Raw genomic sequence first — 72089 nt, 5'->3', positions numbered from 1 at the left:
CCTTCCTAAGTGGAGCACTTTGCATTTCTCTTTATTAAACCTCATCCTGTTTACCTCTGACCATTTCTCTAACTTGCTAAGGTCATTTTGAATTATGTCCCTATCCTCCAAAGAAGTCGCAACCCCACCCAGTTTGGTATCATCTGCAAAATTAATAAGCGTACTCTCTATCCCAATATCTACATCATTGATGAAGATATTGAACAGTACGGGTCCCAAAAGAGACCCTTGAGGAACTCCACTTGTTATCCCTTTCCAGCAGGATTTAGAACCATTAACAACAACTCTCTGACTACGGTTATCCAGCCAATTATGCACCCACCTTATCGTGGCCCTATCTAAGTTATATTTGCCTAGTTTATCAATAAGAATATCATGAGAGACCGTATCAAATGCCTTACTAAAGTCTAGGTATATGACATCCACCGCTTCTCCCTTATCCACAAGGCTCGTTATCTTATCAAAGAAAGCTATCAAATTAGTTTGGCATGACTTGTTCTTCACAAACCCATGCTGGCTATTCCCTATCACTTTATTACCTTCCAAGTGTTTGCATATGATTTCCTTAATTACCTGCTCCATTATCTTCCCTGGGACAGACGTTAAACTGACCGGTCTGTAGTTTCCTGGGTTGTTCTTATTCCCCTTGCTCTCTAGATGGGCACAATATTTGCCCTTTTCCAGTCTTCTGGAATCTCCCCTGTCTGCCATGATTTTTCAAAGATCATAGCTAAAGGCTCAGATACCTCCTCTATCAGCTCCTTGAGTATCCTGGGATGCATTTCATCAGGACCTGGTGACTTGCTGACATCTAACTTTCCTAAGTGATTTTTAACTTGTTCTTTGTGTATCCTATCTTCTAAACTTACCCTCTCTCTGCTTGTATTCACTACGTTAGGCACACCTCCAGACTTCTCGGTGAAGACCGAAACAAAGAAGTCATTGAGCATCTCCGCCATTTCCAAGTTCCCTGTTACTGCTTCTCCCTCCTCACTAGGCAGTGGGCCTACCCTGTCCTTGGTCTTCCTCTTGCTTTTAATGTATTTATAAAAGGTCTTCTTGTTTCCCTTTATGCCTGTAGCTAGTTTGATCTCATTTTGTGCCTTTGCCTTTCTAATCTTGCCCCTGCATTCCTGTGTTACTTGCCTATATTCATCCTTTGATAGTTGTCCTAGTTTCCATTTTTTATATGACTCCTTTTTTATTTTGAGATCATGCAAGATCTCCTTGTTAAGCCAAGCTGGTCTTTTGCCATATTTTCTATCTTTCCTACACAGCGGAATTGTTTGCTTTTGGGCCCTTAACAACGTCCCTTTGAAATACTTCCAACTCTCCTCAGTTGTTTTTCCCTTCAGTCTTGCTTCCCATGGGACCTTACCTACAAGTTCTCCGAGCTTATCAAAATCTGCCTTCCTGAAATCCATTACCTCAATTGTGCTGGTCTCTTTTCTACCTTTCCTTAAGATCATGAACTCTATTATTTCGTGATCACTGTCCCCTATACTGTCTTCCACTTTCAAGTTCTCAACTAGTTCCTCCCTATTTGTTAAAACCAAATCCAGAACAGCTTCTCCTCTGGTAGCTTTTTCAACCTTCTGAAACAGAAAGTTGTCTCCAATGCAGTCCAGAAACTTATTGGATAGCCTGTGCCTCGCTGTGTTAGTTTCCCAACATATGTCTGGATAGTTGAAGTCCCCCATCACCACCAAATCTTGGGCTTTGGATAGTTTTGTTAATTGTTTAAAAAAGGCCTCATCCACCTCTTCCACCTGGCCTATAGTAGACTCCTAGCATGATATCACCCTCGTTTTTTACCCCTTTTAACTTAACCCAGAGACTCTCTACACAGCTATCTCCTACGTTCATCTCCACTTCAGTCCAAGTGTGTACATTTTTAATATACAAGGCAACCCCTCCTCCCTTTTTTCCCTGTCTGTCCTTCCTGAGCAAGCCGTACCCTTCCATACCAACATTCCAATCATGCGTCCCATCCCACCAGGTTTCTGTAATACCAATGATATCATAGTTGTATTTATTGGTTAGAAATTCCAGTTCTTCCTGCTTATTACCCATACTTCTTGCATTTGTATATAGGCATCTAAGATACTGATTTGATCTTGCCTCCCTGTTGTGCCCTGACCCTCCTTTCTCCTTGCCATTATAGGCCGTAGTCCCCCCCATTTCCAACCCATCTCCCAGTCCCGCACATTCAGCACTTACCTGTGGGGTTTGCTCACCTGCCCCCGTCGAACCTAGTTTAAAGCCCTCCTCACAAGGTTAGCCAGTCTGTGTCCAAACAAGACCTTCCCGCTCCTGGAAAGGTGAACTCCATCTCTGCCAAGCAGTCCTTCCTGGAAGAGCACCCCGTGATCAAGGAAGCCGAATCCCTCCTGGTGACACCATCGTCGCAGCCAGGCATTCACCTCCAGGATGCACCTCTCTCTGCCCGGGCCCCTACCTTTGACAGGAAGGATAGAAGAGAATACCACCTGTGCTCCAAACTCCTTCACCCGTACTCCCAAAGCCCTGTAGTCACACTTGATCCGCTCAGTGTCACACCTGGCAGTATCATTTGTGCCCACGTGGATGAGTAGCATGGGGTAGTAGTCAGAGGGCCGGATAATCCTCGACAATGCCTCCGTAACATCTCGAATACGGGCCCCTGGCAGACAGCATACCTCTCGAGATGAACTGTCAGGGCGACAGATGGGTGCCTCCGTTCCCCTCAGAAGAGAGTCTCCAACCACCACTACCCTACGTTTCCTCCTCGCAGTGGTGGCAGGAGACTGCTCAACCTTGGTGGTGCAAGGCCTGGTCTCCTCCACTGTGGGGGGTGACTCCTTGTCTCCTGCAGAAAGTAAAGTATAACGGTTATGTAGCAGGTTAGGAGCAGGGGTGGAACACTGCCTGCTGCCAGAAGTAACCAGCTGCCAGTGCTCACCCCGCACCACTGCCTCCTCCATAAGTGGCTGGTCAACAGTCCCACATCCTAGGACAGTGACCTCCGTGGACTCCACAGGAATACTGTCCAGGAATTCCTCATGGCCTCGAATGCACCTCAGCCTGGCCACCTCCTCCTGTAGCTCTCCCACCTGCTGCCTGAGAGATTTCACCAGCAGGCACCTTTCACAATGGTTGTCTCCCCCAGCCTGGAGATCACTCAGTGGGAATTGCAAGCCACAAATACAGCAAGACCACACCAGGACCTGGGTAGAGGCATCCATGCTCAGGTTCTCTGTCTGGATACAGGCACAGGTGGAGGAGACAGGAAAAGTACTGGCACAAGCGCTTCGGGTCTTCATCACCATCAGTCACTCCCTCTTCAACTCCCCTGTCTGCAGTCCCCTGTCCGTTTCGCTCCCCTGGTCGCACTGCTCTGGCTTTTTAAAGCCTGCTTGCCTAGGTCAGGCCTGCCCCCTTCTGATTCACACAGGGGAAGGCTGAGCCTGAGGCTAATCAGAGGCAATCAAGGGAACAATGGCAGGCTCTCAGTCCCAACTGCCACAGAAGCTGAAACTGAAACTGCTAGCACTCACCTGGAATCAGACTCTCAATTCACACTTCAAACTGTAAAATTCAAACAGTCAGGCGCACACACACACTCACACCACAGCTTGTACTCTCACCGGGTAGCCTCTTCGGCGGTGAGGTCGCTTTGCTCTCCCTCTTCAACTCCCCTGTCTGCAGTCCCCTGTCCGCTTCGCTCCCCTGGTCACACTGCTCTGGCTTTTTAAAGCCTGCTTGCCTAGGTCAGGCCTGCCTCCTTCTGAGTCACACAGGGGAAGGCTGAGCCTGAGGCTAATCAGAGGCAATCAAGGGAACAATGGCAGGCTCTCAGTCCCAACTGCCACAGAAGCTGAAACTGAAACTGCTAGCACTCACCTGGAATCAGACTCTCAATTCACACTTCAAACTGTAAAATTCAAACAGTCAGGCGCACACACACTCACACCACAGCTTGTACTCTCACCGGGTAGCCTCTTCGGCGGTGGGGTCGCTTTGCTCTCCCTCTTCCAGTCCCCTGTCCGCTTCGCTCCCCTGGTCGCATGTTTTGTTAGTCTTTAAGGTGCTACTAGACTATTTGTTGTTTTTTAAGTTTTTTCTGTTACAGACTAACTCAGCTACCCCTCTGAAGATGGTAGAAGCTGAGACTCTGTGGGTAACCTGGAAGATTATTTCCCATCTTTGCATGGGGGGCCTTGAAATAATTGTTTTTGTTAGGATTATTTTGCTCCCCCACTAGAAGAGGATGGACTTGTTAAGAGATATAGCCAGAGCTTGGGTGACCAAGTGTCTGGCTTTTTACGAGGATATCCTGTTGAAAAGAGTCTTCACCCCCTCCCAAACACCAACCCCTTTCCGTAACCCAGTGAAAGTGAGTAAAGGTGGGCAAGAGCGAGCCACTGAGGCTATGTCTACACTACAGAGTTTTTCTGGGATACCGGAGTTTTTCCAGGGAACGCATCCGCTTTTTCAGATCAGTTTCCTCTCCCAAAAGAGGAGGTTTTTCCCACATTTTGGCTCCATGTAGATGGTCCAAATGTTGGAAAAGCCTCTTCCAAAAAAGAATTGGAAAAGGGTATGCAAATTGTGAACCACCTTTTTCCGAAAAAGAACTGCAGCGTAGACATAGCCTGAGAGAAAGAAAATTTCTTGAATGGGGGATGGGCCTTCCAAGAAGGGGCAGGGCAGAGGGTGAGGCCTCATGGAAGAGGCAGGGCTGGATTTTGTGCAATTAGAAAGTTAGCAACCCTAGACAGAGGACTAAAGCACAGGATCAGACCACAGAATTGCTGTTGCCCAGGAAATGATGTACAAAGTGAGGAACCTGCCTTCACCACAAAGGGGTAAGCATAATACTTTTGACAATTCCCTATTGAACTTTGAGGATTTCAGACTAAGTTTCAAGTGTTATATTTCACAACCACCTCTAATATAATCTGTTAGATCACCACAAACTAAAAAGAGTGAGATAGTTCCTGTTTGCATAGAGCCACAGTAGGGTCCATGCAGCCTTACACTATGCTGGGGAAGATTCAGGAAGCATTGTGAAAAGGGTAGGAGAGGTACAGGCCAATCTGGAAAGACTGAAAGCCTGATTCCCATTTGCAATAAGGCTGAGATACTCAAAGAACAGAGGTTCCTATCTCCCACTGGCAGTGTAAGGGCACCTTAGTGTTTGAATTCTATTTAGACATACCCACAGGATACACTCGGCTGATCTAAACCTCCCGCGTCTGCAAAATGATCTGGAATTTTGTGAAAACAGAATCTTGTGACACGTCCAGACAGAAATTTAAGATCCAGCCTCATGGAATTTCAGTACTTCCAGTTTCCCACCAATGTACTCACACAAAGTTGCACAATCACACAGGTAACTGCCCGTTCAATTGCAATTACTTGAATAATTTATCCATTTAAATCATTTAACTTAGGCACACATTTTTTAAAAAAAACGAATGGCGTGTGGATTCTTAATTTTAGGATCAAATTATGCTACTTTGTAATACATTCTTGACTTTTGGGGGGATAAAAACATGGAAAAATAAATAGTTCACAGTGAAGATGCTATTTTAACAGCAGATGTACAAGTTGTAGCAATTAAATATTGATTTGTAGATAACAGTTTAAAGATATCAATCACTTCAGACAAAAAGAAGTTATTTTAACACAAATCCTTGACTGTTTTGTAGCAACCTGCTTTAAAAGATAATTCAGTTTAGACCATAGCAGTTGTTTTCTATTCTGGCAAATGTCTCCTAATAATGAGCCATTATGAATGATAAATGCATGCCCAAAAATTTGTCACCAGTGGCAGGAGGGAAATGAGAAATTGCTACTAAAATCTGACTGAGACTCACAATGTAGAAAATATTAAAACTATGTTTTGCATATCCAAGCTCCCACAGGATACATTCAGTTTGGTTTCCTGTCACATATATGTCTCTAGAATACCCAAACACCCTGTCAGCCCCAATTACCTCTCAGGCCTTTGCTTTTGTTACCCCAGGCTCTATCCTGTCTAACAGTGAGGCCCAAAAGAAGCAGAAATCAGTGCTAGATGAAGAAGATTGAAAGTAGCCTCACACTTTAGACTTGAAAATGTCACTTGGTGTCTCTTTAGAATGGTGTCCAAATTGGCTTCCTGAGACAGATTGTCAGTTTAATTTCTGGGATGCTAAAGCAGCTATATATGAAGGTCTTTTAAAAGACACAGAGCAAGAGAACTTGATCTAGTTCAACAGTAACAAAATATATGATATACTCTTGTACAGCTAAAGAGAAGGATGGGATTGATTAACTTGCTTTCTGAATAATAGTATCTGTAGTAATTTATCCAGAATTCTGAAAACAAACACATAGCCAAAACTCAGATAAACACTGTAAGTGATCCCTGCAGGAATTACTTTCAGATTAACTCAGATCAGACAAAAAATTAATGTCTTGAAACAGTATATCAAGCTGTTGTTGTAAAATAAAGCACTCATTCAGCCTGGCATTAACGATGAAAGAAACCAATTTACACAAGCATCCATTTCAAGCCACAAAAATTGGAGCATGTTCTGTACATTTATTTTATTTTTTAGGGTTAGGGTTCATTTTGCCACAACTTTGACCAGAAATTTGGTGGAACTATGATAATCAATGGGCATGGAAGTAACAGGATACAAAAATACATAGGAATGACAGAGTAAGTCATGCTGGTGGAGGAGCTGCACTAGGTGTGAAAGAAAGCATAGTCAAATATAATAACAATCTTAAATGAATCAGACCCTACTATAGAATGTCTATGGATAGAAATATGCTTGAATGATAAGAATATAGCAAACACCTGACCAGCATGGTGAATGACAAATCCTCAGAGAGATTAGAGAGGTGATAATCATAGAAAACTTAGTATAATGATGGGGGAATTGAACTATCATTATATTGACTGGGTACATGTCACCTATGAAACTCTCTAGATAACCATTAATGTCTGTTGCTTGTACCAGATGAACCTTGGAATGCTTAAGGAGGAAGCAATTCTCTATGTATTCCTATGTGGATCATAAGATCTATTTCAAGAGGTGGATATAGCTGAACCATCTTGCAATAAAACCATAATATAATTAAATGTAACATTCTTGTGAGGTGGGAGAATACCAGAGAATCACATAGTACGTTATTTTGAAATTTGGCACTATGTAGATGCGCCACATTTCAAAATAAGCTATTTTGAAATAGATTCGAAATAAGATACATAATTTGCATAGTGCAAAATGCGTATCTTATTTTGAATTTAGGGTTCTGTATAGACCACCCTAAGGGAAATGTCTGAGCAGTTGCTTGGCAAGCTGCTTGTATGTGCATGCTCCTGTGGTGCCAAGTAGAGTAGGGGAAGTATATTCCAGCAACCATGAGTGAAGTCAGGCACGCTGATGGGGGACAAAGATGGCAATTGTCCTGGGGCCTGGCAGTTCAAAGGGGAACAGGGTTCTAGCTGATGCCTCTGTAGCAATAGCAGCTGCAGGAGCCCTGGACCTTTTAAATCACTACTGGGCTGTGTAGGTAAATTGTGTTCTAGGTGACACAGAAGGCTAGCTGCCCCAACCCCGTCCCTTCCACCTGAAGGCCTGCTACTCCCAGGAATGCAGAGACAGCCCCCCACACACACCTTGCCCAGAGGCCTGCGCAGACTGTTGACTCCCCTGAATGAGGGTCAGCTAGATGAGATAATGCCCATAGCAAAATACACTGACTCCCTTCTTCATGGATCAAATTCAGGTCCTTCAGATCATGAGACTGATCCAGTGACAACTATGCTAAGAAAGCGCAGCTAGTTGGAGTGTTCCTGATGGCTAAGAGCACTGAACAGTAGAGTTCAGCTGCAGGACAAAATACAGGATCAGAGGAAGCCATCAGCCACTTGAAAGCAGACAAAGCTCATCTGACTACTCCTGCAGCTGGTCACACCTTCTGTTCTTGCTGGAAGTACACACCCCTAATGATCCCTCAGGCAGGGCAGTGAAGAGAAAGCTTTTTCTGAATGGAAAATGAAGTGCTGAGCACCTACCATCTTGTCCACTTGAGAAGCAGGGAGAAGTAGTGGGAAAATGCCCTCTCTGCACAGTGCACAGAGGAGTTACAGGAAGGAACATATGCTGTGGCAGAGCAGGGACATGCCAAAAGAGAGGTGAAAGGCCTCTCAAGAGGAGGATAGAATTTGAAAGGCTGAATGAGAGAGGGGAATGGCAAAGAGAAACAAGAGAGCTTTGAAAGTCAGAAAAAGGAACCTGAATAAACTCAGTTTAAAACACTGTTTTCATGAGGAAGCCACGGTAGGAACCACCATCAAACAGGAATGGAACCCATTCATGGCAATCAGGATGTTATAGTATATCCATTAGCCCATCAAGAAGACAGCTGGGATGCCGTTTAGTGAGCTACTTCTGTGGGATGTCAACTAGAGAAGGGGAGAAGCTGTACTAGTGCAACTGCATGTGAGGAATAGCTAGAGGGTGCAAGGCCCATAGGAAAAGACACGGTCTGCCTTCTCTAAGGACGGAGCATAAAACCTTCAGATTATGAACCTGAAACACTGCCAACTGTGCTAAGAAGGCTTAGCAATGCAACTTGGCCTCTGCCATCTGCAGTGTCACTGGTGACTGAGAGCTCAAAACAGTCAAGTTCAGCTGCAGAACAAAACACAGGAGCAAGTGGAGATAGTTTTCTGTAGGCAAGTTCACCTGACTACTCTGCACCTGGCTGCCCCTCTTGCTATTGCTGAAAGTACATACCCCTGACTATCCCTCAGTAGGTAGTAGCCAAAAGAATCCTTCTCTTAGGGTATATCTACACAGCAGGGCTAAACTCAAATTAAGCTATGCAACTTCAGCTACCTCAATTTTGTAGCTTAAGTCAAAATAGCTTACTTCGGCCTTTGGCTCTGTTTACACAGCAGGAAGTTGAAGGAAGAAGACTCTTCCTTTTACTTCCCTTACTCCTTGTGAAATTAGGGTTACCGTGAGTCAGAGTAAGAAGTCTCCAGCTTGACATTATTTCAAAATAATGGCTTGTAATGTAGACGCACACTACATTATTTCCGAATAACATCAGTTATTCCGAAATAATGCTGCTGTGTAGACATGCCCTTAGTGGCAAACTAATTCTGTCCATATTGCTGAGCACCTACAACCGTGAGTTCTTGATAAGCAGAGTGGTACGGGAAAAAATGCCTTTTGAACAATACACTGAAGAGCTTCAGGAAGGAACATGGTAGAGCATGAGTGAGGCAGAAGACAGGCGAAAGCCTCTCAAGGGAAGGCATTGGAGCTTGGAATATGAAAGACTGGATGCATGAGGAGAATGCCAAAGAGAATCAAGAACTTTGAAAGGCAAAAGGAACAAACAACAATAAACCACATGTAAAATGCTGCATGACAAAGCCAGCCTCCATAGGTGACAGCCAGCTAATGTAGGAACTTTTGCTGACTGCAAATAGAACCCATACCATGCTAGTGAAAACACTATATCCTGACCATTAGGCCATCCACCGGCTGCCACAGCAGTTGTTTGGCAAGCTGTTTGTATATGTGTGCCCCAAGATGCCAGCCAGACCAGGAGAAAAGCTGTACTTTCAAAATTCAGAGATCAATCTCTATACAATTGCATAATTGGCTATAAATGTTTTAACAGACTAAGTTTTCACTCATGATTAATGTGTCTGAGGGATAGCCATGTAAATCTGTAACTTTAAAAACAACATGTAGTCCTGTGGCAACTTAGAGACTAATATATAGATAGATAGATATAGAGATAGATATAGATATAGATATAGATATAGATATAGATATAGATATAGATAATATATAAAAGCGACGAGGAGTCCTGTGGCACCTTATAGACTAACTGAAGTGTAGGAGTATAAGCTTTCGTGGGCAAAGACCCACTTCATCAGATGCATGTCATGCAAGTCATGCATCGGACGAAGTGGGTCTTTGCCCACAAAAGCTTATGCTCCTACACTTCAGTTAGTCTATAAGGTGCCATAGGACTCCTCGTCGCTTTTGCAGATTCAGACTAACACGGCTACCCCTCTGATAGATAATATATATATATTCCACAGGACTACTAAATTTATCCGGTACAGTACAAACTCTTCCTCTCTAATTGCTAACTAATGGTCCTTCTCTGCTTCTTCATACTATCTACATGTTTTGTTAGTCTTTATTATTATCTTTATTAATAGCTGCCATACTATTTGTTGTTTTTTTAAGTTTGTGCTAATAAAGTCTGATTTGTGGAGTTTTTGTTCTTGTACTCCTCCTTTGTGTGCCTGCACTGATGGAGTGTCTTGGAATGAGAAGGCATAAAGAAAAAAGAATTTATTTTCTTAGTTCTAAATTTATTAGAGGTGTTCATTATTACATGGACAAATGGGCCATCTGTACTTGATAAATTTCACAATAATAGTTTCTAAACATAGGGCCCAGGAGAGGTATGTAAAGCACTAAGAGACACTGAGAACTTCCTGAAGTTAGTGAGATTATATGCTCCTTAAACCCTCTTATGCTCAATTAGACTTAATGGACCAAATTCACATGTGGACCCAGATCTCCGAGGAAATCATCCAGTGGCTGATTAACCTTGCTAAGGACAGCTTTGTGTCATCAAAGTTTTGCTAATACACCACAGGATGGGGCCAAGTATATGTAAATGAAATTATGATGAGTGTATGAGATCTCGAGGGAATGAAGGATGAAATAATGTATATATGTACATGAACGCTAATGAATTAAACAGTAATAAATCACAAGGACTGGATGGTAGTAACTCAAGAGTTCTAAAGGATCTCACCTATGAAACTGCAGAACTTCTAACTGTGGTATCTAACTTATTGCTTAAATCATCCTCTGAACAAGATGACTGCAGGTTACTTATTTTTAAAGAGGACTCCAGAGGTAATTCTGGCAATTACAGGGCAGTAAGCCTAACCAATCCCAGGCAAATTGGTTTAAACCACAGTAAAAAGCAAAATTGTCAGACACATAGTTGAACACAGCATTTTGAGGTAGCAACAACAAAGTTTTTGTAAAGGGAAATCATGTCTCAGCAATCTATTAAAAATTCTTTATAGGAGTCAACAGCCATGTGGACAAGGGTGACCTAGGTGAGGTAGTGTACTTGGACTTTCAGAAGGATATTGTCAAAGTCCCTTACCACAGGCTTGGAAGCTAACTAAGTAACCATGGACTAAGAAGGAAGGTCCTCTCATGGATCAGTTACTGGTTAAAAGATAGGAAGCAAATGGTAGGAATAAATGGTCATCTCTCACTATAAAGTCCAAAACTGACGGTAAACTGAGTGTCTGATTGCACTAAACTAAGTGTCTGAGAAACAAAATGGTATATGGGATTCTGTGCTGATATGTGCTAAGTAATACATATTGGAAAATATAATCCCAGTTATAAATACAAAATGATGGGATCTAAACTGGCAGCCACCACTCAAGAAAGATCTTGGAGTCATTGTGGATAATTCCCTAAAAACATGCATTACGTGTACAGTTCTGGTCACCTCATTTCAAAAACAGATGCAGGGAAGGACAACAAAAATGATTAGGAGAATGGGAATAACTTTCTTATAAAGAGAGATTAAAAAGTCCAAGACTATTCATTTTAGAAAAGTGATGACTAAGGGGAGGGTATGATAGAGGTCTATAAAATCATGAATTGTATGGATTCCATCTGGATTTCCTTAAATTGACCTCTGAACTTGGCCCCATAAAGTGATGTGAAATTAGGTGAACAGAGTAAGGTGCTGGTGCTATTTGTAATAAGAATAATGGAGTAAAGCTACACAGTTTACTAGATGAAAGTCTACCCAAATATCTTGCATTTCTCTAGACTCTTTTGTTGCCAAACACTTCACACTCTATGGATCAAATTCTGTCTGGTACTGTGTAGAGGGAAGGGTCACATGGTAAAAGTTATCTACTCCCAATCTATATTATCCCCAAACCTATGGAATATGGCTCTACAAGAATTCTGCAGCAAGGGCTATGGAGGGATATTCTGGAATTTGATATAACCAATGGTTAGGACGTTTAGGCTATATGTTTTATGGGCATACACTCCTTAACTTGAGTCTGTTATGCATAGCCCCCAGCCATTCATATTATTTCTGCTATCTTTGTTGGGATAATAAGCTTGTGAAGCTTATGTTTGTCTCATTCGGGAAGCAGATCACGTCATTTCCCCTGTACTGGTCGGAATTTAGCCTTAAATGCATGGGAATCACTTTGTTTACCACTGAAATGAAGCCATGTAGATTCTCCTTGGAAAAAAGGAAGTAAAAAAAAAGGCACATCCTATAAAGTTGAACCCTGGAACCCAAATATACAATATCACCACAATAACTACAATCTCATGATCCAGATGTGCACAACCAGATTGTTTAAATTATCCACAGTATAAATTAGCAACACTATTATTTGCTTTCATGAAAATGTAAGATTTGAAACCCACCTGAGTACTATTACAGAAGTAACATGACTATGTTTACAATAAGCCAAGTCCATCAATTCTGGTTACCAAAATCTCTAGAAAGGACAGCATGCGAGAGGAATGTGAAATTTCCTAGAGCATACATCTTCAAAGTAAATCCAACAAAGCGAGCTGTCTACATGACTTAAGGTTCAGTATAAATTGAAAATCATTAATGGAACATTGTGCCGTTTGTACATATTAGAAGCAGTTGGAAATCATACATAATGTAACAATGTATATATATAACAGCAATATCTCACAAGATAATTTAACTACCATGAGAAAACGCTCTTTGAAGTGGTCCCTGATGAGATTTTGCTTGTTCCTAAGAGAATCCAGATGTGTTCCAGAATAGCATTTGAAAACCACTTTCTAAAATTACACCCCCTCTCCATTAATTATAGAACATTTTAGTGATACTCTGCAGTTGGAATTTTATAGGAAAAATTACTTCCGAGTTGCATTTTTGTGTTAAAAGCTGCCCTCTCATATTTTAACTCCCACTTCAACAACTGCAGCCATTACATTACATATTAAATACATTCCCCAGTTTTCATATGCTGTTACATATACTTTGTGGGCCAAATTCAATTGTCCCTGTGCAGTTCATTACAGTCCATTAATCTTGACTTGGAATTGCACTGAGGTAACTAATGGTAAATGTTGGCCTATAGAGTTATAATTTTACAAGAAATAGGAACTCTCCTAGTTTTCATAGTCATGGACAATAGCCAAGGAAAACAAAGTACCCTTCCTATATAGCTGTTATACTACATATGAATTTAATTGTATTGTCCTAAGTCACACAGCACTGTACCTGAAAACCCAGGTCTGAGGATGTATCCATACTAGAAATGCTATAGCATCACAGCTGCAGCTGGAACATAGATACTTGCTAAAGCAATGGAAGGAATTATTCCATTGCTGTAGTGAATCCATTTCTCCTAAAGGCAGTAGTTAGGCTGATGGGAAAATTCTTATGTCAACATAGTGGGGGCCGGGTCTGAGGTCAACTTAATTATATTAGATGAGGCATAGAATTTTTCATAGCCCTGACAATGTACTTAAGATGACCTAATTTTGTAGCATAGATCGCTGAGGACCAGGAGTAGTGGAAATGGCCATAGACATTTAGGTATTGTCCATACTATGGCTGAAACCATGCTAGCAGCAATATATAGGGACAAAACATCTGCTTATTTACATGTTATGCCACTCCACTGGGATGCAGCTGACTGCAAAATTTACCCTAAAGTGTTTAACCTGCACAATGCCTGAAAACAAACTTTAAGAAACAATGGTTATTTATTTGTTAAAATATTTGTGTTTTAAATACATCAATGCAGTTATCTGGAGTACAAAAGGGGTGGAAAGTAGAACTAGATTAAGGAATTTTCATGGAATGTTGGGGTTTCGATTGTAAAATGAGGTGAAAAAGGAAGGCCCTAAATTATCACTTATAGGATGGGGGTTCCAAAATAATGCAAAATAAGGGCATGTTTATGCATATTTCTGCTCTGTGCTGGAAGGAATGTCAGACCTCAGATAATATTTATGATCATAGAATATTAGACCTAGCAGGGACCTCAAGGGATCATCAAGTCCAGTCGCCTGCCCTCACAGCAGGACCAAGAACCATAACTCATCCCTGATATACGTTTATCTAACCTGCTCTTAAATATCTCTAGCAATGAAGATTCCACAACCTTCATAGGCAATTTATTCTAGTATTTAACCACCCTTACAGTTAGAAAGGTTTTCCTAATATCCAACCTAAACCTCCCTTGCTGCAAATTAAACCCATTGCTTTTTGTCCTATCCTCAGAGATCAAGGAGAAAAATTTTTCCTCCCTCCTTCTTGTAATACCCTTTGAGGTTCTTGAAAACTGCTATCATGCCCCATCTCACTCTTCTCTTTTCTAAACTAAACAAACCCAGTTCTTTCAGTCCTCCCTCATAGGTCATGTCTTCTAGACCTTTAATAATTTTTGTTGCTCTTCTCTGGATGCTCTCCAATTTCTCCCCATCTTTCTTGAAATGTGGTGCCCAGAACTGGACGCAGTACTCCACCTGAAGCCTGAACAGCACAGAGTAGAGCGGAAGAATGACTTCTCGTGTCTTGCTCACAATTCTCCTGTTAATGTATCCCAGAATCATGTTTGGGGTTTTTTTTCCCAAAGCTGTCAGACTTGACTCATATTTAGCTCGTGGTCTACTATCACCCCTAGATATCATGTTGCTTTCTGTCTGCTGGCCTACAAAAAGCCTTCTACACATTGAACCTCTGTAGTCTGGCACCCTTGGGACCTGACTGATTCTGAACCAGAAAATTTGCTGAACCACAATATTGTCTAGCAGCATTACCAACATTTCTGCTGCTGACTAGGCTCTTAGAAGACTGGTGATTGTAAACAAACTTCATAAGACCACGGAAAACTTGGCCATATCCATAATAAGTGGACATCCAGCTAACTAAAGTCATGCTGGACCATAGACATTGCCATACTAGAGAGATTCAACCTGTAGTACCTTTGATTGGGGTTAGGTTACAACCTAATTCTATTGTCAGATAAATTAAGCTACTTAACTGAGGTTGTTTTAGGAAATGTGATTCTAGGTCTTCTGATACACATGTTCATTATGCAGAGAAGAGGAAAAGCTTATAGTTCACACTTTTTAAAAGTTGAAATAATTTTGATATGAGAATCTGGAAGCACAAGGAGCCCCTTCCCTCTCTTTTTACAGCAGAGCACTGTTTTGGTGAACACCATCATTCTGTGTTTTGCCTGGCTGAGGCAAGGACTAGAGTATTGCTCATGTAAAGGGAACTCTATATAGAGGGTATGGTAAAAAGGAAACAAAGGAGTCTGTAACTTCAAGAATAATGATGTTATTTGTGGTTGGTGACATTTAGAAGAGCCCAGACTCAGCTGAACAAGGTCATGTTCGGGGAACCAGGAAGAGGAGAAGCTGTGCAGGGGACTCCACAGTCCCTAAACATCACAGAGTAGGGAATACTTGTGGATCAGACAGGGATGGAATCAGAAAACTGCTCAGATCCACTAGCCACAAACATCATATGCAGCTTGTAATAGCAGCTATGGTTTTGCTGAGCTGGTTGCCTTGGGGATTGTATTCATTCATCCCCTACTTTGGTCCCCATAAGGACCCTTACTCAGGATTTGGGTGGGGACACACAAGGGAAAAATTGAAGCTACACATTAGTAAAAGAGAAAAAGCAATCTCTCGGAGGGCATAGGTTGTCATGGGAGTAGAGAACCTTCAGTGTTGTCCACCAAAAGTTAAATAGCTACATCTGTATTTTGACATTTTAAATCATAAGGCCCTGGCTTTCAGAGGTGCTGAGTCCCTACAGTTCTCAATGAGGTAATTGCCATGAAGCTAAAAACATTGTCAAAAGTGAGAACAAATGGCACAGAGGAACTTCTCAGGTTGTGTGCGCATTGAGTGACCCATCTTTTACTATGGTACAGTGAGGCTTTAGGAACTGTAGGTGCTCAGCACCTCTGAGAATCATGCCAGAGTTATTTAGATGCTTAACTTCAGGCACCTGAGTTAAGTAGTTCAGCAATCGCTATACTGAGGCCTAGTCATTGCAGGTATTAATGGTGGCAAGTAGCGTACAGTTAATGCACTCAAGATTTTAAGTTATATGTATAAAATAGAAATTTTATTCATGACTATTTAGTGACTGGAAAAAGGTAAATCACATAGAACACAAAACCTCAGAAAATCCCCTCTTTCTTTTTTTTTGCCCCAGTCCAAACAATGTTTATTTTGAAACCTCACTACCCCCTAGATCTGCTCCAATGAAAAAAATCCAATGATTCATGATTTGCCTTTTGGATTTTTATTGTTTGTTTGTTTGTTTGAGAAGTGATGGCAAACAGACCATCCCAACAAACATACTCTAAAGGGTTATAATTCTAGCTTAGTCCTATATCCATTCCCTCTCAAGAAGTCCGAAATAAATAGAAAGCCATAGAATTGGGAACTGTTAAAATGCTTGATTCTGGCAGAGTTCTGTATAGCCCTGTCTCAGGTTCTTCTCCTTTGCCTACTGTGGTTGCCCTTGTAGACACCTTTGCTCTCTAACCATGGAGCCAGACCTGCCTCCCAGCAGTTGACAGCTCCTATATGTGCTAGTGCACCTCCTGCTGCAGTTTCTGTGGGCTGCCTTCCAGGCCTGTAGGAACAGGACTCCCAGCTCATTGTGGAGCAATTTCTCTCCCCCTACAGGCACTGCTCATGTTTCTTGATCCCACCCGCCCTCCCCTACACATTGTGCATTGCTGCTTCTGGTAACTGGACACCAGTTCCGACTGGTGGGACTGGATCATCTTTGGAGTTGGGGTTGGTCCTGCCTTGGGCAGGGGGCTGGACTTGATGATCACCTGAGGTATCTTCCAGCTCTATGATTCTATGATTCTATGGAGCAGTGGGATGACCAGCTGTGGCTCCAGAATTTCTGCATACAGAAGGATACCTTCATGGAGCTCTGTCAGTGGCTCGCCCCTGCCCTCAGGCAATGGGACAGTCACATGAGACCAGCCATCCCCCTCCAGAAATAGGTAGCCATTGTCATCTGGAAGCTCACCATGATGGACAGCTACCAATCAGTGGGGAACCAGTTCAACATGGGGAGATCAACCGCCAGAGCTGTGGTCATGCAAGTATGGTGCTTTTGTGCTATTGTCCCAGAAGGGTGGTGACCTGAACTGCCAGGGTGGGGTACCCTGGGGAAAACGGAGGGTGGAAGCCCCTTCCCTGGGAAGGTTTTCAGTCCCACCTTCACAGAGTTCTGACAGGAGATGGGGAAAGTCGGGGTTCCTCCAGGTGTGTGTGGGGGGGTTGGACTTGGGGCCCCGCTGAGGACCCTGGCAATCCTGTGATTCTCTGTTTGTCTCCTTCTACAGGTGATAAGAGACATCAACACAATCCTGCTGCGCAGGGTCATCAACCTGGGTGATATGAACCCCATCATCACTGGCTGTGGCACTGTGAGAGGGTCCAGTCCCCTCCCCCAGGGCTCCTGGCCCCTTTTTCCTGCTTTAGTCAATTACACCCACACTTGGGATGAGTCAAATGTCTTTATTGCTCACACCCCAGTCTCACTCAGACTTCACTGAGGCCCTCGTGCCTCTATGAGCACTCCTCGCCTTACCAACAAAGGGCACGGAGTAGGGGGACCCGGGCCCGCCCTCACCTCCAGGTCCCAGCCCAGGGCCCAAAGGAAGGGGAGATCACTGCCCTGGGCTTCTTCCTACTCACCCCTTCTCACTCCTGGGCTAATGAATCACAACCCGAACACGCCTCACTCCGGGCCCTTCTACCCAGATACATTCAGCCCACCGGAACACAGGCATTCTCCGGGCTCCATCCTCCCCCTAACTGGGGGTTGGCCAGTTTTAAATCCAGTGCCCTCAGGGTCGCCCCGCCCCCAGGGCACATCCCCGCCTACGCCTACACCCCTGCCCCTGCCCCTTGCCGCATTAGGCAGGTTCCCCCTGCGGGCACCTGCAGGCACTAGTGCAACTGCGCCGGCATCTGGCCACGGCGCCATTTCCCCACCGGCTTCTCACTCCAGTGGCACGTCCCAGGCCATGTCTCCAAAGTGCGCTGCCCCAGCACAGCTGCTGACGGCATTCCCCAGGTGAGCCGGCATTCCCGGGCTCACCCTGCCATGGGAGGCCATTGGGTTGAGGGCAAGGAGCCCGCCGGCTCCGTCACAGGCACCATGGGCTTCCCCAACTGTGGGAGGGCTGTTGACAGCACCCATATCCCCATCTGGGCCTCCGTCCACCGGGCTTCCGAGTACATTAACCAGAAGGGGTACTTTTAAATGGTCCTGCAGGTCCTCGATGACCACCACGACCAGTTCACAGACATCTACATCAGGTGGTTGGAGAAGGTGCACAATGCATGTGTCTTCTAAAACTCCAGCCTGTTCTGGAAGCTGCACGCCAGCACCTTTTTCCCCGACTGCATCATTAGGGTTGGGACATGGACATGCCAGTCTGTGTTGTAGGGGACACAGTCTATCCTCTGCTCCCCTGGCTTATGAAGCTCTACACCGGACACCTTGACCCCACCAAGGAATGTTTTAATGCCAGGTTCAGCAGGGGCTGTATTGTTATGGAGGGTGCCTTCGGGCAGGGAGGAGGGTGTTATGGAGGGTGCCTCTTGCAGTTGGTCCAGCTGTGGAGAGCAAAGAGACGGGCAGCCATCCCGGGAGATACTGTGCGTGAAGCCTAGCCCTCATCTCTGAGCCAAGACCAAAAGGTCTTGGGTCATATGAAGGCACTATGCTTTGAGCAAGGACATCTGTGGCCTAGACAATGGGCCCTTTCCTGGAGGGGCACAGATGTCCAAGGGACGAGTCTTATTACTCACATGTCCCAGGGACAAGCAGGCATGAGAAGGTTCAGGCTAGACCAGGAGCTTGCAGGAAGGAGTGGGTGCAAGGAACGACTGGGCTTCCCTTTGTGCCGCACACATACCAGGCCCGGCAGTGGCCCTGTCCCACAAGGAGAGGACTTGTATCCCTGGCCACTGGAGGAGATGGAAGCAGGATGTTGGGGGAAGTGTGTGTGAGTGGCAGATGTTCCTGATGCCCCGAGAGTGTGGGCACGCCCCTGCCTCATGTGTGGCACTCCAGAGTGTGTGTGTGTGTGTGTATGCATCTCCATGTCCCCAGCTTTCTTCTAGTTGTGGCTTGTTGTGGGAGGTGTCTCATCCCAGTGTCAGGAGTAGGGCAGGCCCCTTCAGACACCCTGTGAGCCAGAACACAGGGTACTTCTGTTGGTACCTGCTGGGGCTGTGTGCTCTGGACTGGAGCTCCATGTGCACCCACATGCACAGGCTGCTGTGCGATCCCTGGGTCAAGAAGGCAGAGCAAGAAGCACGCAGCTACCCCTTGCCGCGCACCACCTCCACCCATGTGTGCCTAGGGAAAGTAATGGCACTCATGGGAGGGTCTTCCCTGGCTTTGGACAATGCCTGGGAGATATCCTGGGAGGAGGGTAGTGGCTGAAGGGTGAGCATGACATCCTGGCTGGCAGGAATGGAGCTGGAGCTGCCCTCATCCAGCTCCTCCCCTTCCTCCTTCTCACAAGCTCTGTCCCCCTGGAAGGCAACGATGGGCATCTCCAGCCCTGAGTCCACAAAGTTGGGAGGAAAGGACTGCACCGCCCCTTAGAATGTGATGGAGCTGTGCATAATATGGGCAGGTCTGCGGTGCTGCCCTGGAGCAGGAGTTGCTCTCCCTGGCCTTGGTATAGGCCTGTCTGAGTTCTCTAACTTTCATATGCACCTGCTTCTGGGTGCACATGTGACCATTGTTGGCCAGGCTATTAGCCATCCAACCATAGACGTCTGCATTCTTGTATCTGGTGCAAAGATCCTGGAGGTTTGCCTCCTCTACCCAGACCTCAGTGAGGTCCAGGATTTCCACACCGGACCAGGAAGGTGCAAGCCTCTTCCGTCCCCAGGCAGGGTTCCGGGAACCAGCTGCTGGCACCCTTGCAGCCATGGAGGGATCAGTGGGATCAACAAGGTTGCTCATGGCAGCAGAAAGCACTGGTCTGGCAGCTGCTGTGTGGCTCAGGGCATTCAGGGTTTGCCGTTGCTACACACTGTTTTCCCTGAGGCTGCAGCTTTAAAGGCTGCAGAGGAAGGGAAGCTATAGAGTTCTGAGGGATGTGGACGGAATGACCACCAGGGCAACTGTGAGAAGCCTAGAGGGCAATTATTTCGAAATAACCACAGCTGCCCCATCCACACACGCCCTATTTTGAAATAACTATTTCAGAATAGATGTTATTCCTTGTGAAATAAGCATTTATTATTCTGAATAAGAAGCCTGTTATTTCAAAAATATTTCAAAATAACTGGCTTGCTGTGTAGGCTCTCACCTTGTTATTTCATTAAAGTTATTTCAAAATAATGCTGCAGTGTAGACATGCCCTAAGTTCTTCTAAGCACAGATTGTCTCTTTTCTGTGTTTGTACAACTCCAGCCCAATCAAATCCTAATCCCAACTGTGGCCTTTGAGTGCTTCTATAATATTAAATACTAATCACCATGGGTATGTCTACAGTACAGCGTTATTTTGAAATAGTTAATTCAAAATAAGTTATTTTGAAATAACGTGTCTATACACAAAATGCATTTTGAAATAGCGTTTTTCTATTTCAAAATAGCGCATCCACACTGAGTGGACCCTGAATCGCATTTAAGGCTGGCCGGAACAAGTTCCGGCAGGGTACCAGGTCAGGACTTACTGTGTGGGGCTGCTGCCTGAGATTAACTGAGGTCTGTGCTTAAAGGGCCCTACCTCCAGACAGCCAGTTCTCAGGTTTTCTTGCTTGCTTGTCTACCTCGATGAGGGACAGCAAAGCATTTTTGTCTCTCTGTGCTCTGGTTGCCCTCACTCTGGACACCACAGCACTCTGCAACATGGAGCCAGAGCTGTCCCAGGGCACTCTGGTGCTTCTTTTGGACATGTTGCTGTGAGCCTGGCTGCACTTTCTGCAGGCTGCCATCCGGGAGGTCCATTGGGGGGCTGTCAGTATCCAGGAGGCCCTGCGTAAGAGCTTCCACCCTGAGGAGCACTAAGAGCTTCCCTGGTCTGACCCACTGGGGGCTTGTGCCTCATTCCTCCCTCACGTCCTTCCACTTACCCCTCCCTAACCCCCCTTCCTGATGTCAAATAAAATACATGTATTTTCATGAACACAAACTCTCTTTATTTAACAAATCTGGGAGGGGGGCGGATGAAACTCTGGGGAGACTGGGGAAAGGAGGCAGGAGAGGGGAAGAGAGAGGGTGGGAGAGGAGAGGGGGAAACCTGAGAGGAGGGAGGTGGATGGGGGAAGCACGGGGAAGAAGGGGGAGGGGAAGCTCAGGGCTCAGGGTTGGGGGTCTCGCCAGAACAACTTGGTTTTCATGCAAACCTGCTCCTGAGTTCACATGTGGCCTTTGGTGGCCAGGCTGGCAGCTATCCTGCCATAGATGGCTGTGTTCCTCCATCTAGTGCAGGGATCTTGGACGTTGAGGGCATCCCCACCAAACCTGAATAAGGTCCATGATCTCCACCCTGGACCAGGAAGGTACTCGCCTTCTCCGGACCCTGACAGGCTCCTGGGAGCTGGCAGACTGCTGCTGGGGAGCGGTGGAGGGCTGGCTGCCAGTGGCTTGCTGGCTCATGTTTTGGGGCCACTGGGTCAGGGGCAGTAACTGCTGGCTCTGGGCTTACAGGCCTGGAGCTGGCACAGGCACTGTGGCCAGAGTCAACGCCTTTAAGGGCTCCGGGGTGGAGGGAGGGAGAGGAGTGTTCTTAGTTGAGTCTGGAGTGGCAGGCTGGAGGCCCCCTATTTCGAAATAAGTGTCTACACAGCACTTATTTCAAAATAGCTATTTCGAATTTGGCATTATTCCTCATGGAATGAGGTTTACCAAATTCAAAATAAGCGCTCCGCTATTTCAAATTAATTTCTAAATAGCAGTTTGGCTGTGTAGACGCTAGGAAAGTTATTTCGAAATAACAGCTGTTATTTCAAAGTAACTTTGCTGTGTAGACATACTCCATGATAACAATGTTAATAAGGCTGAGACATGCTGATGAAGTGGTTTGGGGAGGAGGCAGAAATGCACTGGCTCTATCTGTTCTCTGGCTAATTAGAAAGCTTCATTGTCCAGAGAAGTCAAACATAGCCCTTTCACAAACAATTCACTTATCGTGGCCAACTGATCTTTGCCTACCTATGTCAATAGTGGTTCTGACCTGATGTGAGTGGTTCAGATCCGATGTAACATTTAGAAAAGAAAAATGTTATACTAGTCCACGAGAACAAGAGAGAAACTATACCCTGTTCTCACTTTAATGACACAGAGAGTGGATAGGTTGAAATTCTATCCAAGGGGAGTCTGTAATTATAGAAAAGACTTCTCCATAAATTTAGTATCAAGGAAGATATAATGTTAATATTATCTGATATTTTGCTTTGTCTCAAAAGCAACAGAAACAATATGCTTGGTGATATATGGCTTGAGCTTCAATGAGTCAAGGAGATCATGGCTAAAAGAAATGATGCCTAAATGTTCACTGTCCAAATGATGTAACTTATTCTGGCACAGGTTATAATTAGGCTTCTTAGTATTTTAAGAGAAATGTGAACACAAACGTCTCATATATATAATTGAGACCTTCACATCTTAACCTACCCATAACTGGATTTAAGAGAGAGTCTTGCTGTCACTCTAAATACAGCTTCCTGTTGTGAGTGTAATTGCAGTTTTTATTGGCACTTCAGACTGTTTACCTCTTAGAGAGAGAACACTATTTATTACCAAGGGGGTTTATTTTGCTCACCTTTGCAACATATTATATCCTAGTCTCACATTTTTATTCATATTAAATCTAATATTTTCTGAATGATGAACAAAAGCCCAATGAATTGAACAGCAATGGTATTTTAAAATATTTGTGTGGTATCTTAAGGATTCAGGTGTCCTTCCAATTTGCTTTAACCTGCTCATCCTCAAACATAAAGACTGTCTCTTTCCTTTATTAAAATTAATAAAAGTCTAAGAAACTAGACTGAACCCCATCCAATTTCTGCTTTTGAAGCTAGAGGACTGCAAATAACACTTCAAATTAGATTTCACAGTTTGGATCTATTAAATCTTTAGAGCACCTCTATATTTAACATCAGGGAAGTAACAGATCTTTTCTACACTCACTAAGCATGGGAGTGGGAAAGTAATTATATAGTAAAATAGCTAGCTGCATGCACTCAACCTTCATTCACATGACCTCTTAACTTATTAAAAGACTTGTCCTTTGGAAAGAAATTCATGAAAGATACTAACAACTTATTTCCATCCATCAATGTTAAGTGATAACACAAAGATACCATGCACCAGAAATTGATTTCCTCACAGTGATACAAACAGAGCCTGAGAGGGGTTTTATTTCCCTATATAATTATTATATTCAGTATTAATAGCTTCAAAGCAGTTTAAATAATGCTTCCCTACTCCATTATTTCATTATTGTTCATAATTGTTCAAAGCTCTCACTGACAATTACGCTATGCCAAGAAAAATATTATTTTATTGTGCATTTTTACAGCCATTAGAGATGTAATCTATATAGCAGTGATGTGCATCTATTACAGTTGCTTCATGGAGCTAAGAATGAAAATGAGACCATTGCAGAATAAAATGTTAATATGAATTAATTATTAATGTTAATTAATTGTTAATTTGCAAAATGTCCGCAGCAATAACTATTAAAAGAAGTAGAAGTTGGTAATTTTTGCTTTTTTTTCAGACCTGAAATCTTAAGAGATTTATAACACATGAGCTAAATGGAGTATTTATTCTATTATCAGTTCTACTTTTCTTCTATAGTACTTATCAATGACATAATATGTATTTTTTAATGTAAAAAATGTGGTGATTTACTTTCAAACGTTTGTTTACCAAGTACAGTAATAAGATTTAGCTCTTAGGCATATGTGTTTGAAGCATCAGGGTCTTGTATGGCACTTTATATTTGCAGAGATAAAAGTGCTTCACAAAAGAGGGCAAATGTCAATATCCCCTGTGTACAATGAAGGGCCAGATTTTGACACAACTTCCCATTTTTAGTTGTATAGCTGATCCCCCCCCAAAAAAAACAAATTTCGGCAGAAATTTTTGATGAAAATAAAAAAGTTCATTTTTGTTGCAATTTCTCATGGGAACTTTAATGTTTTCAGTAAAACCTCAAAAACTAAGTGCTTTCAGCTAAAAATTGAAAACTGAAAGTTTTCAGCCTTTGTAAATAAAAAAAAAATTTTTTTTTCATGAAAAGATTATATCTCTTCACTCTGTCAAAAAAACAATTTTCTTTAAAAATCCAGTTAGGATGGAAAATTTTCAATAAGCCTTACTAATGTTACTTTATTGCTCTACATGTAGTCCCACTGAACTCACTGAGGCCAACAGTGTAGGAAACTCCTATCCATGAGTGAGGGTAACAGAATCTGGCTCTTAGGAATGAATCAGCATTACACGATGGCTGCGTCTAGACTGGCATGATTTTGCGGAAATACTTTTAACGGAAAAGTTTTTCTGTTAAAAGTATTTCCGCAAAAGCACGTCTAGATTGGCATGGATGCTTTTGCGCAAAAAGTGTTTTTGCGCAAAAGCATCCGTGGCCAGTCTAGACCGAGATTTTGCGCAAGAAAGCCCCGATCGCCATTTTAGCCATCGGGGCTTTTTTGCACAAAACAGTTCTTCCCTGTCTACACTTGCCCTCTTGCGCAAGTATTCTTGTGCAAGAGGGCTTTTTCCCGAGTGGGAGCGTGAAAGTATTTGTGCAAGAAGCACTGATTTTGTACATTACAAAGTCAGTGCTCTTGAGCAAATTCAAGCGGCCAGTGTAGACAGCTGGCAAGTTACGACCGCTTTTGCGCAAAATCTTGCCAGTCTAGATGCACCCGATATGTTAGCAGAGCCAGAAATAGAAGACAATAATAAAATCATCAGTGATCAAGTTGGCAGATGGCATAAAGTTTGGGAGGAGAGTAAACAATGAAGAGGACAAATCATTGATTTAGAGAGATTTGTCAAAAATGGGTATAAATAAACAATATTTCATTTCAATATGGCCAAATATAAATTCATGCTTCTAGCTACCAAGGACAGGAAATTCTATTCTAAGTAACAGTGACTCTCAAAAAGTCCTTGGGGTTGTGATCAACAATTCACTGAACATTATAGTAGGAAGAAAACCTGAAATGTAAGGCCGTGTAAAAAAGGTCAAGGCTAAAGTAGTGGTCAGTGCTGACAAAGTCAGGCTATGAGCTAGGCAGAATCTAGTAAGAATGGGTTGATATTACAAAAACACACATTCCAAAGTAATGCTAGACACAAGAATATACACACAAACACATTCCAGAAGGGTGTTACCAGAACACCTTGATAGCAAATATTTCCCAAAGATAAAAGGAACACTCTGACCCATCCTAAGGAAAAAGTCAGGATGAAAGCATGACGGACAGAGATGTTTTGACTGAAGCAACACATGTACAAGGTAATGGGCAGCCCCTGGATATGTCAATGAGTGGTCAAAGGGTGGTACTCTGATACATCAGGAGTAATACATAACTTGTTTGTATTGGTGTATAAAGATGCATCTGCGAGGGAGTATTTTAGGCCAGCCTAGGAGGCAGTGGAAAGTCCTGCCACTGACTGAGCTGAATATGTTGTCATGGGCATACATGTGCTAATGTAACTGAACACAATGATTCGAGAAGCTAGGATCGTGCTTCACTGACAATAAACCTGGCCAAGTGCCTTCACACCTTAACAGATCTTTTAGTCATTGGGTGGTTTGCTTCAGGTCTGCTGTGATATATAACTGCATAGAGCTGGAAAGGTACATTGACGGAACACACGCAGCCAAACATCTAACCACAAACATAACATTCCAGTGTGATACAGTGGCCAAAAAGACTAAGACAATCCTTGGATGTATAAGCAGGACAATATCAATCAAGATTTGGGAGGTTATATTACCTCTATATTTGGCACTGGTACAACAGCTACTGAAATACTATGTCCAGTTCTAGAGCCCAAGGATGTTAAAATATTTGAAGAAGGTTCAATTTGAAGAGCCACAAAAATGAGTAAGAGATTGAAAAAAATCTGTCTTATAGTGATAAACAGGTCTTGACAAATAATACAATCTACTCGCCCATGGCGAGTAGATTGCAACCCGGAAGAGCCGGGTTCGGGCGATCTGTGCATGCGCAGAACAATCTGCGCATGCGCAGATCGCCAGACAGCGCGGCTGGCGAGCGAGGCTCACCGTGGTTCGGTGAGCCCTGGTGAGAAAGACATTCAGTCTATTTGGCTTATTAAAGAGAAGGCTATGGAGTGACTTGATCACAGTCTACAAGGATGCCTATATAGCAGGGCTACTCAACACATGGCCCACAGGCTGCATGTGGTCCAAGGCCCATTTGTTTGTGACCCATGATGCAGTTTGGGTTTACATGGGGCTCAGTATGTGGTCCACAAGTGGGATCCTTTGAACGTGGCCTCCACTGGGAACATGCTCCACAATGGCGAGTCAATATAATGGTCTTCTGTTGATATGTGTTTTAGTAGTTAAATTTCTGGACTGTCATTGCTCATTAAAAGTGCTGTCATATGGGTGGAAATCGGGTAAATACTGCATTTTATTAATATCAGCAGAACTAACTTAAATGGTCCTACGTGTTGTGTAGTCTTGCCTTAATCTTTGTATTCATGCCCATAAGTGTGAAAGAAGCTATGTGCATATATTTGCATAGATATTTGCATATATATGCAACCACACTTTGGTTGCAGCCCTCAGCATGTGTTGTAAGTATCATTGTGGCCTCCGGGACTTCCAAAGTTGAATAGCCCTGATATATGGGAACAGAAATCTGATAGTAGAGAGCTCTTCAGTCTAGCAGCCAGGCATAAAAAGATGCTACGACTGGAAGATGAAGATAGAGAAATGTAGAATAGATTAAGAGATACATGTTTAACAGTGAGGTAATTAATAAGAGTTGTGATGATTTCTCCATCCCTGGAATTTTTGTAAGATCAGATATTTTTTCTAAAAAATATGTTCTAGTTCAAACAGGAAGTAATTCAAGGAAGTTCTTTGTGGGGATAGCAAATAGCTACATAGGTATATAGCAAATAGTTATTGATATATAGGTAAGATTTTGAACCATAGTCTCTGGTTAAACTTTTCCACATAGGCCCACGCTGCCCAGCCTGAGCAGAGGCAAAAGGCCTAGCCAACAGACTACGGGCCCTAGGAATAACACAGAAAAACAGCCTCGCCTGTGTATCACAAATGAAAAGAGCCGAAATAGCATAACATTAAGGGTGTTCAATTATGGCTTCCCACCTATCATGAGTTTCACACACACATACAAGGCCAAAGGCCCTGAGAGGGGCCTCATAGTCTAGGAAAGAGACAACAGCTGCCTTCCCAAAGCCAACCATAGATTCAGGGAAAGGCCTAACATGTCACTATGAGATGACACCTAGGGCCGCATTATGACTTTTGTGGGCCCTAGGCACTTTTGCCTTCATGGGCCCCTTCCTCCATAAAAAAAAATATTACAAATTATTTTTGATATAACTTTAAATACTTCAACATTTTATTTTTTTCTGTTTTAGGCAAAATTTAATAGATTTTCATGGACCCTAAAAGTTTCATTTTTTTCTGATGTGAGAAAAAAATTAAAACATTTTCTTCGACCCTAAAAGTTCATTTTTCTTCTTCTGATTTTAAAAGAAATTAAAACATTTTCATGGGCCCCTAAAAGTATCGTTGGCCTTAGGCACTGTGCCTAATGGATAAGTCGGCCCTGACGACACCCGCCCGCCCAAACAATCCAGGCTCGCAGATACACCAGAATTATGTTATAATAATTGCTTTGCTATATGCCTGATATTGTCTTTTTGCTTTATACCCCTAGACAAGCATCTGTGAACTGCACCCCACACCTGTCAGGAAAGCACCGTCACCACTCCTATGGATTCCAATTGGAATCTAGTATATGCATTGCAAGGCAATTCTTGGTGGCGGGGAGGGGTCAATACTTGTGTTTTGGCTGTAGGGTAAATTGAGGCAGTCCATGGTATCTTGCTGAGAACTGACAAACTCAAACCTGAAAGTATCAGGCCAAGCTGGGGAAGTAAAACAGTTCAACAGTTACTGTGACCCTGATTCCCATGGCAACTACATTCCACAGGGGCCTCTCTCACTCTGATCAGGCCTGGCTGGTATCAGCCAGGCTGCGCGGGTTTCCCTGTCTCTTGTGCTTTCAGATTAATGAGCTTGAATCTCAAGAACTGTGCCAGGATGGGGATGGAGTCGTCCATCCCGCCTAGACATCACAAATTCGGCTAACAAGCTTAAAGCAATATATTCATTCTGGGGGCTGCCATCCTGTTTATGCTGGCACATTTAGCTTGTTTGGAATAATTAACCTGTATTAGAGATAATATGTTTAATTGGCAATGGGAGGAGATGCTGTGTAACTGTCTTAGACCATTGGCTTATGTGCATATCTCACTTCCACTGCTAGACCTATCAAATCACTTCTCCGTCCATCTGAGACCTATATAATCTAATGTATGTTTTGGTTAAATTAGTGCGCTCTGGGCTAACCACCTGGTCTGCACTCCACCAGCGCTGTGTGAACCAATAAATCCTCTGCTTGTTTTCACCAACACCCAGAGTATCCAGAGATTATTCCCTACATTGGAAAATATGTTAACTTGAGCTATGGGCGGAGCTACTATGTTAGACTATTGGCTTACCATGCTCATATGTCTTGCTGCCAGAACCTATCCAGGGGCTCAAGAACTCCCACCCAATTGCTTTTCTCCACCCATTGGCTCCCTATATAATCTATTGTAATTAATTGCTTAGCAGTGCTCACTAAGCCTAAGTGGCAAGGTGACACTCCACCAGCGCTGTGAGTAATAAACCCTCCTGCTTGAATCTACATTTTTAGTTTTCAACGTTCTCTGTCTTATGTTAGGAAGTCTGACTAATGATCACAATAGTCCCATAATATCTATGAATCCAAGGGTGAGTTTTTGTGCTGTGCCTCTAGGACTCCCAGAACTAACAACCGGAGGATAGGAGTGACCAGGGAATGTTTTAGCCACCTTTGTTCCCTCATGACGGTCTGCTTCAGAGCCCTGATGTGATTAAACAGCCATGAGGGCCTGTTTAAGTCTAAGTTATGGTATCCGTCTATGGCTGCCCTATGGGCTGCAGTGCTTTCCAGAATCTCTGCACTACCGTATGCTGTGATTCTGCCCCAACATACTCCTCCTTCTCTAGACCTACCCTCTGCATACTCCTTACAACAGGACCAGGGTTTTAAGGTGGTCCTCAGAGTCAGGGACATCCCAAGGGGAACATGAGGCCTATGGCAACCTCCCTCAATGCCCCAGGTGCAAGGACCAAGGCAACCTTTCTGCCATGGGCCTTGCCCTTCCCCCACCTCTTCTCCACCCCTTCCCAAGCCATGCCCCTGCTCAGAGCCCACTCCAGGTCTCCAGATTCCATAATTTTCCCCCATCAGCTCAATGCTTTTAACTGTAAACCCTCCTCTTATATTTTTATTGAACACAGAAATCATTTTAATGTGCATTGTTTCTCAAAGAAAATACAGTCTTGTATTTTCAAACCTGAATGTGATTGACTAATTCAGATGAATATCCTGAAAAATAATTTACATCCCTGAAAGGAAATCAATATAGAGTGCCGTAGATTCATGCACACATTCATTCACAATGTAGTTGTGTTTCCCTATTACAATCACCACCCAATTTCAACTTGTTTCTTTTCGTATTCCCTTCCTTGATCTTTCTCACCCCCTCCACCTCATTTTTTCTTTTGCTCTGCTTTTCATTTTAATAATAGCCCCATTGAAAGTGAATGTAAAAACATCTTGAATTCTGAAGCACCCTTGCAGACCAGCTGGGATTTTCAACTCCTTTTCACTGAGCTGTTATGAGTATTGGTTGAAGAGGAGAGGAAATGGAAAAGGAAAACATCAGGGGGAAGTCTTCAGACTTGTCCATGATGAAAGATTTGTTGGTAGGGGAAGGTAATAGAGCATTAGTATTCTTCTGAAGTGCTGTCTGTTCTGCCAACACCTTGCATTTACTTTTTTTGAGATTGGTGGTCCTGTCACTCACACTGAAAAGGATCAAGTGTGACAAAGGCAAATGTAATTCAAAATCTATGTTTTAATCTTTAAAGCTGGGTTTGAAACTCAGAATGCTAAACCATACCAGGTTTTGAATTGTTGTCCAGTTTGTCCCACTCATCCTTCAACTAAGTCAGTAGCAGCTTATCTTCAAATGAAACATCATAACCGGTCAAATATGGACAGAGAAAGTAATCTTCATTAAAGAAAAAAAGCTTTGGGAAAAAAATTCCATCAGATGTAGGTGTTTTTATTACATTATCCAGAATTTCCAGTATGGGGACAGAGATTGTAAGTTTAACTATAATTCTGAATATCCTGACTCGTTTGTGTTTGCTTTTTGTTTTATATTATTTAGTTATTTAATTATTTGAAGTGGGAAGGGGTGCAAAGTGCTGACAAGTGGGAGTGGGGAGATTTTCTAGCATTCTTGGCAGAATTTGTACCCTTACATTACTGGTGTGTGCTCTTAAACTTTACTTCAATTTATCAGCTTTTCTCCTGGGAATTTCCATACATTCACAATGGTTCTAACCTGGGATTAATGCAAAAAGGAGAAAGGGCATGGTCCATGCTTCTTGCTGACTGATTGAAATGGGCAGAATTGGAAACCCTATAGACCAGTGGACAGCCACAAGAATAGGGAAATTCCTAGTACACATGCTTCAACACTCTGGCAATGTTTTGGAGGTTCATCAGGGGCCCCAGCCCACATGATGTTTGTCCAGGGCCTTCCAACACCTCAGAGGGCCATAAAAACCTTGGCTATCTTAGAAAATTGGTAGCCCAACGTCACTCCATCACTTGCAGGAAGCTCTATGGGGGCTGCACAAGCTTAAGAGGGTCATTAGCCAACCAGAACCCTTCTCTATAAAAGTCATAGGAGCCTTGTTTGTACCAAATGAGCTACATTTATTTGGGATCATCCAGATCTGCAGTGTTAATTGCTACTGCCAAAGTTCCATTTCCACTCTCTCTTTCATGCTCTCCTCAGACCCATAATACCCTCCCGCCCTCTCCCTCATATATCTCTGCCCTAAGAAAAGAAAGACTTGAGGAAGTTTGCAAGCCTTGGTCTATACTAGGGAGTTATTTCAAAATAACCCCCCTTATTTTGAAATAACAAGCAGTGAGTCCACACTAGCAAGCCAGTTATTTCAAAATAAGGGGCTGGTTATTTCAAAATCTGTACTCCTGCTTTCCTCCGGGAATAAGGCTAATTTTGAAATAGTTATTTTGAAATAGTGTTAGTGTGGACATTCTGCTGTTGCTATTTTGAAATAACTACTCCCCAAAGTAATTTGAAGTAATTATTCCCCAGTGTTTCCTGGGTTTCTAAGGGTACGTCTAGACTGCAGTGCTATTTTGGGATACTGGAAGTAGCCCAAAATAGCAATGCCGCATCTTTAAATGTGCCTGTTATTTCCCAAAATAGCAGGCACACTATTCCAGTGTCCCTGTAACCCTTGTTCCACAAGGATTACGGAATTTGTTTCAATAGTGCCTTATTTTGAAATTTGGTACTGTCTCCATTTTGTTATTTCAGGAGTTATTATTTCAAATTAGTTATTTTGAAATAATTTCTTAGTGTACACATGCCCCAAGAGAATAAAATACTGGAGCTAATAATGGGTTTGTGTGTAGCAGCACAGCATGGAGTCATTACTGCTTCAACTTGATGACTCTAATACCATTACTTTAATTGTCACATACTTTCTTTTCCTACACTAAGATCAGTCAAAACAAAGTGTCAGAAGAATTTCCTAACAACCTTTTATTTGGAAACCTTTGAAACAAAAAAGATTTATTTTTTTTACTTTCCCAGTGATTGATTTACAATTGGCAGCCCATTTCCACTCCAAAAAAAGAGGGTTACTGAATTAAGCCTTGACTATACTGGGGTAGCTTCAATGATATAACAGATGAAACCCATAATGCAGGTACATTGCATTAGTGTAAAGAGAACCAGGCACTCTACTGTTGCAAGGCAAAGTTCACACTCGTACAGTGAATCCACAGTAGATGTTGGCTTCAGTGCAGGTATATCCACTGAAGAAAACCCTAATGTAGAAAAGGCCTTTTCTCTGAGTGACACCATAGCTCTCCAGCAGTAATTTGGCAAACTATTTCTAACCTACAGTAGCCACCTTGACATTCCCACATTACTATTTAAAATCTTAATGTCTAAAGAGCTACACAGGGGATTAATCTGTACATCTACACTGTGGGCTAAAGTCAAGTTAAGGTATGCAACTTTAGCTACGTTAATTGCGTAGCTGAAGTTGAAGTACCTTAACTCAACTTATGGCATTGTGTACACAGCAGAAAGTCAAAGGAAGAACACTCTTCCTTCGAATTCCCTTACTCCTTGTGAAATGTGGGTTACAGAAGTCAAAGTAAGAAGCCTGTTGTTTTGAAATTGTTCCAAAATAATGGGCTTGCTGTGAAGTGTACACTCTGTTGTTTCAAAATAAATTAAGTTATTTTGAAATAAGCATGTAGTGTAGACATAGCTTAAGTTTTTCAGCAGTTAGAAGCTGGAATAGACATATGGGCATTCCTTATACTTTATAGGCGAAGACAAAGTAAGATGGAGTATATATCGTAGGTAGAGGTTAACTCAAGGCTCATTATTTTCTGATTCATCTGAAAATACTACAGAATGGCCATTTAATTCTCTGCAATCCAACAGGTTGCTATAAGCAAAGAATTCAAAGCTTATACAATAATGCCCAAATATTAACAGCCAAGGTAAGTAGCCATCAGTCTACTAATTTTTGCAAAGGAGTTAACTCGAGCATAGTTGGAGCTGCCAATACTTAAAACCTTCCAACATTGCAGAGGGAAGGACATTGCTTGAGGAAAAGCAGAACTCCTGAAAAGTAAGAGTCATTAGGCCCATTTTATATATTTTTTTCCTTTTTATTTTTAAATGAAAATATTAAAGAAAGATAAGTACAAAAAGAAAATAAAAATAATATATTTCTACATGAGAGTAATTCAGAGTGCCTAAGCAGCATGAAAAGGAGATTAACACTCATATTTTTCAGTAGTGTCCTTCCTGTGAAGTAATTGCAATAGAGACTGCAGTCAGTAAAAGCAGACAGAGGTGACAAGGGTGGTTTCGGTGTTCCATCCTACAAGGCTGGCATAATTCCACTAAAGTCAGCTGTTTATATCAGCTGCAGCTCTGTCTGGCCAGTCAGAGTTAATGTGGTATGTCCTGTGGTTGTTGGTAAGAATCTTCCTGAGGTTAGGTAGTTGTTTATAGGATACTATGGGTCTGTCCCCCAGAGCCTCTCAGAGTGTAGCATCCCGTTCCAGTATAGGTTGTAGGTTATTGATAATGCTTGGATTCTGTACAACTCCAGCTCTTTCTGAACCTTACTTTCTCTCACTTTCCTGACTCTATTTCCCTGACCCCAATAAAATAGCTACGTCAATTGTGTTGCTTATTTCAAAATAGGGGTGGTTTTTTTTAGTTTTGGTGCTGTCTACACAGCACTTATTTTGAAATAGAGTACTCTTCCTCTGACTTCCCTTTTGTCTCATAAAATGAGGGTTAAAGGAGTCGGAGTAAGAAGTCCTCCAGCTTGACAGTATTTCAACATTATGTCAAAATAACTGCCAGCTATGTACACACAGACTATGTTATTTTGAAATATCGCTAATTATTTCAAAAAAATGTTGCTGTGTAGACGTAGCCTGGAGGGTTCTCGTTGCCCTGTGCTCCTAGACCAACTCCCTAATCTCCCCCAACCAAGGCACAGAGGTGAGAATCTGGCCCCCCTTGCCTTACACCCCTCTTGAGAAGCAAGGCAGACACTGAATCTCTTCAGGTCCAAGGAAAATGCAGTTTTGGGCCCAGCTTCCTGGGATATCACTTCTGAAATGGGATCAAACCCCTCAATGAATTATTTAGGTAAGGACCCTTTATAAGTGAAAGAGGGAATGTACGCACTGGTTGCCCTCCTGCCCAGTAACAATTATTTACACTGGGTTTGATAGAAAATAAAAATGATTTTATTAAGCATAAGCAGTAGGATTCCCTACTCCATATGTCAAATTTTACACACAAGAATGATACACACACCAAAATAAGATAAACAGATCCAGCGGATTATGACATGAAGATTGATAGGTTACATGAAGCAATTTGTCCAATGAACTTTTGAGTTACATGCTCAATATGGTCCGTGATAGCCCAGTAGGAAGTATTCAGTGCTTTCACACACACACCCTCCCCCTCCAAAACCTAAGTTTGATTCCAAGCCAAAGAAATGGTAAATTGAATACCTGGCAGAAATGTCTTGGTCACAAATGACTTCTGGAAAAGCCTGCTTAATCATGCCAGGTCTAAGGCCCTATCCTCTGCTCTTCTCAGAGGCTCCTCACTTTTGTTGGGTTTAGTGGGTATTCTTCCACTTTCTTTCCCACTTCTCAGGCTGGCTGGCACTGTGACCCTATATCTGTTGATGCTCAGGGAATGGGTGGTTGGATACCCTGTGTCTGTCTTCCATACCCTGGCACAGCAACTGCTGGGTGCTCTGGCCTAAAGGTGAAATCAATACTGCTGCGCTCTCAGGCTACATCTACACTGCAGAGTTTTGCACAGAAAAATTTACAGTACATCGACAGAACAGAGGGGTTTTGCAGTATAGTTATTCCTCTTTCTACGTGGAATAACTCCTTTTTGCACTAGAACTCTTGTGAAAAAGGGTGTGTAGAGACAGGAAACAGGTTTTTTGCACAAAAACAGACTGTCAAAAGGAGCACAGGTACCCTGGTGGCCATTCTGTTAATGGCAATCAGGGCTTTCTTGTGTGAGAGTGATCATGCAGTCTGGATTCTCTCTTGAGCAAAAGTGTATCGCTTTTCCGATGCACTTTTGCAGTGTGGATTCGCTCTTGCGCAAGAAGTTTTTACAGATCTCTTCTGCAAAAAGCTTCTTGCACAAGAAGCCTGTAGTCTACACGTAGGTTCAGGGGCAGCGTGCAAACCTCAGCACCAAGACACCACAGTACAGTCAGCAGCACATAAGTCTCATAATCTGAAGGTCCTGAATTAGACCCCCCAAGGAGGCAAATCCTTTTACCTCAGGCTGGCACCCTTGCCACATCTACCTCCCCCACACCGCTCTGTGCTGGACTCCTGCATGCTTCCACTCTACTCATCATCTACAAGAAACACCCTTGAATGGGTGACGTTCCGCCACAGCCTCAGACTGTCCCATTTGGTCCAATCAGAAGGATTTGGCGCTGTAATCGCCATGGCCTGTGTTTTAGTCCCAGTCTAGGAAATGCTGGATACACCAGCAAGCAGGGTAGTCTTTTTCATCCGTGCGCCGCAGAAAACTAGTTATCTTCTGCACACCCTCACCAGCTCTATGGTGGGGCCCCTCAGTTCTTTTCTGTGGCTCCTCTCTTTCTCAGGTGCAGTGAGTGTCCTTCCACTTCCTCTTTCCACTGTTTAGTCTGCAAGGTGCCATGGCCAAAATTCCGTAAAGGCTCCAGGAAGGGGTAATCCGATGCCCTGCGTCTGTCTTCCAGAAACAGGCTGCACCACTTGCTGGCTTCCTCTGGCCTGCATCTGAACTCAACTCTAGTCTCATGGCTGATGTAATTATCCCAAAGGTAACTGTGCTCCTGGAAGTGGCTGGCATGTTCCTGGCAGAGCGGGGGGTCTCCAAATACTGTCCTCAGATGGCAGGGGCAGCAGACTGCCAAGTGTCCTTCGCGCAGTTGGCAGTGTGTCACCCATATAAGCTGACGGTCCTGAGCTCAACAATCAGAGGAGGCAATGCTTTTGCCTCCGGCTGGCGCCCTCACCACTTCAAGCTCCCCCACACCGCTCCCTGCTGGACTCCAGCACGTCGCAGCTCCACTCGCCATCTGCAGGAAATACCCTTGCTTGTGGTTCGACTGGCCGCGGCTTTAGCTTCTCTCTGATGGTCCAGTGGGCAGAATTTGGCCCTTCTCTTGTCCCAGTCTGCCTTCCGTTCCCCGTCAAGGAAATGCTGATTTGATCGCCTGGCCGGCCTGTGTTTGTCACGCGTGCACCCTAGAAAGCCTGCTCTTTTCTCCTGGCCCTTCCCAGCTCCAGGGCCCTGCCTCTCTGCTCTTTTTGGAGGCTCCTTTCCTAATCGGGTGCAGCGGCTGTTATTCCGCTTCCTCTTTCCGCTGCTCAGGATGGCGGGTGCTCAGCGCTGTGGCTCACCTTCTGGTGCTGCTGAAAGAAGGAGTGGTCGCATGCCTTGCCTCTGCCTTCCACAGCCTGGCTCCACCACCTGCTGGTGCACTCTAGCTTGCAGCTGAGATCAACTCTGCTCTACTCTCAGGGGCACCAGGCAAGACTGGGCGCCAAGATTCCTTAGCAAAGTCGGTAGTGCCTCAGTCTCATAATCTGAATGTTCTCAGCTCAACCGTCAGAGGAGGAAATTCCTTTTGCGTCTGGCTGGTGCTATTGCCGCTTCTAGCTCTTCCGCAATGCTCCATGCCGGATTCCAGCATGCCTCCGCTCTAGTTGGCAGCTGCGGGAAAGACCCCTGCTAATGGTTGGTCCAACCATGGCTTTAACCTCTCTCTGATGATCTAATGGCAGGATACGGCACTTCCATTTCCACAGCCTAGGTTCAATTCCAAGTCAGGGAAATGCTGCCTTGACTAACTGGCAGGGCTGTCTTTGTCACAGTTGTTCCTTGCAAAACCCACTCTCTTCTGCTTACCACTGCCACCTGGGTCCTTGACTGCTCGAAGGCACTGCGCCTCTCTTCTTTTCAGAGGTTCCTCTCTTCTTCAGTTGCAGCTGGTGTTCTGCTTTTTCTTTTCACTGCTCTCTTCCTGTACCTGGGAATATCTGAGGCTTGTGCTTAAATGGGTTTGATGGGGTGCAAGGGAGGGTGATACTGGGGTCCTCTCCACTTCCTCCCCCCAGCAGGCTCCCCTGCAGGGAGGGAACCAGTGTCCTCCACCTCACTGTTCTTACCCAGGAACAGATGCTGTCCCGAGAGTGCAGGCATGAGCCTCTGCCATGTGCAGCACTGCTATGTGTTTCCCTGACCCCAGCCTCCTCAGTTGGTGGCTTGTGGTGGTAAGGTGTCCCACAAGAGTGTCCAGAGCAAGGCAGGCCTGTTCAGGAACCTTGTGAGAAGGAGTGATGGTCCATGTTCACCCACGTGCACAGGCTGTTGTGCGATCCACAGGCCAAGAAGGCCAAGCAAGGACACATAGCCCCTCACAACCTGCCATCTGTCCCAGTGGGTAGATACGGAAAGGTTGAGAACTCACCTGGTATGCCTTCCCTGGCCTTGTCCATGCCCTGGGAGACATCCTGGGAGGGAGGATGGGCTCCAGGCTGAGGATGACCTCCTGGCTAGTGGGCATGGTGTCGTTGCTGGCCTTCTCTTCTTTCTTCTCCACCACCTTCTCCTTCTCCTGGTCCATAGTCCCACCCTCCTAGAGGCTGACAATGGGCATGGCCAGGCCAGAGTCCACAAAAAGAGGGGGAGGGACTGATCCCCCTCTCAGGTGCCACCCAGCTGGACATAGAAGCAGCAGATCTGGGATGCCGCTCCATTAGAAACTTTGTTCCCTAGCCTGGTGTAGGCCTAGTACAGTTCTTTAACTTTCATCCACACCTGGATATCTTCCGAAAAAAGCTTCTTCCGAAAGAAGCCTGCAGTCTAGACATAGCCTTAGTCACCTGTGAAAACCCACCCTCACCTCTGTTCTCTTGCAAGCTCTCCAAGCCTCTGTACCTCCTCTACTCTCTTCCTGCTGTGCATTTCCTGCCATCCCACACATTCTTCTCCATGATTCATCTCTTCATTTGGTGCAGTGAGTGTTTTTCCACTTTCTCTTGCCACTAATCAGGATGATAGGCACTCATCGCCATGGCCCAGCATACATTGCTCGCCCAAATGGATTTTTCTTTGGAGTCTTTCCCGAGGGATGGGAGGTGGGCCTGTCCTTTCAGGAAGATTCAAAGGAGTGGCTCTGGGAGGGGTAGTCAGGTGCCATGTCTGCCTTCCAGGGGCTGGTTTCACAACCTGCTGATGCAGTCTAGCCTGCAGGTGAACTCAACTCTGCTGTGCTCTCAGGGACAGTGACCAAGTCCATGCACCAAGCCTCCTTAGTGCATCCAGAAACCCCTCAGATTCATAATCTGAAGGTCCTCAACTGGATCCTCAGAGGAGGCAACAGTTTTTGCCTCTTGCTGGTGCTGTGACGACTTCTATCTCTTCCTCATCCCTCCGTGCCTGACTCCACGATTCCACAGCTCTAGCTGTCTCTGTTTTTTATGCATAAAGCAGAGAGGAGACATTCATCACAGTCCAAGTGAAAAATAACAAGGGAATGGACCAGAGATTCAAAAGTGGTTATAGAGATGAAGGGACAAATTATGGAAAGCAAAAGGATTTCAGAAATGGAAAGTGAGGAGTCATAGGGCTTGTCTACACTATCGTTTACATTGATGTAACTTACTTCTCTATAAAGCATGAGAGAGCATAGAAACATCTTCACCAGAAATGCTACAGCTGTAGTGCAGTAGTGTAGCACCTATCCCTTAACAAACCTAAATGACCAAGGACTAATCTACATAATGAAGGTGTGATTTTTAAAGTGCACTAACGTGATGCGCATGAGCATGCAGGCTGTACTGGTATGCCCTTATTTTTTAGCACTCCCTGTGCGTGTAAACATGAACCCGCTGAAAATTTCAGCAGGTATACATTTACAAAAATAAACAAATTTTAACATCCCTAATACAAAATGAGGATGTAAAATCCTGTTTAATTAGTTAACTTATTAAATGGGGCCAAGTGGGCTGGAATGGTTCCCATTCCAAACCATCTGCTTCCAACCCTGCTTTGGGCTGCCAACTCCCAGTCCATGTGGGCTTGGAGTCGGCAGCCTCACATGGGGCAGAAGGTAGCCAGCAGCCCTCCTCCCCTCAGCTGCCGCTTCTGCCCTCACACCAGTGAGGCTGTCAACTCCCAGGCCACATGGGCTGAGAGCCAGCAGCCCCACAGTGCTGGAGCAGACCTCCACTCATGGCGGAAACTGGTTAGTTAACTGGTTATCCATTTACACCCTGGCTACGTCTACACTGGCATGATTTTCCGGAAATGCTTTTAACGGAAAAGTTTTCCATTAAAAGCATTTTCGGAAAAGAGCGTCTAGATTGGCACAGATGCTTTTCTGCAAAAGCATTTTTTTATGGAAAAGCATCCGTGGCCAATCTAGACGCGCTTTTGTGCAAAACAAATCTGAGCTGTCTACACTGGCCCTTTTGCGCAAAAGGACTTTTGCCCAAATGGGAGCAGCATAGTATTTCCGCAAGAAGCACGGATTTCTTACAGTAGGAAGTCAGTGCTTTTGCAGAAATTCAAGCGGCCAGTGTAGACAACTGGCAAGTTTTTCCGGAAAAGTGGCTGATTTTCCAGAAAAATGGGCCAGTCTAGACATAGCCCCTTAGTATAGAATAGCCTCAGCAATCTGTACTGACTGGGAAACAAATGGTGATGAATATTCTGAATTAGCAAGTAAAAGAATAAATGTGATTTTAAAACTAAGCCCATGGAATTACTGTACATCATTTATGAAAAATGTTTACATGTTTATGAAAATGCTCACACCTCCCAAGCAGATCTGACACCAATTCCCCCGAAAAGGAGTTTTGTTAACACAAGAAAAGAGACAAAAGGCTTTTTATTACTATCTTGCAGAGTAAGCTTTGAAGAAACAGTACTTCTAAGGGAGAGTTGCAAAGGCAGAAATGGCAGTTAGGCTCCCAATTCCCCTTGGCTACGTCTAGACTGGCATGATTTTCTGCAAATGCTTTTAATGGAAAAGTTTTCCGTTAAAAGCATTTGCGGAAAAGAGCATCTAGATTGGCACGGACGCTTTTCCACAAAAGCACTTTTTGAGGAAAAGCGTCTGTGCCAATCTAGACGCGCTTTTGCGCAAAAAAGCCCCGATCGCCATTTTCGAACGGGAGCAGCATAGTATTTCCGCAAGAAGCACTGATTTCTTACATGAGATCGTCAGTGTTCTTGCGGAAATTCAAGCGGCCAGTGTAGACAGCTAGCAAGTTTTTCCGCAAAAGCAGCTGCTTTTGCAGAAAAACTTACCAGTTTAGACACAGCCATTGACTTTCAGTGGAATGTAGGTATCTAGCTGCCCTTTATGACTTTGAACATCTCCCCCTTAGTTTTTTTCAATAGTAATAACACACTTGATTTATTTTTCTTCCTTTTAGTCCTTATCCTAACATAGCTTTAGTATCTCTCACACACCCTTTCTGTTAACAGCTACTGATACCTGGTGGACATATGTAGTATTGCACCACTCTACAAGAGAAAATACGTTTCTCTATACGCTTTTATACCCAAATCCTGAGCCTAGTTCCACAAATCATCACAAATATTATGTTGTGCATTTTAGATGTGCCAGTGCCAATAAAATAATGACCGCAGGAATTGCACTATACTGGTTTCCAGACTCTTTCAGGTTATCACCTTACAGAGGAAGGTTCGCACTGTTGTTGTAAGCATATCAATTCCAGATTATCAGTTCCAGATCAATTACACAACATGGATGAGGTAATATCTTTTATTGGACCAATATTTGTTGGTGAAGAGACAAGTTTTTGAGCTACACAGTGCCTTTCTTCAGATCTGGGAAAAACACTTTGGCTGCATCTAGACTGGCATGATTTTGCGGAAATACTTTTAACGGACAAGTATTTATGCAAAACTGCATGTAGATCGGCATGGATGCTTTTGCACAAAAAGTGCTTTTGCGCAAAAGCATCCGTGGCCAGTCTAGACGCGATTTTGCACAAGAAAGCCCCGATCGCCATTTTAGCCATTGGAGCTTTTTTGCGCAAAACAGTTCTTCCCTGTCTACACTGGCCCTCTTGTACAAGTATTCTTGCGCAAGAGGGCTGTTTCCCAAGCTTTTTCTTGAAAGTATTTTCTCAAGAAGCACTGATTTTGTACATTATATAGTCAGTGCTCTTGCGCAAATTCAAGCGGCCAGTGTAAACAGCTGGCAAGCTTTTGCGCAAAATCTTGCTAGTCTAGACGCACCCTTTGAGTGTCACAGCTAAATACAAGTTCCAACAGACAGTTTAACATAAGTAGTTACCACATATTCTCTTGGACCACACAAGGTAAAGTGATCAATCAGTGCTCTTATAATCATAGGAAAAAAACGGGAGGTTAGTTGAGTTACAAGTTGTTGTAATAAGCTGTAAATCCACTGTCTTTATTCAGAACAGGATTTGTACCGTCTAACATAGTTATGAATTTAAGTGTTATACAAGGAGGACTGATACATCAGATACAGTGTGAGCATTTTGTGAAAAGTAATCACCCACATGTGATATGGTGTTTTTGTCTTTTATCATTTTCCTGCGTGAGTTCCCTTAAGAGTGTAGAGATTGGTTTCAACCACATAATTGCTTCTGGACCTTTTAGTGCAGAGAAAAGTATGGCCATTTAGAAGAATAAATGTATATTGGGGATGAAGAACTGCACTATGAGCATCTTGATACCCATGAATTTATATAATGGAAAGAAAAGGCAGAAAGTAGCTCTTTGACGACAAAGGTGCTTCTGCATACAGATACAAAGACACTGTCAAACTATGGACAGGCATCCTCCTGAACACCTGCAGGTGTGAGAAAGTCCAGTAGACATTTGACTGTTCTGTAGGAGAATTTCCACTGCTCTCTTTCTCTCTCCCATTGTCTGTCCAGATATTTTGTTTTTGCTATTCTCTTTACCCTTTTAGGCCCTCATCCAGTAAAGCCCTTGGCTACGTCTACACTGGCCCCTTTTTCGGAAGGGGCATGCTAATTTTGAAAGTAGGAATAGGGAAATCCCCTGCGGATTTTAATAAACATGTCCGCCGCTTATTCCTACTTCGAAGAGATCCTCCAGAATAGGGCTTTATTCCTGAGGATCGGGCCAGTCTAGACGCTTTTTTTCCGGCTTTTCCCCAAGCCGGAAAAAAAGCGGCGGACATGTTTATTAAAATCCACAGGGGATATTTAAATCCCCCGCGGATTTCCCTATTCCTACTTTCAAAATTAGCATGCCCCTTCCGAAAAAGGGGCCAGTGTAGACGTAGCCCTTGGGTAAATCTAGACAGCGATACTATTTTATGATATGTCTGGCATCCTGAAATGAAATCGAATGAAATGAAATCGAAATAACAGGCTTGCTATTCTGATACCCCAGTACACCTTGTTCCATGGGGATTAAGTGATTTGTCAGACTAGCGGTTTATTTTTAAATTTGGCACTGTGTAGACAGCGCCAAATTTAAAAATAGATTCTCTCAAAATAAGCTATGCAATTTGCATAGCTCAATTGTGTAGCTTATTTCGAACTAGCACCACTGTGTAGATGCACCCTAAATCATTTAATTAGGCAGTGGGACAATAAGTGCTTAATTTTAAGATTAAATGCTTGGTTGGATAGGACCATAGGGGATATCAGTAATGCAAGCAGGTAAGATTCCACACACATCTCCTTGACATAGTAGGTTTTGGAATACAGCAGGTTTTTTTCCTCAATCCCATTGATGTTAGTATAATCAAATACTCACTATTTATTTTTTAACTGCTGACATATTTGGCACTGTGCAAGAAAAAAATCATATCTGCCTCAAAGAGTTTACAATCTATGGGTTTGTCTACACTTGCACCCTAGTTCAAACTAGGGATGCAAATGCAGGCAATCAAAATTGCTAATGAAGCAGGTATTTAAATCTCCCGCTCTTCATTAGCATGATCTCGCCAGCACGCTAGTTTCATTAGCAATTTTGAATGCCTGCATTTGCATCCCTAGTTCAAACTAGGGTGCAAGTGTAGACATACCCTATGCGATAAAAACAAGAGGTACTTGGGAGATCAGAATTAGATGTTACCTTAGAAAATGCTTTCTTGATTGGTTGATTTTGCTAAATAAAGAGCATTTCCTTTTTGTCTGCACTGGAATTGTAGGAGGAAATCCTGTCACCACAGAAGTCAATGCCATTTTTACTACTGATTCCAAAGGTCAAGAATTTCACACTGGCTTTGTTAAGGAAGCAGCTGGTTTATTAAAAGCTATTTTAAAATTGTGTGTATGCATTTACTAAGTAACCACACAACTTTATTACTCTTCTTCCTACCCATGACCAGTGTTCCTAAGCTGCCGGGCAGTACAGCTTCACTACAGCTTCACGGGTGATTACTCAGCCCCGCCCAGTCAGTCAGCTCCCTGTATGGAGCCCTGAGGCTCTGACTGGACAGGGCTGATTAATCACAACCACCTGTGCTGTTGTGCAGTTTAGAGGGAACACTGCCCTTGATGCTTTCGTTTCAAATTCCTTTGTAATCTAGATGTATGAAACAAGGCCCAAATCCCTCAATCAGAGTCACAAGAACAGACCATTGTGCCTGCATGGATCTCATTGCAGGATAAACGCCTAACACTGTATATCATAACGTTTAGAAATATATTGTGAGACATAGGGGGTCAAAGAGATTTCATCGTTTATACTTTGAAGTAGCCTGTTGTTCCATTTTCTTATCTTATCTAACCTGATCCTGTTGCATTTAAGATACTGAACGTTAATGAAACATTTACCTCAATAAATGTATTGAATGGAAGGCAGATTTGGAAATTGTATCTTGTTTTGTATGAGGGTGGTTGTGTAAGTTTTTAAAGAACCCATTCCTTAATCTTGTAAAATCTTTCAATACATACAATCAGGGCTCGACAAATAATGCAATCTACTCACCCATGGCAAGTAGATTGCAACTCGGAAGAGTCGAGTTCGGGCGATCTGCACATGCTCCTTCTATATTTCTAATCCTGACTTTAATGTTGTCCTAGATTATGACTCAGTAACTGTCTGATGTGCGTCATCTGAAGAAGTGGGCTGTGCCCATGAAAGCTCATGATACCATCTACATGTTTAGTAGTCTTTAAAGTGCGACCAGATTACTTTTTGTTTTTTAAGTTTATCCTGTACAGCAGCAGTGGTCAACCCGCAGCTCGCGAGCTGAAGAAAAAAATTGCAGCTCCTGACGGAACCCGAACGGAACCCAGAACTGCTCAGGTCAGCCGCTCTCACGGCTGAGCTCTGATGCCATTCTGCTCACATCCCCCAGCACACTGCGTCATATCCTGCACGTGCAGGCCAGGTCACACTCAGTGTCCCAGCCTGCATGCTAGCAGCCGGCTGCTGAACGTAGGGGGCTCCGGTTTGAGGACCTGGGGGGGAGGGGAATTGGTTGAGAGCGGGGAGGAGGGGAAATGCCTGGTTCTAGAGAAGGGGAAGGAAGGGGAGGAGGATCGGGGAGGGGGATGGGCTGGGGGGGTGCACATGGCATCCCAGCCAGCACATGCTCAAAGCCGGGCACTCAGCACGTGTCCAGTGCCTGTAGGGAGATGCACGTAGCGGTAGCAGCAGTGGTGGTAGTGGCTCTGGTTCCAGGACCTGGGCATAAGGTTGGGGGAGGGGGATTGGGTTAGAGCGGGGAGAAGAGTTGTCTGGCTCTGGGGAAGAGGAGGGGAGTGAGACTGGGTCGTGGGGGAGGGCGGTGTACACGGCGTACCAGCCAACACATGCTCAAAACCGGCTGCTCAGCGCACGTGCCCCAGTGCCTGGAGGGAGACGCACATGGCGGTAGCAGCAAATCTGGCTCCGGGACCCGGGCATAAGGTTGGAGGGGGAGGGTGATTGGGTGAGGGGAGTGCCTGGCTCTGGGGAGGAGGATTGGGTTAGAACAGGGGAGAGGGAGTAGGAATCCCATGCCAGCTCTAACTTCTCAGGAAGCATGTGGCTGTCGTGGGGAGTAAAGAAAGAGCACCCGCTTCCTGAGAAGTTGGAGCTGCCATGCAGTCCCGGGACTCCGACTCCCACTCCCACTCCCACACACACACACCTTGCAGAGGAAGGTAGTAGGAGGAAGAACCAGTGTTTCAGGGAGCACACCAGCTGTTTATGGGAGGGGAAGAACATCCCATGTGCTTCCTGAGACCCAGGATCCCCAGGTACCAGCCGAGCTGACCCCATCCCTGTCCTCTCCCCCTGACCAGACCCCCTCACCAGCACCCTGTCCCCTGCCCCCACCAGCACCTTGTCCCCTGACCCAGAACTCTGTGCCGTGCCCTGTCCCCCCCCAACACAGTTAGGGCCACATTGATGTGGCTTGGGGAGTTTTGGAGAGTGGTTTTTTTGCATCTCACTTGTGTGGCCCCGACTAACTTTTCTATGGGTAAGTAATCCCTGACTCAAAACAGGTTCCCCGCCTCTCTCATAAATAAAGACAACACTGAAACATTTTGTGTTCGATGTTATATTTTATTTAAAAATTAAACCTGGCCAATTGGGGCCAAGCCCCCATCTGGCCACAGCATCATAACACAGCATTTCCCCTCTCCCCCCGTGACTCCAAACCTGAGCCTATCATACACTGGAACCCCTTGTCCTGAGCCTCTCACATCCCCAAACTCCTGCATCCCCAGTCTTCTGCCACAACACTCCTGCACCATCCACACACTGCAAGTCTGTGCCCTGAGCCCATCACGCTCCCAGCCTCCCTGCCCTGAGCCTCTCATGCACCCCGGCCCAAACTCCTGCACCCTCATAGCCACAAGCCTGCAGCTTGCTCAGCACCCCAACCCTCCACATGACCCTAACACTCTCCAGCCTGGAGCCCCATCCCTGGGATGGCTGTACCAGCACCTATTCCCCCTCCCCCGCACAGCTGGGTTTCTGTTTGTTAGTGATAGAAATGTAGCCGTGTTAGTCTGGGGTAGCTGAAGCAAAATGCAGGACAATGTAGCACTTTAAAGACTAACAAGATGGTTTATTAGGTGATGAGCTTTCGTGGGCCAGACCCACTTCCTCAGATCAAATAGTGGAAGAAAGTAGTCACAACCATATATACCAAAGGATACCATTAAAAAATGAACACATATGAAAAGGACAAATCACATTGCAGAACAGGAGGGGGATGGGGGGGGGGAGGAAGGATGCAGCCGACGGGGCAAGCCAGTGTCTACGGGCCCTCGCAGGAAGCCTGTCTCTCGGGCCGCGGCCTCAACAGGGACCCCCGGCTCGTCCCTCTGAGCAGGCGAGTCCAGCTCAAGGACTGAGCGCTGTCCCGGCTCCGCCTTGCTGCTCTGCCTGGAGCCCCCCATACACCGGCGTGGTGGCCCCTGCCTCGCCCTGCGGCAGGGCCGGAGCCGGCTGGGCTGCAGCGCGGTGCTGTCCCGAGGCAGGGCTGCAAAAGCGACGGCGGCTCTAATCCGGCCCGAACAGCCAAGCGCCCTGCAGCGTCTCCTCCGGGCGGGGCAGGCAAACCCCAGCCAGAGCCCGCCAACCGCGGCGCGCGCCCCGCCCCGTCACGCCCCCCAGTCCCAGCGAGCTCCGCCCCCCCTGGCCGCTGCCTCATCGATGCAACGTGCGTCGACGTGTTCTGCCTGTTGCGCGGGGAGACCAGAGCCCCAACGTAGGATGTGCCGTGAGCTCACCGATTCGCGGCGCCCGCTCCGCTGCCTGGATGAACTCGGCGCTCTGCTCATCGATGCGCTCCCGGAGTCGATTCGTTGGGCGATTTTCCGGCGCCATTTTGCAGGAAGCGCCGGAGTCGGGGAGAGGTAGGAGCTTGGCCCGAGCGGAGTCGCTACCCCCCCCCCTCCCGCCCCGCTCCGAATCGGCATCAGTCTCAGCCGGTGGTGGGGGGCAGGCAGCGCCGCTGGAGTGTCGGGGCCTGTTCCTCCGCGGCGCTGCACGGGAGTGGGGCCGCGGGTCGGGCTGGCTTCGCCAGGGAACTGGCCTGTGGTGAGGCTGCGCGTCTGCACTCGGGAGCCCCGGGGGTTACCGGTGAGAGGGCGGGCGAGGCCGGTGACCTATCGCTGTGCTGAGAGACGAGGGCTAGACTGAGGGTGCAGCCGGTCGCCTCCCCTCTGCTGGCGGCCCCCAGCTCAGGCGCGGCCCCGCGTGGCTAAGGGGCAGCGCTGTGGTCAAAGACCCGCCACTCCCGCGACAGGGGTCGGCCACGGTGCATGTTGGCGCAAACTGTTCGTGTGGCTGCCGGCAAAATGTGGGGGATTGTGCTGCACAGACTAGAGGCCCCCAGGGAGAGCTGCAGGGCGGTCCTAGTCACCACGGGAGCAGTTGCATGTTCTAAATCGGTTTGAATACAATCTCATAACCATTGTGTTTGACACCATGTAGTCACTGGTGTGTGATGCTGCTTTCTTCTGTTTCAGGAAACATTTTAAATAGAGAAGACTCGGAAATGGCCAATGTGAGTAACTTAGTGATTGACCTCTGCTACCACTAGCTTATAATGTTAGCTGTATCATTAAGCTAAACAGCATTAAGTAGAAAACTTATTTCATTTGTATTGTGGCACTATTAGGGTATCATGAAAGACTCTTCATACCACTCTTATCTGACAAGATTAGATCCAAAGAAGAGCTCTCTATATATATACTCAAAATCTTACCTCATCCACCAACAGGAATTAGTCCAGTAAAAAATTTTCATCTCCCCCATCTTGTGTCTCTAAAGTAATATGCAAACTAAAAAAAAATCTGGAGCTCTTTTGTTAATATTTTATATGGCATCAGATTCTCTTTTTTCATGATATCATTGACATTCAGTGCAATTCTGCTGCACATGGTCATAAAAAAGGTTTTATTGTGCACAACTTTTTAATGTAAAAAGTGTTGAATTTTTGACTGATGGAGCGATTTGACTATATGAATGTTTCAGAGCGTTCTGTACATTTATATATTTGTCCCAAGTCATTTGAACACTTATGTATATGCTTCAGTTCCCCATTCTGGGGTCATGTGATAATTTTTGTTGTCAGAAGACTGTCATGGCACAGAGAAGTTTGAGAACCCTTGATACAGTGAATTCTTTTATACAGGATTTCTGGTGACAATGTAAACCTTAAATGTAAAGATCAAGTGATTATAGTGTGTGTACAATAAACAAAGAATATAAATTTGTCGTATTTCCTAAATATATTTCTATATTTATTATGGAGTTTCAAAAATTGCTGGATTTTTTTTTAAATTCTATCTAAATAATCTTGTATAAGTCTTTCACACTAAGTAGCAAATGTATATTTCAGAGGCTGCTTTGGCAGCACAAATGGTAACTGAAGTTCTGATGTTGCTTATTTACTGTGGAAAAAATTGATAAACTGGAATATAAGGCTCTGAGAGCTATTATTTAAGGCAGATTTCAGATAATTGTGTACTGATTATAACAAGTAAAGCATTGAGGTGGAATCAAATTGTGCTACACTGTGGTATCTTATGAACTTAATGGAATTTGGACCCATAACAACTTACTTCTCAATTCTTGGAAATGCTGGTGCATATCAAGTGCTTAAACACAGGTGTATAAATGTCTGCAGGATCCAGCTGTTTGTATTTAGAAAGACAAAGAGGTTGAGATGATATCTTTTATTGGACTAGCTTCTATTGGTGAGAGAGACACAAGACTTTAAGATTCTGAGTTGAAGAGCTCTGTGGAAGTTCAGGAGCTTGTTTCTCTAACCAACAGAAGCCATTCCAATAAAATATATTATAATAACACTGCATACAAGAAGTGTTAACAAAAAAGGAGAGCTGTGTATAATGTACACCAGTCTTTACAATATAAAGGCGTGGTATTCAGGTTGACAGAGTTAGGTCCTAATCCTGCAGATATGCACATGTCTGACTGAGCAGTTCTATTAAAGTCAATAGGACTACTCACATACTTAAAGTTATGTATATTAGATGTGTATAGCAATGGAGCCTTAAGATTTTTGCAAATGTTTCCCCTCAGTTTTAGAAAAGTAGAAAGAAGGCCCAAATACTGTTGTACAAGATGGACCTAAATACTTGAACAAGATAAGGGTTTTGAAGGCACTGCAGTTCAGCAGGTTAGAAATCTTGTAGTAGTTGAAAGTATCTTAAGAAAATTGAGGGGTTTGTTTAATTAAATATGTTTTTCTATTAAAGTTCATTTTATATTACCATCCCTAAACATTTTAATTTGTTATAGCTTTTTTTGTTGTTGTTTGAGTGAATAATTGGATAGTTGAAGTGGAGAAACTAGTTGCTGAAGAAAAGTTTGAAATTATAGCAATTAGATATTGACTGGTTGGAGTTCTTGAAACTTGGGGAAGAGATTACATTTGTGGTCTTAAGCATTTTATCTGGATATTTTTGTTAAATCAATCAACAGTAAAATAGTAAATATAAAAAAATGCCAACATTGTTCATTATTAGGATTCTGAGTTAACTACATTGAGATGAATTCGAGTTGGTCACATTGCTCTGTGCTTTTGTTTCAGGCTGTTGTAGATTCAGGAAGACAGCTTTGCATCCCTTTGTGCTCTGTTTGGATTTTTTTAAAGGTTTTCTTTGTTCTTGTTAGAAGTAGGTGTTTGTGTTTTTGTCTTAGCATTTTTGTAACAAAATGCTTAGACCTGGAAATACAATTACTTGGCATGAAATTAACTCTGGCAAATTCTGGCTCTGCAGAATATGTAAGAGTTGTGTAACCTTCCAATGATAAACTCATATTTCTGGCTTTTTGCACCTGAAAATGTTTTGTCAGCAAAGCTAAATAGTGTCAGTACTGATGTTAGGCTTTCCTGGTTTGACTGAGTCTCTCAAGTTGTAATACTGCAGGTAGATGGTATAGTGACTGAATTGCTATTCTTGCTGATCGTGATAATTTCTTTTAAAACTAAATTTGCATGCACACTCTGTGTGTGTGTGTGTGTGTGAGTATTGGCTTTTTTTTTTAAATTCTTATTCTTAGTATCCTTTAATATATTTGCACCAGGAGGTGGACTGAAAACAGTGCTAGTCTGTAGGGCAAAGCACTGAAAATAGATATCCGCTTTTATTTACCTAAAATATTTTGATGGCTCCTAAGAACTTTCCTGATTTTGTATTTTAAGTTTTTTTCAAATGTAAAAACAGAGGAAATGATACCTAATGCATCTAGGGATGTATGATTATAATCAATTAACTGATAAGCAAAATCTTATTAGTTAATGTTATAAACTACATGTATTCCTCCTCCCCCCCCCCCCCCCCCCCCCCCCCGGGCCAGTAATTTTTTTAACAGGCTGGATAGTGGGGCTACCTACCCCCACTGCAGCTCTGCATTTAAAGTGTTTTAGGAGCTAGGCGGGCAGGCAGCCCAACTCAGTTTCAGCTCGTGCTGGGTCTGGAAGCTCAGGTAACAGTGTGGGGGCAACAGGCAGCCATCTGAGGGGAGCTGGCTTTTAAGCTGGCTCCCCTCGTGACTAACTCCCACCTGGTACCCCATGCTTGTGCCTCTGATACAGAGGCAGCAGCACAGAGTGGCAGTGGGGCTCCTTGGTAATGGAGCTGGAGCACACTGGCTGCCAGCCCCGCCCCCCTGGGACTATAGAATAGTCGAGTAACTGATAAGAATTCATGAGGTGAATCAACTATTCAGATATTTAATATTCCTAATGTATCGTGACCCTATACATAAACCTATATAATTAATTAATGTGTTGTTACTGTGTTGACCCTCCCTGACTCTAACCCTTTTCTAACTGTAGCTGAAATGTAAGAGATATTTCAGAGTACACTTTTGTTTGCACTATGCTGTTTCCTTTTATCAAAATTGAATGGAAAAGTTACAGTATTAGTAGTATAAAATGTTCCTATAGCTAAAAAATACAATTAATGACACTTCATTGCTAGACATATTTCTTTATGGAGTTACATTTAGTCTTCTATTCTAGACAGTTAAATATAAAATCATTGATCACTTTTACTTGCAGCATATGACACTAAGTTCTGCTTTTATCCTCTGTAGGTGCTCTGTAACAGAGCAAGACTGGTGACCTATCTGCCAGGATTTTACTCCTTGGTCAGAAGGGTTGTAAATCCCAAGACTTTTTCCACAGCAGGATCTTCTGGCTCAGATGAGCCTCATGTTGCTGCTACTCCACCTGATATATGTAAGGAAAAACACAAGAATTTTGTTACATTGACTACCAGAGTTCAAGATCTTAAAAACTGTCTTAAATTTTAAAAAAATTACTTTTTGGTATTGTGAGATGATTTTTTTTTCCCACTTAATCTTTGTGACTATTTTTTTTTCTGTTTTACATTATTTGTATTCAAATGTTTCAATTTAGGAGTTTAAAATAACTGTGCTTTTTCCAATATGAAGAATAATGTAAGCACACAATTTTTGACAGGTCCAAGGACTGTGTGGCCAGATGAAGTAATGGGGCCATTTGGTCCTCAGGACCAGAGATTCCAGCTCCCTGGTAATATAGGTTTTGATTGTCACCTAAACGGCACAGCGTCTCAGACAAAAACACAGCTTCATAGAAGTTTGCCTGATATACTAGTGGAGCCCTTAACAAGTGAGAGACATGAATTTGTGATGGCACAATACATAAATGAGTTTCAGGTAAGAATAATAATTTAATACATGAAGCTGGAAATTGTAGTAGTGTTTGGATTTTTGTATATGCCAAAGAAAAATCTCCCCAAAATAGAATATTGCTAGTGCTCTGAAAATGATCAGAGATGAGGGGAGAACATTTGTTTCCCAAAAAAATAAACTGTTTCCTTTAAAACTTTTGACACTGAGTAATGTGTATATTGTTTGCAAAATATATAACATTTTAAATAGCTGCTTTTGTGTATTAGTTATATTAAAATAAGATTTAGAACAACTTAACTTTAAAACAAATTGCTGGATTAGTTTGATCTGTTTTTGCAAAAACAGATTGGTATTAATTGTTAACTTTTAATGATTTTTCGTTTGGGGTGAATGGGTTTTATTTATTAAGACACAAAGTGCCCTTATTTGCACTTATGGTTCGTATATGATCATGAAAGCCAACATGAGCTATGTACTAACTAAACTTGATTGTAGTTGAAGTTGCTCCATTTTGGGAATAGCAAATCTCACAGTGATTCAAAGGTGACCTATTAACAGTAGGCAGTTTCACTGGCTTTGCATATTAAGAAAATTTTAGCTCATCTAAATGTGGAGCCAAATTAACGATCAGCATTACCCAAAAGAGCCACAGCAGTGTGAATTCATTGTTTCATTTCTCCGTGGATGTGTGTGTAATGTTCACAGCAAAATGACTAGCCAAATATTTTATCAACTACAGTTGGTTAATATTGTGAAATCAGCCTGATTAATAGGTTAGGTTAATAAATTAGTCTTTTAATATCATTGCTGCAAATAGCTTCACGAGAGGTATTAAAGAGCCACTTGCCATTCTCCAGCCTAAGACTATCACTGAGCTAGCATACTGACTTTCCATAACCCATATGAATTTTGTGACATCTTCAAACATAGGAAATCAGTTTAAAATATTTATGAAATTATTTTATGTAAAAATGCTCTATAATATTTGTGTGTATGTAACCTGAGCTTGAACAATCCACTTGCCCATATTGAGCTTTCCGGCTGAGTGCCTTAACTTCTATGGAATCAAAGTTTTACCTCTTTTAAAAAAAAGAAGTGGACTGAGTGTAATTGATGCATGTGCTGTCTGTCTGCTAGTAAGTCTCTAGACTGAAAGCTCTAGCGGAGGGGTGGGAAACCTAAGGCTCGGGAGCCAGATGTGGCCCCCGGCTTGCCTGGATCCAGCCCCCAAGGCTCACAGCTCCCCCAGCATTAAGGAACCTACTCGAGCTCCCCTGCTGCCCCCTGCAGGCCTAGAGCTCATACAAATCTACTAGGTTGTGCCCCCTAAGCTCTGGTATGTGAAGGGGAATGTAGGGAGTCTCTTTCTCTCTTCAAGTGGGGGGCCTTCAGTGAGAGTTTTTTGGGGTGTTCTGTGGTTTCTTTTTTTAACTTCTCATTTGTGTGCGGCCCTTGACTGATTTTCAGTAGCCCCCAATCCAAAAAGTCCCTCCTCCCCCACTCTAGCATCTCTACTGCTAAGCGAGAAAATTGTCAAGTTTCCACTATGGCTGTTCAGGAGGTTATAGACAAGAATCAGATCAATTTCATACTGTTACTGTTTGGGAAAGTTTTGCATATAAAATCTTTTGTCTTAGGAACAGTTAATGGAGGCAAAGGAAAAGTAGAATAGCAGAAATTACTCTGCACCCCCATACCTCAGCCACAGCAACTAAAAAGCAGCAGGATGTTAAAATGGCAGAGAAATGCATTTCTTCCATGAAAGCAGCCAGAAGAGATGCAGCCTGGGGATGTTAGATATAGTTTATTTTAGTAATTGTGTAGCTGCAACAATTTTTGGTTTCCCCCTTGGGACAGGGCGGGCAGCTAGTACACTCCCAGCTCGACTCCCAGGGAGCTTCCTGCCACTCTGCACTGCTGCCTCTGTATTAGATACAGAGGAAGCTGGGGAAAGAAGTGTGTGTAATCTTTTGGATTAACGGATAAGCCCAAGACTATAGGTTAATCATTTAAACCAGTGTTTCCCAAACTATGGGTCGTGGCCCAGTACCGGGCCACAGGAAAAAAATACCAGGCCTCAGCGTGGCTGCCAGGAAGGGAACAGAGCAGGGCGGGCTGGGAGGTGTGGGGGGGTAGAAACCAGCCACCGGGAAGCAAGGTTGGGGGCAGCAGGGTTGTCCCATGGAGATTGGGAGGGGTTGCCGGCGGAAGCAGGGTTGGAGGCAGTGGAGCTATCCCGCGGAGATTGGGGCTGGCAGGTGGGCAGCGGAAGCACGGTTGGTGGTAGCAGGGCTGTCCCGTGGAGATCAGGGCGGGCAGGCAGGCAGCGGAAGCAGGATTGGGGGCAGCGGGGCTATCCAGTGGAGGTTGCGCAGGGCAGGCGGCGGAACCAGGGCTGGCGGCGGAACCAGGGCTGGACGTGGGGTGGGGGAGGGGGCACTGGCGGGGAAGATCAGGAGGAGGAAGATGGGAGAACCAGCTACCAGAAGCAGGGCTGGATGGAGGGGTCGTCAGGGGAGCAGGGCTGACCGGGGCAGATTGGTGGGGGCCGGGGGAGAACCGGCCGCTGGAAGCAGGGCTGGACTGGGGAGATTGGGAGGACAAGGGGGGGAGCAGGACTGACCTGGGTACCTGCAGATCCGGGCACATGAGTGAGTCTAGCCCTGGGGATTCCATTTTGCCCGATTTCCTCCCGCCCCCCTCCCCCCCCAACCACCACCACCACCACCCCCCTCCTTCAAGTAGTTTGAGAACTGCCTGGCTGGTAAATGCACTCATGCAGCATGAGCACATCTACCAGCCAGGCAGTTCACAGCTAAGGACCGATACACCTAATTATTATAATAAAACTTACCTAATTAGAAACTACCAGACATTTTATATGTCTGGTAATTTCTCAATTTGTTTCCCAGACAAAACCCTCAAATAGCAGACTGTCCGGTACAAAACTGAACACCTAGCTACCCTACCCTTCCTTGCACCCTCCCCCCTAGTCAGATACCCTACCTCCAATCTGCTCCTGTTCCCGCCTCCTGGAGTGCCCATGAGGCACCAGGTCCCCCAAGCCCTGGCCCAGGCTGGGCAGAGGATGCAGCCGAGTGAAACATTGAAAATGTATTAATTTTTCATTCTTTTTTTATATGCGTTTATATTTTTGGGCTGCAAAAAACAATACTGAAAAAAACGGGTTCCAACTAAAGTAAAAAGTTTGGGAAACCCTGATCTAGCCAGCTTTCTATCCATTTTACAGTCCATTTATCCAATCCATATTCCCTTAACCTGCTGGCAAGAATATTGTGGGTGACTGTATCAAAAGCTTTGTTAATGCTAGCAGTGGGGGCTTTAGGAGGACCAGAAACAACTTATTTGAATATTTATCATTTGCTTAATGAATATGCAAAATGAATGTTACTGGTCCTCCAAAAGCTCGTACATGGATTTACTGGTCCCTGTGTCAAAGGCTGTGTCTAGACTGCATCCCTTTTCCGTAAAAGGGATGCAAATTAGACACATCGCAATTGCAAATGAAGCGGGGATTTAAATCCCCCCCGCTTCAATTGCATAAACATGGCTGCCGCTTTTTTCCGGCTCGGGGCTTATAATAAGGGATCTTTCGGAAAAGGCTTTATTTTCCGAAAGATCCCCATCTAGACTGGCTTTTTTCCTCCGGCAAAGCCCCAAGCCGGAAAAAAGCGGCAGCCATGTTTATGCAAATGAAGCGGGGGGGATTTAAATCCCCGCTTCATTTGCAATTGTGATGTGTCTAATTTGCATCCCTTTTATAGAAAATGGATGCAGTCTAGACACAGCCAAAAAGTTTGGGAACCCCTGATTTAATCAACTGTATTCTAACATCCCTGGTGTAGCCAAGACCTACTAACATTCCAGCCTCTGAATAGGGTAAATAGAGAGCTGGTATTCTTACCTGAGGGCTCACTCCTTCCTCCACTGTTGGCAACTAGGTTTAGTCCTCTGGCTATTGCGTGTCTTGTAAATTTGTAAGCCTTGTAAGTGGAAAGTATGATTGGTTGTGGGACAACTAAAAAAGAAAGAGCAATGAGAGAAGCAGTCAGAAAATGGCCATGCACCTGAACTGCAGTTAGTGACCTTTTATGAATTCTTTGACAAGATCAGAAGATCCACTCGGTTATTTTCCACATTGAGAGGAATACAGTAGAAGCCATCTTGCTGATTACTATTTTACAGCAAAATGCTAACCTTCTAACATCTTATGTCTTTTTAAGAGGAATAGCTTTATAGACTGACCATGTGCCTCTGCATTCGCTGCAGCTCTAGATGCTCTACCAACATACTGTATATGCCAAGGATGAGCAAAGCAGCCTCCGCATGCTGGTTCTGACCCACAGCTGCTCTGCTGCTCCCAGGCCAATGGAGACCTGGGGACAGGGGAGCGTTCAAAGTCTTCTCCCCTGCCAGTGCAGAGGGCAAGAGACTTTGCACACTCCCCTCCACCCCAGGCCCTGATTTTAAACAGCTGGTGATTCTTTCTAGGGGCTGGAGCAGGAAAGACTGCATGTGATCCCACACAATCAGGGTCTGTGCTCAGGGGAGCACAAGAAATCTTCTGGCCCCACCCCTTCTGGGGCAGCCTGGGGCTACTTCACAAATTTCTGAAGTAGCCCCTTTTTAAAAATTATTGCCCATCCTTGGTATATATTATTTCTCTCTGACTATTGCATTTACTAGTTCAGCATTATTAGACTGCCAAAGTAATTGTTGCATTAGCTTTATTACTGTTATTAATGGTAAGGTAACTTTCATATTACTGTATATAGAATCATAGAATACTAGAACTGGAAGGGATCTCGTGAGATCATCAAGTCCAGTCCCCTGCCCTCATGGCAGGACCAAACACTGTCTAGATCATCCCTGATAGATGTCTGTCTAACCTGCTCTTAAATATCTCCGGTGATGGAAATTCCACAACCTCCCTATGCAATTTATTCCAATGTTTAACCACTCTGACTGTTAGGAAGGTTTTCCTAATGTCCAACCTAAACCTCCCTTGCTGCAGTTTAAGCCCATTGCTTCTTGTCCTATCATCAAAGGCCAAGGGGAAAATTTTTCCCCCTCCTCCCTGTGACACCCTTTTAGATATCCAAAAACTACTGTCCTGTCCCCTCTCAGCCTTCTCTTTTCCAAACTAAACAAGCTCAGTTCTTTCAGCCTTCCCGTATAGCTCATGTTTTCTAGACCTTTAATTATTCTTGTTGCTCTTCTCTGGATATATGTGAATTAGAGCCAGCAAATCCATATTGACACATAGAACAGATGTGGAAAGCCTTATGTGACATTTCACTCTCCCATAGCAGACCGATGTTTTCACTATCCATTTAGGAGCAACCGTTTACTCCAGGTATGTCCAAAGCCCGGCCCACGGGCCAATTGCGGCCCGTGTTCCGGTTTAATACGGCCCCACAGGTAATTTGGCAATATCTATCTTTTATGGCTCCCAACTAATCCATATGTATTGAGATGAATACATTGTAAAATCTCAGTTAATGTCAGTTGGTCTAAATCAGTTATAAATATATTTGGACACAACATGTATACTTGGTGTTATGTACCTGTTCATATTTTTTGAACTTAAAAGTTGACAGACAACCTTTATTACCAATAATATGTAATGTACTTTACAATGTTCCTGACATATATTTCAGCTTCCTGGATTTTTTTTTTCATCTGGCCTTCAGATATGAAAGGCAGAGTGATTTAACACCTGTTTAGATTTGTCATCCATGTGACAAAATGAAAAGTATGCCGTTTGCAATAAACTTTGCATAAAATAGTTAATTTTAATGGTTCAAAGAATGTCAGGCAAAATGGTCGGCCCTCACGCATGTTCACTTCATAAAATCTGGCCCTCTTTGAAAAAAGTTTGGACACCCCTGGTTTACTCTGATAACTTGCAGAAATTCCACATTAAAGGCAGCTACAGAACTCAAATTGTTCAAGGTAGAGCCTTAGCTCAATACCTTTAGATATTAAAGAGCTTTTATATGGCAGCAGTAGCAAATAGTTTTAGCTGTGAGGCTGCAACAATTCAGTACTTAAATTTGTTTTTAAAATATCAAGCTTAAATAGGATGGCATAATTTTATGTATATTTTTGTTTGGATTCCTATAGTGGTATATCTTCACCTGTTTAGTTTTTTCATCGCAGCCAAGCCAATTTCATGCATTCTTAAGTGATACTTCAGCAGTTAGGTTTAGCCATTTATTTGAATGCTGGAATTTTAATGTGTTTAGTCCCATCTGATATGGAATAGGTAAATGCAGTGAAAAGTTCAAAACTCATTTGTTATACATTTAATACATATTGTTTTAATGATACATAGGCCTGATATTGCAGCTTCGCTTAAGTAATTACATTGACTTTAGTGATCATGGGATTAGATTTTAGGAGAAGACTAATCTTGATAAATAATAGGTTTGGATGTCAGGAGACCTAGTTCTAATACACATTTATTCTTCTGTTCAAATATTTGAATATCTCTGTCTCATCTATAAAATGGAAGATGATGAGGTTTGTGAGCAATATTTACTCAGTGGGACAACTTCTGTGAATAAACGTCTGCAGATTCTAGGGATTACAAAAATCCATTCAAAAATAGTATTTTAATTGTTTATCACGTCACATTCCATGAACCTGAAAATTTCCCATTTGTATTTCCTTGATTTTCCTCAGGGCACTGATGTCCCTCCTAAACAGCAAATAAATAATGCTGAAACATACTTTGAAAATGCTAAGATAGAATGTGCAATACAAACTTGTCCAGAACTGTTACGAAAAGGTACATCTTCCACGTTTTTTAACTAAAGATTTTATTAAGTAAAAATATATAGTGTCTCATCAGAGCAAAGCATCAGAGCTTGTGAATTAGTGCCTATAGTTTCACATTTTAAAAAAATCAATAAAAACAATCTTAATTAGTTGGTTACTAAAATGTTAATATTTTTACATATATAAATCCTTAATTCTATATGAAAATAAAATTTATTGTACTAATAACATAAATAATAAAGGAATTTAAGAAATAATAACTCTAGTAAAATTAAAAGGTCAACTGAAGTGTTTTTAAAGGCATTGTATGCTGATAATCTGACCAAAACTGCCTTCATATCTGCTTTGTGTGCAGCTGTATAGGCTTATGGTCCAGTGGAATGTGTAGAGATGCTTGCCATATCCCAACTACTCTTATGTTCTGTGCTCCATAGGGAGAGTTGCTGTGAAACTACTGAATAAGTCTTATCTGGTTTCAATTCTGTCTAATCCTCCCTGTTCAACAGGAACCTTTTTGGGTAGACTGGGAATAATCCATGACCATAAAACACTTGGGGTTAGGTTCACAAGGGATTTAGGATTTTTTGTGTGCAAAAATATAGATTATGTTCCTGTTTCTGCTGCTTTGTTATAGGCAGCTGAAGCCCTAGTGCAATCCACAAACCAGGGGAAAGTTAGGCACCTAGGAAAGAGGAGCACCTGTCTCACCTGCAGGGCTCAATCCAGTAGGCAAGCTCCAAGATGACCTAATGCTACACAGGTTAAAATTTGAAGAGGGCTCTGGTACTCAAGTAAGTGCCCTAACCATTGGGCAATGGGATATTTTGATGTGGGTCTACCTTAGCCTTTCCTGTGAAAGCTGTTCTACTGTTGAAACAATAGTAAAGAATAAAATTGTGAGGCACGTAGAAGAACATAGTTTGTTGGACAAAAGTCAGCATGGTTTCTATAACGGGAAATCATGTCTCACTAATCTAATAGAGTTCTTTGAAGGGGTTAACAAACATGCAGACAAGGGGGATCCAGTAGATAGAGTATACTTAGATTTTCAGAAAGCCTTTGACAAGGTCCCTCACCAAAGGCTCTTGTGTAAATTACATGGCCATGGGATAAGAGGGAAGGTCCTTTCTTGGACTGAGAACTGGTTAAAAGACAGGAAACAAAGGGTAGAAATAAATGGTAAACTTTCAGAATGGAGAGGGGTAACTAGTGATGTCCCCAAAGGGTCAGTCCTGGGACCAGTCCTTTTCAACTTATTCATAAATGATCTGGAGAAAGGGGTAAGCAGTGAGGTGGTAAAGTTTGTGGATGATACCAAACTGTTTAGTATAGTCAAGACAGAAGCAGACTGTGAGGGACTCCAAAAAGATCTCACCAAACTGAGTGATTGGGCAACAAAATGGCAAATGAAATTTAATGTGGATAAGTGTAAAGTAATGCACATCGGGGAAAAATAACCCCAACTATACGTACAGTATGATGGGGGCTAATTTGGCTATGACAAATCAGGAAAGAGATCTTGGAGTTATCGTGGACAGTTCTCTGAAAACTTCCACACAGTGAGAGGCGGCGGTCAAAAAGGCAAATAGGATGCTAGGAATTATTAGGAAAGGGATAGAAAATAAGACACAGAATATCTTACTGCCCCTGCATAAAACTATGGTACACCGACATCTTGAATACTGTGTACAGATGTGGTCTCCTCACCTCAAAAAAGATGTTTTGGCCTTGGAAAGGATTCAGAAAAGGGCAACTAAAATGATTAGGGGTTTGGAACAGGTCCCATATGAGGAGAGATTAAAGCAACTGGAATTTTTCAGTTCAGAAAAGAGGAAACTGAGGGGGGATATGATAGAGGTGTATAAAATCATGAGTGGTGTGAAGAGGGTGGATAAAGAAAAGTTATTTATTAGTTCCCATAATAGAAGAACTAGAGGACACCAAATGAAATTAATGGGTAGCAGGTTTAAAACTAATAAAAGAAAGTTCTTCACACAGCGTGTAGTCAACCTGTGGAACTCCTTGCTAGAGGAGGCTGTGAAGGCTAGGACTATAATAGAGTTTAAAGGGAAGCTAGATAATTTCATGGAGGTTAGGTCCATAAAAGGCTATTAGCCAGGGAATAGAATTGGTGTCCTTGGCCTCTGTTTGTCAAAGGCTGGAGAGGGATGGCATGAGACAAATCTCTTGATCATTGTCTTCGGTCCACCCTCTCTGGGGCATCTGGTGCTGGCCACTGTTAGCAGACAGGATACTGGGCTAGATGGACCTTTGGTCTGACCCAGTACGGCCGTTCTTATGTACTGAGGAGACCAGGGATCCCGTCTCCAGCTCCATTGCCTCAGACTGGATCATTGGTCTCCCACCTCCCAGGTGAGTGCACTATCCATCAGGATGTAGATTTATTTTCATTGTCTCTGGCCCAATAACTTCTCTTTCTCCACACATTAGACTCTAGGACGGGGTGGCCAACCCACGAGCCGCATGCGACTCTTCAAAGGAAAAATTGCTGTTTCCACATGCGCAGCTCTTCTCATGGTCCCCTGCTCTGATCTTTTTTCCTTGTCTGGGCAGGGTGCAGATCATAAAGGGGCAGTGTTGGCAGTTTTGGGGGTTTTTTTGGGTTTTGTTTTTACTCAACGACTTCTTTCCCTCGGCTCTGTGCTGTATCCACCACTATTTTGGCTCTTCATCTGTAACAGGTTGGCCACCCACTAGAAGAAGGTTCCTAGCTGTGAATTCCAATTAGAAATGGGCACCTTTCTTTAAGTATGTAGTACACATGCCAAAAATTTCAGAACCACAAGCATGAAATGGTCTTAAAAAGCAGTCCAAAGGTTTCAGAAATTTTGGGGGTGGATTTTTGGTGTCATAATGGTAGGTGTGGTAGACGGAACATGGTCTGAGAGAGAAGCCCAAAGAAAAAGCAGCTTTTGGAATGAAGCAGAAAAACCTGCAAGCCAAAAGTCAGTTAAAAAAAAAAAATCCACTAATTTTCAAAAGCATAAACCCAAATTTGTTTAAAATTGGTTGTTTTGCCAATGCCTGATATGAGAGAGACTGGGTTAGTCACAGTAAAAACACACAATTAATGCAAGGGTAATTAATTATGAAATGTGACTTGTCACCAGAAGAAGTTAACACTTGTATTTTAATTATAATTATTTCATGTTGTCTAGTAGTATGTTTTAAAGGAATAAAATCTCATTAGTAGCAGAGTTAAGTACCCAGGTGTTACACTAAGTCTTTGCTGAGTGGCAAGATACTGATTTGCATGCAGATTCTAAAATGGTGACGTTTATTATCACAGTGGTTTAAGTGAAATTTAGCACACTGAATGAAATACTCCTGATATTTGCAAGCATCCTGACTGAAGTAGAAAAAGCATAAAATATACAAAATCAACCCATTGCACTCTTAACATGTTGATTCAATTTTTCTAGACTTTGAATCAATGTTTCCAGAAGTAAACACCAATAATCTAACAGTACTAACCATAACCCAGAAAACTAAAAATGATATGACGGTATGGAGTGAAGAGGTGGAAGATGAGAGAGAGCTGCTATTAGAAAATGTAAGTATTTGTATGTAGTGTCAACATATTCTTATTTGTAGTCATATCTTTTGTATATGAGCCTCTTTTTGTTTGTTTTGACCCAATTTTAGTTCTGGAATTGACTTAATCTAATTATTTTAGACCAATCCCTTGACCTAACCAAATGTAATTTTTTTTTATTGGTAAAATGGGGCTAATGAACTTCTAGTTTTACAAAAACTTCTTCATATATTTATGCGAAAATGCTAAATTTTAATCTTATTTGGTGGGGAGATGAGTTACAGTAGTCCTCTTGTTATGTGAAAATGTTTGAATTCATTTCCACATATTACCCCAGATACTTGGTTTTATAATCGGTCAAGATTCTTTCCTTATCATTGACGTACAACTGCAATACATTTTATGCCATTTTGTTGCTTTGCATGATTTAATTCTCATTCTTTCATAGTTTCTGCTAATTTGACCTGTTTTACAACTACAAGACAATGATTAGTTTTATTTTTAAAATTATAATTATGTATTCCGTTAATGCTTTTAACCTGCATGTCATTGATACAAGTTAATCTTCCACACTACCTTAATTCAAGTGAATCTAGTTGAATTGCCACTAGAGGTCTCTTTCTAGAAAAAGCAAGTTTGTGAATTTCTTGTCTGTTCCAGCAGATGTCAGTGTTTACTGCTGATGCTAATTTTTGTAACTGCAAATAAATAAAATAAAAATTAAATTAAATTAAAATAAATCCCTTGAAAATGTTGGATGCATTTTAAATCTCTTCAACTGATAGGTTCCCTTCCTGTATAATGATTTTGACTACTACATCTAATTATGGATGACCATCAGCATCAGCAGAAATTAAAATGAAAACAGTTTTACTTACCTGTCTTTGAAATTATAATTTATAAATGTAGTCCATCAATCAGTAGAGGCAAAGTGAGGATTTCTACAGGAAAAGGAATATGCAGTGTAAAGCATTAGTGTGAAGATAGCATACAAAGTAAAATTCCCTTCATTTTAGTTTGTCCTTGTCTTTGCATTATTTATGGTCTGTTGGTCTTTAGTGTTGTAATCTGGTCTAATTATATGTTGATTGTGCTCTTTCTTCCTTGTGCACCTCCTTGTCAACTCTAATATAATCATTGTAAGGGTGTAGATGTAACCTCCTGGCCTAAAGGTTACTAACAGCAAAATCACAATAAAATGGCCTATTTGTTTGCTTTGTAGATGGTTAGAAATAACTTCAGAAAAACTAATTTAATGTGAGAGGCATTTGCTAAAGTATTGGGAGTTATTTACAGATATGGGTGTTTACAGTAATAAGACTCAAGTTTAAATTAACACACCACTTTGACTGTTATTTTGATACAGTGCTGAAACAGTCTCATATCTGGTTTACCAAAAATGTATGCATGAAATGCTGTCTTTAAATAACCTATTAGACAAATTAATACCAGATGCCATCAGAGACATTAAACAAACCCTGGCCATATCATAACAGCCAGCTGTACTAAAAGTTGCCCTAAAATTTAAACTCCTTTCTTTTTAGTGTTTTTGTAAGATGTTAGCATGACAAGTTCTCCCTGTGTTGCTTGCTTGTTTCTGAAAAAGATGTCTATAAAACCTTAAAAATTAACTAGCCTCCTCCCATTTATTTGTCAAAACACCCAGATACAACTTTCTTTGCATAGGCAGATATGTTCAGAGGAGTTGAACTCTTGTCCAGGGGTTAACTGCAGCATGACAGTTGGTTACAAAGTAGCAAATACTTATAAAACTATATTTTAAATACATTTTAACTAGAAAATTTGGTGTCCTGAGTTATGTTTAAAGGGACTTGTAGTTAGACTTTTCTAATTAAGGGTAATCACACACTACTGTCTTGTTTGTTAAAAGCTATCGTGGAGAACTTTTGGAGGAGTACTTAAGTTGTATATGATATTGTAGCAAACTAAGAAGCTCAGTTTTTCATGAATCCTTAACAGATAAAAAAAAAAAAAAAAACAAGCAATGGTTAACTTTTACAGCCTTTCTACAGACTGCATGTCCAATCAAAGCAATTATATGATCCTTGTGCAAACTGGTAATCCTCTACTGGATGGTGCAGAGAATTTCTTTTAAATCTAATGCAATGGTAGTAGCCTAATATATGTTAATGTTAATCCTTTTAGTGGTGGGGTTGGCCTTTTTTCTTTAAAAAGATGTTAAATTTAACATTTATTGGTATGGGTTAGAGAGAAGCTCTGTACTGGTTATAACTTTAAAAAATCCATTCAGTATTTACATATAAATAAAAGGAGAACTTTTTAATGTAATGTTTTTTCTCCTTTCTAGTTCGTTAATGGTGCCAAGGAAATTTGCTATTCACTCTTGTCTGAAGGCTATTGGGCTGACTTTATAGATCCATCCTCAGGATTGGCAGTAAGTTATTCTGCTGAAAAGAATGGGAGGGAATGGAGACTGATTTTATAGATTGGTGGACCCTTTTACCTGCCAGTTACTAGTTCAAATGCAAGCCATTTTTTGTTGATCAAAAACATTTTGGTCGTCTGGTATCTCCCTTGGTATATTAAAGTGAAATTGTGATCTTGTTCCAACTGCAAGTTACTCTTTATCCATACTACCCAAATCATCATTGCAGTTGCTACCCTGAAGAACATGGTAGCAAAGAAGCTAAGAAATGGAAGTTAGAAAATGAACTAACTTCTCCTCCTTACAAGTATACAGTCACTGCAGAATGGAGTGGAAGTACATCAGTGCATATGTTTTCTCTGGAACATTTGAGACTGCACTTAATATTCTATATAGGGACATGAATGACTAGTTAACTATTCTAGTCAACTAGTTGCTTCTCCCTCCCCCTTGCTGCCTCTATCAGAAAGAGGCAGTAATGGGAGGAGAGAAGGAGTTGCTTCAAAGTGGCAGCACCATGTTGCGCCCCGGGCCAGGGGCCAGACCCCAGCCTCCACTCGGCGCTGCCACTTTGAAATGCTGCAAGCAGCCTCAGGGCCAGCTGGGAGTCCCCAGCTGATCCGGGCTGCATGTAGTGTTTCAAAACAGCAGTACCGCGCGGAGCCCGTGTGGAGCAGTACCGTGTGGACACCGGGCTCCATGTGATGCTGCTGCTTTGGAATGTTGCAAGGGATCATGGGACTTCTTGAGTCCCCCACTCGCTCCATGCTCTCTTGCAATACTTTCGCCTTTCAAGTGTAGCAACAGCCCCTGTGAAGCAACACTTTAAAGGCGGAAGTGCCCTTATCGACTAATCATTGCATCAACTATTCAATTAGCCAATTAATCAAAACTTTACATCCCTAATTCTATAACCAGTAAAATTACAGTAATGAAATCCTTTTGCTGTACCAATACAATATAATATTGTAGTTGAAGATATACTAGACTTGTTAGATGACTGAATTCAAATAGCCATTCTAAGTCTGCCAACTTTTTTCAAAAAGTTAAGACACAGAATATTGAACTGAATTGAAATTGACTACATTGCATCACTTCATACTTATAGCATGCTTTAAAAAAAGTTCACTTCTAAGAATTTCACAGCTATTTAACAATTGGGTCATAACAAAATAATCTCCTGGCACTAGCTAATTCATAGAAGACTAAGGGTGGGAGGAGACCTCAGAAGGTCATTTAGTTCAACCTCTGGCTCAAAGCAGGACCAATCCCAACTAAGTAATTCCAGCCAGGGCTTTTATCAACCTGGCCTTAAAAATCTCTGAGGATGAAAATTCCATCATCTCCCTAGGTAACCCATTCCAGTGCTTCACCACCTTCCTAATGAACTTTTTTGTTCTATAATATACATCTAGTTCTCTCCAACTGTAACTTGAGAGAGACCATTGCTCCTTTTGTCATTTGCCATCACTGAGAACAGACAAGCGCCATATTCTTTGGAGCCCCACTTCAAGTAACTGAAGGCTGCTATCAAATCCTTTATTTTCCCTCCACTTCCCTGCAGATTAAATAAGTCCATTTCCCACAGCCTCTTATCATAAGGGGGCTCAGGCACATGACTTATAATTTTCATTGCCCTCTGCTCAACACTCTAATTCGTTCACATCCTTTCAGCAGTGGGAGGCCCAAAACTGGACATAATACTTCAGATGCAGTGCCGAATACAGGGGAATAATCACGTCCCTTGATCTGCTGGCAATGCTGCTATTGGCCCAATATGCCATTGGTCTTCTTGGAAACAAGGGAACTCAGTTGACTCATATCCAGCTTTTCAACTGCTATAATCCCCAAAACTTTTCTGCATAGCTGCTGCTTTTAGCCAGTTGTTTCCCAGCCTATAGCAATGCATGGGATTTTTCCATTCTAAGGGCAGGACTCTACACTTTTCTTTGTTGAACCTGATCAGATTTTTTGACCCAATCCTCCTATTTGTCTAGGTCACTCTGAACCCAATCCTTACCCTTCAGCACATCTATCTCTTCTGCCCCCCTCTACCCACCCAGTGTCATCTGCAAACTTGCTGAGGATGCAATTCATTGTTAATAAAGTTGAATGAGATAGTTAATGAAGGAGTTGAACAAAACTGGCCCCAGGACCAATCCCTGCAGCACTCCATTTGATACCAGCTGCCAACTCGACATTGAGCCTTTGATCTCAAAGGGTGCATCCACAATGCATCAATAGGTCAAAAAGCTAAGCAATTTGAGCAATGAAGATTGCTTAGCTTATTTCTAGTCAATTTCAAAATAGCACCAAATTTCAAAATAAGCTATCTACACAGTGCTTATTTTGAAATAAATCACTATTCCAAAATGTCCCTTATTCCTCATGGAAAGAGGTTTACAAGGATGTCAGAATAGTGAGCCTGTTGTATTCCAAAATAATGGGTGGCTCAAAAGACACAGAATAGTTGTTTTGGGATACCTCTGGTATTCTGAAATAGCACTGCAGTGTAAACGTAGCCCAAGTGTTTCAATTATGTCCCATTAGGAATAATATTAGCATATATTCCACATATTAAACAGCCACTAGTATTCAGTATCAGGCTAAATTGGTTACCTGTGTGTGTCATTAAAATTGTCATGCTTACTAAGTCCAGTCTAGTTAAATGTAACTTATTAGGATCTTCTTTCATTGAAACATTACTAATCCCCTTCAATCACATAATATACATGTCCAGTCCTTGGTCTGTGCCAGGAATAAGCATTTTCAAAGCTGTAAGGACCACTAATATGCTTTGCATGGTCATTTTGGGTATGCCTGCACTACAGAATAAGGTCAAATTAAGACACTCAACTACAGCTACATTAACTGTATAGCTGAAGTCGAAGTACCTTAACACAACTTTTGGCACTGTTCATACTGCAGATCGTTGCAGAGAGAACACTCTCCCTTTGACTTCCCGTACACCTTGTGGAAGCAGGAGTACCAGCATCAACCGAAGTGCCCCTTTCAGTTTGAATTACCATGTTTTCATTAGACCTGCTAATTCGAGCTATGGAAGATTGACAGGGGGACAGCTTTGATCTTCTCTCTAGCGTAGGCATACCCATAGAGGGGTATTTTTTTTGTTTGATTATACCACTCAGCAATCTTGTTCAGTCTTACAAAACTGCTGCATCATACCACTCCACTCCCCCATCAGTGTAGGCACAAACTTTGTCATCCGCCCCCCCCCACACACACCCCTGTAGTTACTGCTCCGCCCCCTTCCCCCCTCTCCCCCATTAGCTGATTGCCTCTCTTCTCAAAGCAGTCAGATTCTGGCCAGCCACTCCCCTCCAGCAGCAGGTGGGGACAAAGCACAACTGACAAAGGGGAGAGAAAGTAATCAGAGCTGATGCATAGACTTCCCATATGGCAGAGTCTGTTGTCTATAGGGAAGAAAAACATAGGCAGAGACTTGGGAGCAAAAGTTTCTCACATTTTGTGTATTTATTGAGAAATTTGACGGGTTATTTCTGTCCTCGGCTAAAAGTTTGGTACGGTCAGACTCTACTTTTGGAATCTGTTCTGCAACTTTTAATCACAATGGTTAGTACTTACCCATGCAGCTACTTACTGTAAAGATTTCAAAATGCGTTCCTGCACTTTTTAAATGCATGGATTTATAGCAATTATCATTCATGTTTACTTCCAAATTTCAAAGAAAAAGCTAAAAAGTTATTGCAGTATACCACCTCCTTTTTATGGCTGATTGTGTCCTTTAGAATCATAATAGTTAAGATAGATCAACGATTCCATTTAGATTCCCTCCTTTTTTCTTTTCCAGGATTTTACAGTTCTACCATGTACAAAAAATTCTGGATATTTGCTGTACCATATTTCAGTGGCTGCATTTACTTCTCAGAAAAGAAAAAAATAGTCTGAGTGCTTAATAATATGTTACATTTGTGAAGTCTATAGGGATTTAAGAATTAAATTCCTGGTCCTGTAAACTGGTTGTGAGAGTGAAAACCTATGCCTTTTATTTCAGAAAACAAAGCAAATTACAGTTATTTTTAAGGGCAACAGCTGTTATGCCAAAACAAAGCTTACAAAGTGTTTCTGTTTTAAATAACTTGTATCAAAATCCTGTGGGGGTAAGAATTTTAAACTTGTGTAGTTTTGTCATTTTAAATCTTGAAACCATTTGTTTTGTAAGATTGTAACGGTGCTGAACTGATTAACACAAAATATCTTTAAAATATGTCTTTCCCCAGTTTTTTGGGCCATATACCAACAACACACTGTTTGAAACAGATGAACGCTACCGCCATTTAGGATTCTGTGTTGATGACCTTGGCTGCTGCAAAGTTATTCGTCATAATCTCTGGGGTACTCATGTTGTTGTAGGAAGCATTTTCACAAGTGCGGAACCTGAGAGCCCCATCATGAAGAAATTAACTGGAAAATAGCACTGTCGGGTTCTTACAAGTTAATATTTGACCTGTGTATTTTATTTGATAATTGGTCTATAAACATTGTCAGGAAATGCCAAGTTTTAGCATATGCTCACTTACAGATAATAAAACAACTGTTATTTATTTTAGTCTGTGTGAAATTCTTGTTTATCATATGATTTACAATAGTAATTGACATTTTACTTGATAAGTATACAGATGTGCCATATGATTTTTAAGCAGCAAGCTTCTCTTGTCCTGATTGAAAGTATATTATAATTCAGGCCCCTCCTGGTTGTTAGTTGAAATGCCACTAGCTCTATATGTTAATAAGATCACTCTTCACCCATAGCTTTTCCAGGCTGTGAAAATGGGACCTACTCTGTTCTGATGGGTTAAGTGTGTTGTTCAGGCATCCTTTCCACTATCCAAAACCATGCCATATATAACATATTTTGGGATTTATCCCTCTGAATAAGATCCAAAAATATTTGCAAGATTAGTAAATTTGCAAAACCAACTGACCTATTTCAATGAAATTTAAAATAAAATCTTGGTTTACCTAACTTTCATATTGATTTGCTGGAAGAATGTTTGGTGTCTCAGCAAGATAGTAAACTGTATTTTCCAATGAGGATCTATGCAACAATGTATCTTCACAAATATTCAATTGCAAAAATAGATTACTTTTTTTTCATTTGTGGGAGTATGCCATTGTATCCTTGAAGAGTCTGAAATTCTTAATGTTGAACTAACTTGTTGCCACATAAATCAATAGGCATACTTATAAGCAGGGCTCGACAAATAATACAGTCTACTCGTCCGTGGCGAGTAGATTGCAACCCAGAAGAGCTGGGTTCAGGCGATCTGCGCATGCGCAGATCGCCAGACAGCACGGCTGGCAAGCGGTGCTCACCACGGTTCGGCAAGCCCTGCTTATAAGCATGAATGCTTTTGAAAATCCCACTACTGTTTAGCTTAGTTCTCCTACAATGTGTTATCTTGCTGCCATATAGTATAAGTACTTGAATACTGTTCCACTAACTTTAAATCTTTTTTTATTTTCAATAGTGAAAATTGACTTTTTGCTAACAAGAAACAACTGAAAATACATTAATTGCTATTTAACAGCTGTTTTCTAGCCAAGGTTACTCTCTTAACCTGAGAACTGCTTTAAATTTTTTTCAGACATACTTTTTAAATATGCTGGAATGGTGGTTTCAATTGTTGTAATTGTCAGCATTAAAGCTAACTTTCTGTGCACATCATTAGTATTTAGAGTGAACACGCTTGAAATCATTTCCAGACTGGCACAGCTTTGTTACTTGTATTGAGACAGTCTAAAACTATACCGCATAATAATAACAAATGAAGTCATTCCTCCACTCTTAGTTTACACAGCTAAACCCTATATATCTTGCAAACCATCCATTCCTGTTAAAGGTGAGGCAAAGCAAGTTACAGTGAATTAAGTAGAAAATTAATTAGCCAAATGGTTGTTGGCTTTTGTTTTTTGGTCTTAATGTGAAAATTGCTGTTAGTGTTGGTCATACAGTTTAAAATAAAAGAGCAATATGCAATATATTTTAGCAATAAAATAACTTAAATATTTTCTGAATAGCTGCAGACAAAGATTGCCATAACCTATTAATCTTAGGGAACTTTAACTCACTACCATTGTAGTCCTATATGAATGACTTGCTTCGTATTGTGCTGGCTGTTATAAGATTGTGATTTATAACTGGTATTAAACAATGAAATGTTTCATTGGGTGATCTGCCCAAAACAATATATCCAGGGAAATGGATATTGTCCCTCTTGCACATTGGTATTTTGGGTGTCTGCATTAGCAGAGATCTCACAAAATTGGGTGATTGGCAGATGAAAGTTAATGTTGATAAATACTCATTGGAAAATATAATTCCAACTGCACATACAAAATAGTCCGGTCTAAATTAGCAGTTGCCACTCAAGAAAGAGACTTGGAGTTGCTGGGAATAGCTCTCCAAAAACTTCTGTCCCTATACATATTTAGAAATGAAAAAGAAAGACCAGCACAACAAAAAGGATTAAGAATATGAACAAGTTTGCATGTGAGGAGAGAGTAAAAAGATGGGACTGTTCAGCTTATTAAAGACATGAGGTGGATATGATGGTCGTCTATGAAAGCATGAATGGTGTAGAGAAAATTAATAAAGAACTGTTCTTCCTTTGCACAACAATGAAAGGATCACCCAGGATATGTCTACACTATGGGATAAGATTGAATTGAGATAAGCAATTAAAGTAGCTGAAGTTGTGTAGCTAAAGTTGAAACACCTAACATGACTTTTGGCACTGTCCACACTTTGTATTTAAAGCAAAGGATGTGGTTTAGCATTTTTAAAACATTGTGAGAACTGTAAACACATTTTAACACCTAGTATATCTACTAGACCAGCGGTCCCCAACCTTTCGTGGCTGCCAGGTGCCCGGGAGTGGGGCCACACATGCGCCGCACATGCCCTGAGCCCGGGGGCAGGGCCAGCCCAGATGTTTCGGTGGGCACACATAAATGCCCCAGCAGGCGCCGTGGGAACCGTGTTGGGGACCACTGTGCTAGACTGAATAAGGTACTTCAGTTCCTTTTTGGTCAGTTGCTTAAGGTGTTGGGCTAGATCCCACATCACAACAGCCCTATTTTCAACTTCACAACCAATGCAGCTGGAATCTCTCAAGAACAGGTATCGTGAGCTCAACACTCTGGCTGTGTCTAGACTGGCAAGTTTTTCCGCAAAAGCTTGCCAGCTGTCTCCACTGGCCACTTGAATTTCCACAAGAACACTGATTTCCTACTGTTTGAAATCAGTGCTTCTTGCGGAAATACTATGCTGCTCCCGTTCGGGCAAAAGTCCCTTTTGCTCAAAAAAAAGGGCCAAAAAGCCCCGATCGCGAAAATGGTGATCAGGGCTTTTTTGTGCAAAAGCGCGTCTAGATTGGCACGGACGCTTTTCTGCAAAAAGTGCTTTTGCGGAAAAGCGTCCATGCCCATCTAGAAACTTTTTTGCAAATGCTTTTAACAGAAAACTTTTCCGTTAAAAGCATTTTCGGAAAAT

At 42.8% G+C, this 72089-nt stretch overlaps 1 protein-coding gene across 4 annotated transcripts; it reads left to right on the top strand.

Moving 5' to 3' along the window:
* The first annotated feature begins 46815 nt into the window (after nt 1-46815).
* On the top strand, nt 46816-69143 carry MMADHC (metabolism of cobalamin associated D). 4 transcript variants are annotated; one of them, XM_075933358.2, is made up of 8 exons: nt 46816-46987; nt 47603-47640; nt 51204-51348; nt 51592-51809; nt 58494-58599; nt 62033-62163; nt 64475-64561; nt 68385-68790. In XM_075933358.2, exons 1-8 carry the CDS (start codon nt 46891-46893, stop codon nt 68475-68477), a joined length of 915 nt encoding a protein of 304 aa, XP_075789473.1. In that variant the 5' UTR covers nt 46816-46890; the 3' UTR covers nt 68478-68790. The 4 variants fall into 4 exon arrangements, with proteins under 4 accessions (XP_075789473.1, XP_075789472.1, XP_006125696.2 ...); XM_075933357.2 differs by lacking the exon at nt 68385-68790 and adding an exon at nt 68815-69143 and having other exon boundaries at nt 46824-46987; XM_006125634.5 differs by lacking the exons at nt 46816-46987; nt 68385-68790 and adding exons at nt 47039-47171; nt 68815-69143.
* The last annotated feature ends 2946 nt before the right edge of the window (nt 69144-72089 follow it).

The sequence above is a fragment of the Pelodiscus sinensis genome, chromosome 7 (assembly GCF_052426305.1).
Source record: "Pelodiscus sinensis isolate ZL-2025 chromosome 7, ASM5242630v1, whole genome shotgun sequence".
NCBI lineage: Eukaryota > Metazoa > Chordata > Testudines > Trionychidae > Pelodiscus > Pelodiscus sinensis.
The sequence above is the reverse complement of the archived record's forward strand: the minus strand, read 5'-3'. Positions and strand labels throughout refer to the sequence as shown.

Bases quoted from the DNA above. Each gene is read 5' to 3' on its own strand.
- MMADHC (XM_075933357.2), top strand. From the start codon at position 46,891: ATGAACTCGGCGCTCTGCTCATCGATGCGCTCCCGGAGTCGATTCGTT. The intron at 46,988-47,602 runs GTAGGAGCTTGG...CTTCTGTTTCAG, and splicing joins AGCGCCGGAGTCGGGGAGAG to GAAACATTTTAAATAGAGAA. The intron at 64,562-68,814 runs GTAAGTTATTCT...GTCTTTCCCCAG, and splicing joins ATCCATCCTCAGGATTGGCA to TTTTTTGGGCCATATACCAA.